Raw genomic sequence first — 71,691 nt, forward strand, 5'->3', positions numbered from 1 at the left:
TGACCACAAGGGGGCAAACAGTCGAACAGTCACTATAACATGCACTGACCACTGGGGGGCAGTCGCTCTGACCAGTAGGTTAGCTTGCTACTGGGGTCTGGCCAATCGGGACTGAGCAAAACGGGCCGGACACACCCTGGAGCCCTCCTGCGGTCCCTCCACGGCTGGCCAACCTAACTGTCCGTCCCCAGCCCCAATCGTATACCCGTGGGGTCCCTTGGCCTGGCCTGAGCTCTCTCGCAATTTGGGCTGAGAAAGCCCGCTCCCCCCCCCAGCACCCCCCCTCGGAGTGCACCAATTTCGTGCACCAGGCCTCTAATTTGAGTATAAACGTTAATTTGTATTTTGGTCTGTTTTATTAAATTAGCATCATTCACATTGTGACATGGCGTAACCATATCATCAAGTCATCAAGTTTAATATATTTGCTTTATAATCTTACCTTTTGGAAAATGTTAGCCTTTTTTTTTTTTTTTTTTTTTTTTATAATCATGACAGAGAGTGAGCTCATTCAGTGTGAGTGTTTCCAAATTTGAAAGTTGCTTTTTAACTTAAAGCTGGGTTTATTCTTTGAATTATGAGGTTGTTTTTCTAACAGTAGAAAATCTTTGTTTAATACTTTAGATGGCAACTATCAAAAGGAAATCGGATCATGGCAACAGATGATGAAAGTGGTGATGGAACAAGTTTATTTGATGTCTTCTCGGGTAAGAGCTTATTGTAATTGTTTTTCTAAATTTATCTAATTACAAAACCATTTATTGTTCTTATTGAAAATAACGATTGTCAATTTTTTCTCTCCACACATAAATGAATTCATACAATAAAGTGTCTGGCAAATAGGAAGTGCCTAGCTAATGTGAACTTTTAGTTATTGTGTTCTTTCAAGCCTCTTAAATGTAATCAATTAGCAACTTTGCAAATCTAAGTCCTAATGATTTTTAGTGTTATATCCAAAAAAAGTATAAGATAGGTATTTGTTACTCTTGAAGTGAATACTTTCAGTAATTGCAGTGGTGCTTGTTTATTGCTGCTCAGGGGGAGATTGACACTATGAAAGATAATCAAGGCATAGTAGTAAAATATGCTTATAAAATGGAAATAATTTAAGGAATATGTGCAATGTAAACTTCCAGATCCTGATGTAAAACTTACTAGTTCTTAATTGTAATTACATTTTTTTCAGATTACAAATAATAAAAGTATATTTATTGACTAGAATTACAATTACTATGCTATAGTGAAAATGACAGTTGTAAAACATGTCTAGTAGAATTCTATTTTTGCTTAAGTATATATTTTTAAAAATTATTATTCATAAATATGGAAAGATTCACATAAAATATGGCCAACATAACTGCTCTGGGTAGTATTATTTTTTTGGTGTTATGTAATTATTTTTTGTAGTTTCAAATTTTTATGCTGCTGTATATTTCTCTTATGATATTTTTTCTTTGAGATATTTAAACCAACAGAAAAATTGAAAGTATAATATTGTCAACACTTTTACTTTTTATGTCTAGTCACAACTTGTTAACTTTTACTACATCTGCAACTCTTATTGTGAAGGACAAACTACATTGTTAATCCCATTTGCTGGAAATAGCTGTTTTTATTTCTACATATTACTGTCTCACAAGTTCCTGTCTATATACATATATTTTTCAGTAGTTACAGTCCCAGTGCGTATTTTACTTTTTACCACTTAACATGATTTCATGAAACATTTTCATAATTGTGTTTTTATTATATTTGTTTGGAAATAATTTCAAGGTTACAGAAAAATTGCTAGAATAAGAACATATAAAACACCATTTACCACCCAAACCGGTTTGGCTCAGTGGATAGAGCGTAGCCTGTGAACTGAAAGGTCCCAGGTTTGATTCCAGTCAAGAACATGGACCTTAATTGCGGGCACATCCCCAGTAGGTGTTGTGCAGGAGGCAGCAGATCGATGTTTCTCTCTCATCGATGTTTCTAAGTCTCTATCCCTCTCCCTTCCTCTCTGTAAAATATCAAAAAGAATGTATTTTTAAGAAAAAAATACCATTTACCTAGTTTCTTCCAAATTTGCCTTTTATTAATATTTTATATGAGTGGCTTTATTGCTGTGTACATACTCTCTCTCTCTCTCTCTCTCTCTCTCTCTCTCTCTCTCTCTCTCTTCCTCTCTCCCTCTCTCTCTCTCTCTCTCTCTCTCTCTCTCTCTCTCTATATATATATATATATATATATATATATATATATATATATATATATAATTTTATTCAGAGAAGAAGGGAGAGGGAGTAACAGAAACATCAAGATGAGAGAGAATCATTGATCGGCTGCCTCCTGCACACCCCCTACTGGGGATCGAGCCCACATCCTGGGCATGTGCCCTTGACCTGAATCAAACTCGGGACCCTACAGTCTGCAAGCTGGAGCTCTATCCACTGAGCCAAACCAGCTAGGGCCATACTCTACAAATACACATACACACAATATTTTTCTGAACAATACACATACCCGATTGATGTGGTTTGGCCACGGGAATTTCCGCAGTTTTCTCCAATCAGTTTGCAGAGATCTGTCTGGATGCCGGGCGACCCTACTCCAACAACAGAGCCTTTAACGGGTCTCTGTTCTCCTGGACCCGCCATCCCTTGACACTGTCGTTTGCCTTCTTAACCTGCATACGATGGATCCAGTGCCTCTTTCCTGCGACTTTGATGGCGGTTGGAGTGCTCAGCACCACCTGGTAGGGTCCATCCCATCTAGGTTCCAGGCTGCCAGGGTTGTGGTGTTTCACCCAGGCGAGATCACCCGGAGAGAAGGCAGGCTGCGCTGGACTGGTTCTCAGTGCATCCTCCTCCTGTACGGCTCTCACCACCCATTGTGCCAACGTGACGCTGCTCTGCAAAACCTGTAAGGACTTAAGCAAATTTCAGGTAGACAGCCAGGCAATTTCTTCCTCCCTTAGGCGGGGAAGAAGAGGTGGAGGCCTGCCAAACATAATTTTAAAAGGGGTGAGCCCTTTATGTATGGGGTGCAGCTAGCTCTGAGGAGGGCAAAAAGGAGACTTACCCAGTTTTCGCCAGTCTCTAATTTTAACTTTGTTAATGTTTCCTTTAAGGTCCGATTCATCCTCTCTACCTGTCCAGAACTCTGTGGTCTATAGACACAATGCAATTTCCAAGTAACCCTCAGGGCCTTAACTATGGATTGTGTAACTTTGGCGATAAACGCTGGGCCATTATCGGACCCCGTGTAGAGTGGTAGGCCAAACCGGGGGACAATTTCAGTGAGGAGTTTCCTAACTACTACCTGTGCAGTCTCTGCCTTGGTTGGGTAGCCTCAGGCCAGCCAGAGAAGGTATCAATGAAAACCAGCAGGTACTTAGACCCTCCTTGTCCTCCTGGGATCTCAGTGAAGTCCACTTCTCAGTGTCCTCCGGGGTTCTGACCTCGGAATCGCTGCCCCGGCGTGGCCACAACAGTGGGCCCTTGGTTCACCCGGGCACACACTTGGCACCATCTAGCCAATTCTTGGGATATTTTCTGATAGCCTTCTTCCCCCCAGGTGGGTGCTGTGGTGGGTCTGGGAAGCGATGGTTCACCCCAGGGCTTCTGGAACTATAGGCCTCCCATCTGGCAGAATTAGCCACCCAGCCTCTCCTTCCCAGGCCCTTAGTTTCTCAGCTAGCATCTGCTCCTCTGGCAGATGAGTAGGCTTCTCTGGGAGCCTTCATGCTGGCAGGGCTACGAGAACTTCTAGGGGCCCTACTGGTCTTTTAGCCACATCCTTGGCCCCTATATGGCTGCTAGGTGGTTTAGTATCTCAGGAGCTTTTTTACTTTCCACCTGAAGTCAGGAGACTTCTTTAAGGTGGCTCCCGTGTCCTCCTGTAAGGGCAGTGTGAGGAGATATATCCCTGCATTCCCTGGTAGGTCTGGCAGGGCGAGTGCTGGGGCACTCACCAGGGCTTCTTTCTAATCCTGGTGGATTGTAGATTTCCCCTGGCTCCTCCTTATGTCACTACTGCCGCCCCCGCATACCAGGTACCTTCTTCTATGGTGCTGCTCCCGCCCATGTAGAGGGTCTCATCCGGATTCTGCAGGGGCTGGTCCACAAGGTTCTCACGGAGGAAAGTGAGGGTAATCAGTGTCTCCTTGCAGTCATGCAAAGGGGCCTCTGCCTCCTGGTCAGGGAGGAGTGTGGCAGGGTTCAAGGCAGCTGTTTTCAGGAAGCTGAAATGTTTACTCTTTTTTCCCTTTCCTACCAGAGGGCCTGAGTGAGTGCTATGAGTTCCACAAGGAAGTCCACCGTTTGGCCCCCCACTGTCAGGGTTATCCTGGGCTCTTGGGGGCCAGCTGAGCCCTGAAAACCCTAATCCACCTCCTCCATTAGCACGGGAGTCAGTCCCCCCTCCACGTTCAGGGCAAACCCTTTTCCAATGTTCTTCCTTTCTGCAAAATGCATATTGATTTTTCCCAAGCCGGGGTCGGACTCCTTTTCTCTGGCGAGGCTTTTATTTGCCCTTGTTGTCTCTCTGGCCCCTTGGACATTTTCCCTTGCTTATGGCCAGGAGGACCTTCACCATCTGGGTGTTTAAACCTGACGTTGGGTTCTCCCTGATTGTTAAAAACCTTCTGGGCCACCTCAACCCACTTGGAGATTGATTTCCCCTCAAAGCCCTCTAATTCTGCAATTGTTTTTCTAATGATTGGGGCCGACTGGGAAACAAATGCAACAATGTTAGCCCTCTGATTTTCTGGGTCATCAAGTTTAGGCCCCTGGACTTCTCTGTCACTTTAGAGAGGTTTGTGGGTCTCTGAGCAGCAGCTCAGATGCCCCCCAATAGAGTCTGGTGATACCGATCGAGAGCCTCCTTTCCCCTATCACTATAGGGGTTCCAGTCGGGTCGCCTGGAGGGAAACACAGCCTCTAATCTGTTTTGGTCAGATGTAGGCTGTCTATCCGGACCCAGAACAAGTTTCCTCCCTTCCTCCCTGACCCTCTCTCTCTCTCTCCTGAAGTGAAAAGGGTTTGCAGCAACTGTTGACAATCATAAAAAAACGGACTCCAAAAGAGAGATTAACCCCTGTGGGTTCTGGGAGAAAGAAGGACCCCGGCCCCTCCAACTGTACAGGCCAACGGTAGAAAAGGGGACACAGACCACAAAGGGCTGCCCGTCTGGTCCCGTAGAGACTGCCTGCCGCAGTGGCAACATAGGAACTGCAGGACTGGCAGATGTCGCAGTGTCCCGCAGGTTCTCCCCCTCCCTCTCTCTGTCTCCATACGCTGTCCCTCACCTAGTGTGAGGAGGGGAGAATGGAGCCGGGTCCTGGACTGGTGTTTCTGGAGGAAAGAAAACTGGCTGTGGAGGAGGCAGGGGCTCCGGATCGGGGTCATTTGCCACCGTGGGATAGGTGGGTGGAGGAGCATACGGGGGAGGCCTGACCCTGGGGAGTGCCTCCTCACCCGGATCTTGCAGAACAGGAGGAGTTTTGCCCTTCTGGGCCGAAGCCAAGAGGACTGTCTGTCTCTGTCCCAATTTCATTTCCTTATTCTGACAACTCTTTAACCACCTTGTTTTTTCAGTCAAAATATCGACTCACACTTGAATATAGGGAATTTGGGCAGGGTGACCTGGCCGGCCGTAGACAACATGGTGAACCTGAAAAGCTGTGGTTAAATCATAAGTCCCTGCGTCCGGCCATCCCACCTGGAAAGTGGGCCACTCCCGTTCACAGAATTTCTGCACATCAAAAGCATTAACATCATAACATTTAAATCTACCCTAGAACTTTAATTTAATACAATAAATTTACAATCTAGGTAAGAGCAACTGATAGACAGAAATCTTTATTAGCGAAGTGAACTTATTCCCCTTTAATAGTGAGCAAAAGATCCTCAGAAAAATAATTCTCACAGCTGCAAGAGACTTTTGCAGACCATTACGGGTCCAGCCCAAACGTTCAGCCAAGCGTATCAACAGAAAAGCAGAATAAATCAAAGTAGCTTTCACTTCACACAGACCAGTAATGAGCAGCCAAGGCAGACAAACACCCGTACTTACACTCTCTTAGTAGACTAGCCCAGGCTGAAGCTATATCCAGTCCCCCTTCTCGGTAGTAAATTGACTAGTCCCACACAAACAAACTTTGTCCCAACCCCATGATAATTGGAGGCGAGAGACAAACAAGGGAGGGGGTGACCTGTTTTCACAGATCCTCACTCAGATGCCTGCCTGGCCGTGTCCCTTGGGAGCTTAGATTCCTCGTAGCTAAGGTGCACCCGTATAAACCCCGGGCCTGGTCACCTCCATGTGAGGGTGAGTCACCGTTATGCCACATGACGAATCACGGAACCTCAGGTTGGGGCCCACTCGGACTCCATAACCGAAGTCATGGAGCCACACACGGGAGAGGAGAGGGAAGGCCCCCTCCCTCCACACTCACACACTTTCACCAGACATTCACAATCCACCCAATTCCTAACTAATTCCCCATTCCTGAGGGAGCTCTATAGCTTCCCAGGAGGTGATCAAGCTCCCCTTCCACTCACTCGGAGTGGGCCTGACTGATAGGGGGTCGACGAAGATGGCTGACCCTAACCCATTTTGACAAAGACAAAGACAACAAAGAACAAAGACAAAACAAACCAGACAAATGCAACCTAAGGTTGCCTGGAACCTGCAACTCACTCCTTGAAGTCCTGAAAATTTTTCAAAAAACATTGCAGCAGGGTGCGCACAGAAGCAGATAACTTTTTGACAACAAGCACCAAGACAAACAAACACCAGACAGACAAACCCGGTGCAGCCTAAAGCCGCACGAACCAAGAACCCCGGCCACCGTCATGGCCGCGGATCAGGACCAGGAGTACTGCTGCGTCCAGCCCTCCATATACGTCCCTCCGTGGGATGTCCCAATTCCTGTTTAACGACCGGTCCTTACCTCTCGAGAGTCCGGGTGCCTCGGTTTCTGAATCAAAAGTTTTGGGTGGAATCTCCTCCGCCTCCCTGGGACCCAGGACGGAGACTGGAGGCCTCCTTGGTACTCGTTCCCCACAGGTGTGGGGTATCTCGCTGTGTGCCCAGCGATAAATGGGGGAGAGCCTCTTGCCCTAAATAAGGGGTCCCTCTCACTCCTGCCAGGGATCTCGCTGCGGGCCTCCAAATGTTATGGGTTCAATCAGCGAGATAGACCACCGACTTAGAATTTAAATTTCGGAGCCTTTATTAAGCTGGGCAGCTGACTACAACGCACCCCTCCCCCTCTGGGAGCCTCACAGCTTGTAGTGCAGACCAAGGGTCCCGCAAGGCTTTTTCTTTGCGAGAACTACAAAGCAGTAAGTGGCAGGGTAAAAGTTCAGTAGGAAAACAGGGTCACACCTGGCTGGAGCATATCATAAGACTTTGTTTCTTAAGACAATTAGTAATCTTTCCATATCTCAGTCCCTCCCCTTTCCACATTCCGTAAGCTTTCCATGTCACAGTCCCTCACCTTAGCACAGGAGGCAACCAATGGAAGTGTCTCTCTCTGCCTCCCCCCCGCCCCACCGCTCTCTCTAAAAATAAATGGAAAAATATCCTCAGGTGAGGCTACATCTGAATGTTAAATTCTATTTCATTTTAGTAAATGGAATTGGGGTCCCTACTTAGTCCACAGCACAGCTGCACTCTCTGCATCTTCTACATTGCAGACTGTGTCTTCCCTCCAGATAAGAGCTCAAGGCCCGTGGGGCCTGGCAGCCGAGCGCCCACAGGAAGCGCGGGTGGGGGCAACTCCACCGCTATGGGGAGCCTCTGGGTCTGGCATTGCAGCTTTCGGCAGAGGCATGGCGTTGGCCTCCACCAGAAAGAAGGTGCGGGAGGAGGCCACCTGCTCCATCTGCCTGCACCTGATGGCCAAGCCCGTGAGCATCAGCGGAGGCCACAGCTACTGCCAATCCTGCTTCCTGGGCTTCATGGGCCCGCCCCCCTCCCCAAGGAGACAGCAACACAGGGTGACCCTCTCCTGCCTCCAGTGCCCGGCTCCCTGCCAGAGAGGCAGCCTGCGGACAGACAAGCAGCTGGTCAGCCTCGTCGCCACCCTCCAGGAGCAGGAGCAGCAGCAGGAACTTGAGCAGGAGCAGGAGCTGTCCTGCCAGGAGCACTGGGTGGGGCTGCACCTCTTCTGCGAGGATGAGGGCCAGCTCATCTGCTGGCGCTGTAAGCACCAAGGGCAGCACAAGGGCCACAATAGGGCTCTCATGGAGGACACAAGCACAAGCTACAGGGTGAGTGCCCCTGCCTGCGCCTTGAGACACCCATCAGCAGCCCAGTGCCCCTGCTGCGCCCCTAGATGCCCATCATCCCCCAGAAGCCCAAGGCCCGGACCCTGAATGCTAGCCTTCCTGCTGTGGTCCTTTCTTCTAGCAGGAGGCAGAGTGGGGGAGGCGGGGGATGGAGGGGTGGGAAGGTTTAGGTGGGTCCTCCCTGAATCAAGTCCTGGCTATGCTACCCCACCTGACACTTGTGCTGCAGAAATCTAACATTCTTAAAGTCAGAAGCTTTTTACAAAGGACGAAACTGCACAAACTCACACTCCTAGTTTTCGAGAAGGTGGAGAAACCCTGGAACTTTCACTTTCGCCTCCTCCCAAATGTAAATCAGAACAAGGAGGTTATCGGACTGTGAGCTCCTGCCGGCCGGACTGCGGCCTCCCTACCCTCCCGTTTCCCCCCTACAGTTGCAGCCCACAGCTGCCCCACAGCTCTCTTCTCCCTCCTGTGCATCTACCCAGTCAACTGGTGGGTGGGTAGGGGGGTGGGGGTGGGTTCAGTGTAGATTCCTGTGGGTGGCCTGCTGCTCTCCCTGCTGCTGGCAGGATTGGAATAAAAGCTCATATGGGCTTCAACCCTGTCTCTGCTTCATTGGCAGGAGCAGTGACCAGCAGCCCGGATGATGGATCCCTTGGTTTCCTGGTTACGGTTGCCCCGGAAGGTAAGACCAGAGCTGACACAGAAGCAAACTAGAGCACCCCCTTGTAAGTGCCCCCTGCCAGCTGCGCTGGCTGTGCCTAGAAGCGACTGCAAATGAGGTGTGGTGTGCACAACTCCAGCCTGTTTGCCCTAAAAACAGCAAGTCCCAGGAGCACTCGAGGCAGAGGAACAGGCCTACTGTAGCAGTGAGTACACAGGGCTGCCATACAGATCGTCCTAGCATGGACAGGGTCTCAGCAAATCCGGGAGTCATGATGCTTGGAACATTCTACTCCCACTCTTGGGCAACTCGCCATTTTACTTACCAACATATTTTGTTGATTTTTTGTGTGTGTCTTTGTGACTCTCTTACTGGCATATTGTGGACATGTGACATGTCCAGCACATGTAGATGAGTCTCACTGGTGACAGTGGCATCTTTCCAGCATGTACCTGCCTAGCATTTATTTCATGGCTCTTCTAGTGAAGGCATAGGGGGGTTCCTCCACAGGCTAGCCAGCCCCCAGGGAAGAAATCTCCCATGTCCAGCTGTCCCAAACACTGTGGGTCCCCTTTTCCCTTTGTCCTTCTGGCAGGGACAAGGATTTCAGGGATCACTATGCCCTAACTTATGCCCTGAGAGAAACATCTGGTTGAAGGACCATACCTACAGGTTTCAGAATGAGTCAACACAAACAGTGGCCATTGTTGGAAACTGGTGGAGGGGGAAAGGGGGTGTGTTTTTGTACAACTAACTATACTTTTCTAAGATTGAGAATTCAAGTCTCCATCAATTTCCCGAGTGTTGTCACAAGTTATTCAAGGACGGCCATTGGCAACGAGGTGGCTATTGTTCAGAGTAGTCAATTGGTGCCACTTCTTGGGATCCATGTCACAGTGGCATCAATAGGACAGATGTGCTTCCCACTCAGCCTCTGCCCAGCTGGCCCACTCACTGGGCAGGGGCATGGGCTCTTGGATGGGCACCTTGCTCATTAGCATGATCTATGAAGCGTATCCCGACCGCATCAGGACCACCCACAATGTGGTTATCTTCACCCAAAGTGTCTGACACTGGTTGAGCCCTACAGCACCACCCTCTCTATCCATCAGTTGGTGAAGAATGTGTATTTGGGGTGCCCTCTGGCACCACCTGGTGGCCGTGGGGCATCACAGCAGCAGACTGTGGAAGTTGAACATTAGGGTCCTGACCCCACCCTGGAGATCCTGGCACCCTGACCATCAGACCTTAATCTCCACAGCTGAACGGATCCTTCCAGGAAAGGCACACAGATCTCCCTCCATTCGCAGGGAAAAGGGGAACTGAAGTTGAGTTGTGAGGAGGCAGTGTGGCCACACAGGTGCAGCACGAGGAGGCAGGCTCTGGCTGTGGCTGCTCATGATGTAAGGGGCACACTTCACATACTCCCATCATAGCTGGGGCGCCTCTGTCCTGGCTGGTGAAGGAGATACTACAGAGGAGCAGTCTTGTCCCACTAAATCGCCTACAGTGAGGGCCGGGGAAGCTGATGCTCCAGGGCGGAGTCTCAGGCTGCAGCTCTGCCCTCGGGCTCGGGCTCACTGAGAAGGCGCTGGAAGGCAGCCAGCACAGTGTTGTTGAGCAGGTTCCTCTGGGTGTGTCCACCAGTCCCGTGATGACCGATGCCCAGCTGGAGAGTCTGATCAACAAGTGGAGCCTGGACCTGGAGGACCAGGAGCGGCACTTCCTGCAGTAGGCCACCCTGGTCAACGCCTGGGACCGCCCACTGATCGAGAACGGGGGGAAGATCAGCGCCCTCCACCGCGAGGTGGAGAAGGTGAAGGTGGACCCGAAGAGGCTGGACCAAGACCTGGACTTCATCCTGTCTCAGCGGAAGGAGCTGGAGGACCCGCTGAGCCCTCTGGAGGAGTCCGTCAAGGAGCAGAGCGGGACTACCTGCCTGCAGCACGCCGAGGAGGAGCACGAGAAGACCTACGAGCTGGCCAAGAACATCGACGCACCGCTCAAGCGCGTGGCCCAGGACCTCAGGGACATCATCCGGCACCTGAACAGGTCCGGGGCCCGCCGTCACCAGCGACCCGCTGCAGCGGATCTGCAAGATCCTCAACGCACACATGGACTCCCTGCAGTGAATCGACCAGAACTCGGCCCTGCCCCAGAGGAAGGTGGAGGAGGTGACCAAGGTGTGCGAGGGGCGGCACAAGGAGCGGGAGCGCAGCTTCCGGATCACGTACCGCTGAGCCCGTGGCCGGCCGCAGGGCCGCGGGTTCCCAGTGTGTTCACTGGGGGAGTGTGCGGTTACTGTCTAGCTTTTGTTTGCAATGAAATACTGTTTTTCTGTTTCTTTCAAACAGTTTTTTTTTTGTACAATAAAGTTTAATCACAATTATAAAAATGTGGCATTGGGTCTTTGCTATTAACATATGTACAATCCAGCCCAACAGGAAGGGCCCGTTCCCCCCGCCATCCTGGCCTGGCCCAACCAGAGCTTACAGACACCAGGGTAGAGGGGTGACCCACAGGGTCTGGCTGGAACAAAAGATGAGGCAGGGTTCCAGGCACAGAGTCCCCAGGGAGGCACAGGGCCCCCCTCCCCAGGGAGAGAACATGGCCACTGCCCCTAGAGACTCCTAAAACTGGGGAGGGGTGCACGCAGGGCACAATAGGGAAGTCCCCATAACACAAAGTAAGAGGGCTGTGCAGCCCCCAGGAACAGGATCTATACAGGATGGCACCCCAGGTTTCCACAGGAAACAGCTGCCGGCAGCTACAAAACATTTGCAGCTTCTTCTCCACAAAGAAAAAAATTAAGGGGTGGGCTGCAGGGGTGACAGGTAAGGCAGACGCTGCCTTAAATATGTCAGGAATATTTCATTTTTCTTACTCAGAATAGCAATACTTAAGGTGACTCGATCTTACACATTTACCTTAATATAATCCCTTTTTATCAGGACATTCACTTTGCTAGATTCCCCATGAGTTTCAGGTATAAGAGAGGCTTGAAGGAGCTGCTTGCACTGCTATCCTGCCCTGGCCTACTGTCTGATTGACGTCACTGTGAGTGATTGTGGCTGAAGTGATTTCTCCTCAACCACCTGGCTCACCTGAACAGTGTGAACCAGGTCACAAACCCTGCGTGCTCTCTTGTGCTTAAATAAATTCTGAATATTCTGAACTCTTGGCAGGATCTTCATTCCTTTCTCTCTATGGAATGGGACTGACCCAGGATTTGTCCAGAACACCCATCCTCAGCAAGGAAATGGTACCTGTTTGAGGGAGTTTGTGGTTTCCACATTATGCTGTGATGACTGGCTCAGGTTCTATTTCACCAATCAGAACACCGCTGGCTCTGGTTTATGGTATTTTGGTAAAAACGCTTTTTTCTTATTGTACCATTAATTGTGTTGGTTCTATTCACTGCCTGCCATGATTTGAAAGCACTGTTGTGATCTGTCAGCATGTAGATGTGAACAGATATTGTGGGGACATCAAAACTTCAGTGCTTCAGAAGGCAGAGCATGATGGCAAAAAATCACTCTTGGTCCAAAACCAGCTTATTTTGCGTTGCTGCCCAAGGCCTTGTAGACAGAAAGGGGATTGTCAAGGGCGGGGGGAAAAAAGGACACATATATAATACCCTTTGTAATACTTTAAGCAATAAAACAATAAAAAAAAAGAAAGAAAGATGGCATGACTTTGTAGTTGTAATTTGCATCCCAGTACCTTGGTTATTGGTGAGGTCAATGGTCAACCAGAAGAGACCTTTGCTGTCCTTCTGTTAACAATATGAATTATGGTCTCTGTTCATAGTATGTGTTACATAAGTCTCAGCAATGTTTTGGGGAACTCTTACCCATGTACTGCAAAGGAGCCATGTGCTACAAAGTACAAAATTTCATAATCTTGTGACATTTGTTGTAAGACTCTGAGGTTAAACTGCTATTGAGGCAGAAACACTGTATTCATAGGGATGGGAGAGACTGCAGTAAATTAGATGGAAAGTGTCTCTTCTGACATAAATTGCTCTGGCCAATCTGGGTGAGGGGCTGAGGGCTGTTTGCAGCTGGCCACACACCCTTCAGGGTGGGGGTCACCACTGGAGTGCCTGGCCAATCTGGGTGAGGGGCTGAGGGCTGTTTTCAGGCTGGCGGGTGACGGAAGCTCCCAACCGCTCCTTTTTTTCTTTTTCTTTTTCTTTTTTTTAATTCTGGGCCAGCTTTAGCTCTGAGGCTCCAGCTCTTAGGCCTCCACTGCTGAAAGTAGGTAATCAAAACAATGTATAACTCCAGCTCTGACTCCAGCTCTGAGATCCCAGCTCGCTGAAAGCTGGTTTCTGGGGTTTTTGTTTAGCTTCTATATTTGTTACAATGTTTCTTAAATTGCAGGCTCAGAGGCCTGCAAGGCAGGCGGGGAATGTTGGAGTCCTCCGTCACTGAAGCAAGCAAGTCTCATGTTAGTTTCAAGCTGCCTGGCTGCCGGCCACAATCTTGGCTGTCAGTTAATTTGCATATCTTGCTGATTAGCCAATGGGAAGGGTAGCGGTCATACGTCAATTACCATGTATCTCTTTTATTAGTGTAGATGACTGACTGACTTGAAAAATGGGGGTCAGAAGGAAAATACAACCCCTTATATTTATTTATTTATTTTTCCACTAATTTATTGTTACACAAATGTACAGTGTTTGAACAGAAAAAGAAAGCCCCACTGTTGCCTAGAAAGAGGACTTGAAGCAGCACGTGGGAAGCAGGGTGGCTCCGGGATGTCAGGTGTGTGGTTAGCGGCTCTGCTGCATGTATGTGGAGATGTCCATTTCTTGAGGAAGCTCTGCCACATTGACTTCAAACCTAACCTGAACATCATTGAGGATTTTGGCATCATTCTCATGAGACACAAAAGTGATAGCCAGGTCTTTGGTGGCAAAGCAACAGGCACGGGCCAGCTGGTAGAGGTAGGTGTCCCAGTCCTCAGGCATGTTGTAATTGAAGAAGACTTTGACTCGCTCCACTTGTCGTATGTCGATTTGTTGATGATAGCCATTCAGACAGGTGTGAGATGGTACCTCATTATTGTTTTGATTTGCATATCTCGGATGATTAGTGACTTTGAGCATGTTTTCATATGTCTCTTGGCTTCCTGAATGTCCTCTTTTGAAAGGTGTCTATTTAGGTCCTTTTCCAACAGGTTCTATCTCAGTCCTTGCTGCATCTGGAACAACCCCAGCCTTCAGCAAGGATCTCGAGGAAATACACAGTGTGACTTAGGATTTTCCATGTTTCTGAAAATAATTTTGATGTATGAATGCATTAAACCATGCTCTGAAACCCAGGGGGCGGGGGGAAGCATTTAGTAAGTGTCAATAGTGTGCAACATTGTTCACAAACATTCTTCTCTCTTTATCTGTACAATATTTCTGGTGGGAAGTTGTGTTTACCATTTTAATAATGGTAAAATGAAAGTGGAGAAAGTTTTTTCCCCTCCCCCAAAATGGAGGCCTAATAGGGAGAAACGTCACACACCTCCTCCTGGGCCCAGGCCCAACAAGGGACGAAATCAGAAAACATCGACCCAGAAGTAACAAATTAGACATGGCTGAGGAGAAAATTTTTATTTTTATTTTTATTTATTTATTTATTTATTTATTTATATATTTGTTTGTTTGATTTTTACTGTTTGCCTAATATTAACAATTATAAACAGAGCAGTGCAACTAGTATTTGGAACAATCCCTACAGTGTTACAGTGTCGGGCACAGCTTTTCACTTCTCTTCACACCACTGGTTCTCTTTGAGCACCTGGGATTCCTCTTCTTCAGTAAAGTCATTTTTTATACGGAAAGTCTTGCGAATCTCTCCAGGGGTTTTCCCCTTGATCATATTGGCAACAGTCTTGCATGTAACATCAAGCAAACCTTTGATGTCTAAATAGTTTGCAGCCAGAATTAGTTCAAAGAGTGTTCCTTGGTCAACTTTGAGGAATTCTTGGTCCCAAACAGGAATATCATCTGTTCGCTTCTCTTTGTTCTCATCATCCTCAGGCGGTGGAGGGTCATCCTTGTGGTGGGTGCACCACGGAATGACCTTTTTTAATGTTGCTGCATTAACATTTGGTAGAGGAACTGGGTCATCATCGCCTTCATCATCCATTCCCAAATCTTCTAACATGGTCTTGATAGTCACAGATTGTTTGGCAATTTCAACATCAACTTCAAATGTCTCTCCATCAGAACTCTGCAATTTAATTGGAGGCATGGTGCTAGGTCTCAAGGAGAAAGCGGGCCTGAGGCTGAGGAGAGCTGGGCAGCGTCAGCAGAACCAAAAGCAAAAGGTGGAGAACAAGGCCAGTTACTTGTTCGGGTACCAATTGTTGGGGTGCAACCCCAGCAGGTCCAGGGGTTCCCAAAGGCGTGGACGGAGTCGGCGAAGAAGGAATGACACGGAGACAGTGTTCAGTTGTTCAGCAGCCCAGCCAGGTTCTCTAGCCTGGATCTCCAGCGAAGTTCTGTGTTTGATTGTCTTGTAACATCTGTATTTATACCAGTTGATTTTAATCCTATCAATTTCTATTCCAAAGGTTGGGGCGTTCCTTATCTCCATTCCAGGGAGTAAAGATTATGTAGCTTAAGCGTGATCCTTCTTAGTTAAAGTGATTAACTACCCTCCTGGCACATAGTTTAGGGATTTTATTCCCTCCCTAACTTCAGGGGAAAATCCCTACCTGGGGAAATAACCTTTCTTGGAGATGTGACCTTGGTGAAAACACATAGCACCAAGAAGGGGAGCAAACATATTAAGAACAGTATGCCATATATGCCAGGTCCCTTGAAACATATGCCGTGCAGATGTTTCTTCCCTGCAGCGACTGTGTCAAGCAGCAAGGATGGAACGGCTTCCGGAAAATTCCCCCTTTTTTATTTTTCAAATGATAGTGCATGTAAGTCCCACGGTATTGTCTTGAAATCTGTTACAGCAAATCTTTTCCAAGTCACACACCTGAAGAAAGGGGACCATTGCATTTCTAAAAGACACTGGAGGAAACATTCTTAGAAACAATGCCCAGTGAAATGTATCTCACCCCCTAGATCAAAGGTAACCATACACATTCTACCGTCCACTGGCTTCAACCTTATTTTCCTTAACCCAATCTCATAAAAATCAGTTTAAGTCTGACCTTGAACTTAGACAGCCCAATCAGTAATCACACATAGTTTATCTATTTTTCACCACAAGTACCCTATAAGGCAGTGATGGTGAACCTTTTGAGCTCGGATTGTCAAAATTTTGAAAAACCCTAACTTAACTCTGGTGCCGTGTCACATATAGAAATATTCTTTTTTTTAATATTTGCAACCATAGTAAAAAAATTATATTTTTGATATTCATTTTATATATTTAAATGCCAGAATCGCTGCGTGTGCCTCTGAGAGAAAGCTGCCCTCTAGTTCCAACCGATGCCAGACAGTCCTGTTTCTCCCTTATGAGTCTGGGTCCCCAGAGACTCACCCAGAATTGGAGCTCAGACCCTGAGACGCCCTCCTGATTGAAAAAGACAATTGTGACCTCAGCCGACAGCCCTCTCCGCATGCACCTCCACACCTTTGTATTTTACTTCTGCACCACACCTCCTCTGAGTCTCAATCCAAGCAACAGCAGCCTCCCGATCACCACACCCTCTGTTTGAGGAACAGCAGCTGTACGTGAAGCCTCCCCCCACTAGCCAGAGGAGCCACCACAGAGGTGAGAACAGCACCCACCACAGGAGCCCCTGCCAACTGAGGAGCAGCTGCTACAACAACCGCCAGCAACTAAGAGGAGCAACTACAGCCCGATGGGCCACTGCCACCAAAGGAGCAGCCCCAGAACGACTCAACATCTACATATGTCGGTGAGATCAAACGTGGGTAGACAAAGAAACCCCCAAAGGAAAGAAAAGGAGGTCTCACCAGAAAAGCAGAAAAGAGAAACATTTTCCAAGAAGCCAAATTCACTCTTTTCTTCAAAAATTTTTACTGAACTATGGCAGTTGGCTAGTATCACAAAATTGCTGTGTGGCACACCACACTGCACATTTATTTCTCAGGTGCCTGAAGGCTTCGGCTAGGTTGGCCAACATGTGATCTTGACTGGGTTTACTCATATGCCTGGGGATTAGGCTTGGAGGCACCTGATTTAGGCTGGGCTGGCTGGGTGACTAGGCTCTGCTCTGGGTGACCCTCCTCCTCCTCCTCCTCCTCCTCCTCCTCCTCCTCCTCCTCCTCCTCCTCCTCCTCCTCCTCCTCTTCCTCCTCCTCCTCTTCCTCCTCCTCCTCTTCCTCCTCCCGGGACAGTCGGCTAGCTGGACCCATCCTCTTTGTGATGGCAGAAGCACAACAGAGCAAGCCCAGATTTTCAAGCCTCCTTTTGCATCACATCCATTATTATCCCATCGGCTAAAATAAATCAGATGGCCACACTCAGAATCAAGGGGTTGGAAGGTATACTCTGCTTCCTGTTGGGAGGAACAGCAAAGTCACACGGCAAAAGACACAGGCACGGAGAGGGCTGGAGACTCGTGGATCTGTTTGTTGAAACTCTTTAGCCTCATGAGTTGGGCTGGTGTTGCTCAGCGGATGAGCATCAAGCCAGGAACCAAGAGGTTGCCTGTTCCACTGCCAACCCGGTCAGGGCACCTGTCTGGGTTCTGAAGATCCCCAGTAGGGGGCATGCAAGAGGCGGTCAGCCGAGAGAGGATATTCCTCTCTTTCCCATGTTTCTATCTCTCTATCCCTCTCCCTCCCTCTCTCTCTAAAAATCAGTAAAAACACATTCAAAGAAAAAACAACCCCAAAACGATTTAGCCTTCTCATCACGGCAGCCTGTCTTACAATGCTGAAAATTCAGTAGAGCCTGGCCTTTTAAGGATTACATATAGGAGCAGTCTCAAAGCCTTAAAATGCAAATTGTAACACCCAATTTCTATCATTAAATTTAGAAAAATAATTAATAGTTTTGGAATCATAATTTTACAGATTCTACAGGTTAGGTTCAGTGCACTGAACTGACTCATATACATCCATTCCTTAGATGAAGACTCATCTCTGTGCCTTGGACCAACGTCTCTTCCCTTTACACCTTGAGCATTAACCCAGAAAACTCAGGTTATTCTTGGGAATGGCGGGAAGCAGTTTTAAAGTCATAGCACAGAGCTACATGCAGGTCATAGGAAGGATTCATTCTGAGTAATAAATAAATGTATTTATTGTAATTATGCCTATAAACCTTGATATTTCGGGTATGAGAAGTTATTATGTGGCAAGGTTTTAGGGGATTTGAGAGGGATATGACAGGATTTAATTTCTTAAGTAACAATTGCTTTATCACAATTATTTTTTTTTCCAAATGGCTAATTCTAGGAAAATTTTCAAATTCTATCTTTATTCCTTTTTTTTTTTTTTTTTTTTGGTTAATCCTCACCGAGGATATTTTTCCATTGACTTTTAGAAAGAGTGGAAGAGAGAGGAAAATACACAGAGAAACATCGGTGTGTGAGAACACATCTATTGTTTGCCTTCTGCAGGGGCGGTGACCAGGTCTGGGCCTGCAACCAAGGTACACGCCCTTGACCGGAATCAAGCTCCGTACGCTTTGGTCTGAAGCCTGATGCTCTATCCCCTGAACCAAACCGGCTAGAGCCAATTTTTCTAAAAAATGTAAATCATTTAGGACAATAAAGCACAGTGAAGTGAAGATGAGTGCTATGGTGTGAATGCTTGTGACTCCTCTCCCCATCCCCCAAATTCATAAATTGAAACCCTATTGCCCCAGCTAATGGGATTAGGAGCTGGAGCTTTGGGAGGGGGTTAGGTCCTGGGGGTGGAGCCCTCATGATGAGATGTGTTCTGTTATAAAGGAGGCCTGAGCGAGCTGCCTGCCACATTCCCCAAGTGAGAATACAAGAAGTCAGAAGTCTGCAATTGGAAGAGGGCTCGCATGGACCGACCATACAGACACCATTGTAAGATACGATTTTTGCCTTCATAGTTCATAGTGAGTCCCATGTGGTGGGAACTGTTCTGGTCATATGCAATAGGACCACCTTGTGCCTTGTAATGTTTTAAAAGTAGTTTGATTGGGAGACGTCATTCTCCCGCGACAGTAAGGCCCGGAGGTTTGGCGGAGCGGTCCCTCTCTGGTGTGGCTTTCTAGGACAGTTCCCATTTTCCGAGGCCTCTGACCTGCGAGCAAAGAGGAAATCGGCGAGATGACGGACCGCTACACCATCCACAGCCAGCTGGAGCACCTGCAGTCCAAGTACATCGGCACTGGCCACGCGGACACCACCAAGTGGGAAAGGCTGGTGAACCAGCACCGCGACTCCTACTGCTCCTACCTGGGCCACTTCGACCTCCTCAACTACTTCGCCATTGCGGAGAATGAGAGCAAAGCTCCAGTCCGCTTCAACGTGATGGAGAAGATGCTGCAGCCCTGCGGACCGCCAGTGGACAAGCCAGAGGAGAACTGCGCTCCTGCAGGTCCGCGCTCTGCTGCAGAGCACCCGTATTCCTCCGGTGTGCGACCTGCCCGTGTGCCCTGACCCGCGGGGACCGATTCTTCGAGCCTCCGGAGTCTCACGGTACAGACATGCTTCCTCCGGGCGCCTCCCCTGATCCTCCTTCCTGTGGACTCTCGGAACACAGCGCTGGGGCCCCTGAGAACTGTGACCTTGGCGACCCTAAAGCCAGCGAGCTTCAAGGGAGAGGCACTGGAGTGAGACAGAATAGGGAGGCTCTCTTTTAGCCAGTTGATCGTCCCTGTTGGTTTTTCCATAAGGTTCAGAAAATGTTCAAAAAAATAAAATGTGTTTGATTGTGACACTAGCAATGTATAGAATCTTGAATTCATTGCTTTCATCAAAAGATGATTTAATTTTAAAGGTAACTTTCAAGGATAATCGTTGGAATTGGCAACTGATGAAAGATTGAAAATGAGTAATGAAAATATATGATTTGTTTCATTGTAGATAAAAGTTAAAAACGAATATTCGGAGCTTGCGGAAATTACTTTAGATATGCTTCTTCCAAATATTGTATTTCAATAGTCCAGATATCACCCACTGACTATAACTTCCTGACACCTGGTATACAGATAATATAATGACATATCCTCTTTTATAACATCTATAAAAATTAGTTCCTTCTTTAATATAAAACATTTAATAAAATAAGTCAAAATTAAAAGCTCAGATATTCTACATGATGATGAGCAAACCAGTGACCTAATGAAAAATTCTGGCTCTCGACAGTGACTTGGTCAGAATGCAGAAGTGTCCTGTGTTGAAGTTATTCTGCAGGGACAGACTGTCAGGAAGCAATGCTGGGTGGATGAACTAACCCACACTACTGAGCACAGCAGGTTGGCAGCAAGGAGCCCAGAGTGGCCTCCTGGTACTGTGCAGAGGCCCCACCAGGTAACGGAGCAACGACAAATCTCCTGGCAGATCTGGCCACAGCCTCCCACATGGATGAGGGGGGCTGCTGCCTCATCCAGGTCCACCAGGGTCCCACAGGAGGAGGAGCTGTTGGAGGCCTAGCCCAGCTGGTGTGGAGCCGCCCCTGCCACCAGACCAAGTGCATCTGCCTGGAGTCCAGGCCACCATCCTGCAGGCGCTCCTCTCCCGCATGTGGGCAAGATGCACTTGCTCATCTGAGGGAGGAGCTGGAGCGGAAGCTGGTGAGGGGCAGCGCTGGGCCAGACCACCTTCCTCAGTGTCACCAAGGTGAGTGCCCTCCAGCTCACCTGCCCAGCACCTCCCGCCTAAAAGCCTAGTCAACCCCCCGCCCCCCCTCCCTGCAACTGAGTGCGGGTTCCAGCCTATCTGGCACCTCCCAGGTGCTGGGACTTGGAGTGTCCCACTTGGTAGTGGCTGATGTGGGCGGGAAGGGCTCATTCCAAGAGTGAACTTGGGCTTGTCAGGTATTTAAAACGCTTGGAGGATTGGGGTTTCCCTGGGCCTTGCTCTGTGGGGGCAGCCAAGGAGTCACTTTCCCAAAGAATGGGAGTTGGAGAGCCCCAGGGTCCTGGGAGAAAGCAGGAGAGTGGAGAGGCTCCATCAAGTCGCCACCTGGGACCAAGAGCCCCAGTGAGAGACCAAGAGCCCCAGTGTGGGCTCCTTCCCTGTGCGGATCTGGTCCCCTGTCATTCTGGGGCAGATTGCATGTGCTCCCTGACCTGGAGGAGTGGTGGCTGCTGAGCTGACAGGAGGCAGCTGGGGACAGAGTTCCAGCCAGACCCCAGCAGGGCCCCCTGTCTATTAAGCCAGGCAGTGAGGGGTCCTGCTTCTCCAGGGCTTGTGTCTCAAGCCAGTGGACAAGACAGATCTGTAGTCCCCAGAAAGTTAACGACCTGGTCAAATAGGTTGTGTGTGTATATGTGTGTGTGTGTGTGTGTGTTTGTGTGTGTGTGTAGGGGGTGAGCAAGGGAGGGTGGAGAGGTGAGCTGAGGGAAGGGAATGGGAAGGGGCAGAGCTTATTTCAGGCTCTGGGAATATGTGTCTTGGAGGGTAGTCACCACGTGAGCCCATATACAACTTGGTGTTTATTCCGCAGTGGCTGCAGTGCAAGGATGATGATTAAATTGTGGTTGGTTGGTTGGTAGGTTGGGCGGTTGGTTGGGTGGGTGGGAGGTTGGTTGGTTTGGTCTCAGAAGAAATAAGAGGTAGAGACAATCGTCTGTCTTTACTTAGAGCCCAGCAGTGGCCTGACTGGGTCTTGGCTGGTAGGGCCTGTCCTTCTCAGCTGAGTTTGGAAGTGTTCTGAGAGAGATGGCAGCACTTCTCCCACCTGTGAGCTGAGGCTGGCATCCTTGCTGCCTAGCGGCTGGCTGTCCAAGGGACTTAGTGGCAGGAATAATTCACTCACAGCTCCTTTCCTCACTGGACAGAATAGGTGACATGTGGCTCTCAGTCCATGCACTAAGCTAATGTCAGGATGGGGCAGACCCTACATGGAAGTATTTCAGCTTCACAAACCATTTGAGTGAGTTAAATAACAACTCCTATGTTTTTTAACTTTTAAGGCAGAAGATACAGCCACATTTTAATTTGATGTTTACAAGAGTTGATTTTTACCCCCCAAAAATTCACTTCAGCTGAAGTTTTCCATACCTGGAAAGTTACTTGTTGAATTTTAATACAAGTGACATATAGTGCTCAACACGTCTGTATTTTCTGAGCCTTTTCACACCAATACAAAGAATATGCAATTGATGTTTTAAAAAGATAATGCTAAATTTACTAATTTGGGTTATATTACAGTTACTAAGAAATGTTTAATGGTATCTACCAAAATGTTATAGGATAAGTTTTATAGAGATTGTATATTTTTGAAATGAGTAGTATTATAAAACTGTGTTTACATTTTTGTGAAGTTTTGTACCACAAAGATTAAACAAAGGAAAAGTTTATATTTGCTGAGATATTTAGGAAGATTGTAGAAATCTGAACCCACAATTATTTTTTGAAGCGTTTGTAGAAACCTTATTTAAAAGGTCTAATTTTACCCTCATTCTATAGATGTAGCTAGGAGACCCAGAAAGGGTAAGTGAAATCCCTAAGACCAAAGCTAATTAATAGCAGAGATTAATTGAGAACCCAGGGCAAGGGCTCCTTCTATTTTTCCCGTCAGCCTCTGTAGACCCAGTTAAAGTTAGAACCATAGAGCTGTGACTTAGGAGATGTGAATCCTTTAAAAACCTTTTCTGTATACATATGCTTCTCTTAGGAGTCTTTTTATTTATTTATTTATTTATTTATTTATTTATTTATTTATTTATTTATTTATTTATTACTAGAGGCCCGGTGCACAAAAATTTGTGTACTTGGGGGAAAGGGAGGGTCCCTCAGCCTGGCCTGTGCCCTCTCGCAGTCTGGGACCCCTCGGGAGATAATGCCCTGCTGTCTTAGGCCTGCTCCCGAGTGGCAGAGGGCAGGCCCAATCCCTAGGTGCAGCCCCTGGCCAGGCTCAGAGCAGGGCCGATTGGGGAGTTGGGGCGCCGCCCCATCATGCACAGAGCAGGGCGGATCGGGAGGTTGTGATTCCACCCTCAGTCACGCTCAGGGTAGGGCCAATTGGGGGGTTGGGTCACTGCCCCTATCACACTCAAGGCAGGGTCGATGGGGAGGTTGCAGCGCCACCCCCTGTCACGACAGAGCAGGGCCAATCCGGGGGTTGGGGCACTGCCCCCTGTCACGCACAGAGCAGGGCCCATCAGGGGGGTTGGGGCTCGGTACCCTGTCACACACAGAGCAGGGCCAATCAGGGGGTTGGGGCGCAGCCCCCTGTCACGCACAGAGCAGGGCCCATCAGGGGGTTGAGGAGCTCTCCCCTGTCACTCATAGAGTAGGGCCGATAGGGGAGTTGGGGCACCGTCCCCTGTCACCCACAATGGGGAGGTTATGGCTCTACCCCCTCACACACAGAGCAGGGCCCGTGGGGGGGGGGGTGCGGGTTGGGGCGCCGTGCTTTACAACCCACAGAGCAGAGCCGATCAGGTGGTTGGGGCGCCGCCACTCTCACACTCAGGGCAGAGCTGATGGGGAGGTTATGGCTCTACCCTGTCACACACAGAGCAGGGCCCGTGGGGTGGGGGGGTTGGGGCACAGCACCCTGTCACACACAGAGCAGGGCCGATCAGGGGATTAGGGCACCGCACCCTGTCACACACAGAGCTGCAGGGCGATCAGGGGGTTGGGGAGCTCCCCCCTATCAGACACAGAGCAGGGCTGACCAGGGGGTTGGGGCACCTTCCCCTGTCATGAACAGAGCAGGGCGGATAGAGAGATTGTGGCCCCACCTCCTGTCAAACACAGAGGCCCAGGGCAATCAGGGGATTTGGTCCCTGCCCCCTGTCACGCTGATCCCGGTGCCCAGAGGCCTCGCGGCTCTGCTGATCCTGGTGCTGGGAGGCATATTACCCTTTTACTATATAGGATAGAGGCCTGGTGCATGAGTGGGGCTGGCTGGTTTGCCCTGAAGGGTGTCCTGGATCAGGGTGGGGGTCCCCACTGGGGTGCCTGGCCAGCCTGGGTGAAGGGATGATGGCTGTTTGCAGCTGGTCACACACCCTTCAGGGTGGGGGTCCCCACTGGGGTGCCTGGCCAGTCTGGGTGAAGGGCTGAGGGCTGTTTTCAGGCTGGTGGGTGACTGAAGCTCCCAACCACTCCTTTTATTCTTTTTTTATTTTTTTTTTATTCTGGGCCAGCTTTAGCTCTGAGGCTTGGCTCCAGCTCTTAGGCCTCCGCTGCTGAAAGAAGGTATCTGGTTTGTTAGGGTTCTATAATCAAAACTCTGTATCAACTCCAGTTCTGAGATCCCAGCCAACTGAAATCTGGTTTCTGGGGTTTTGTTTAGCTTCTAGATGTTACAATGTTTCAAACTGGAGGCTCAGAGGCCGGCAAGGCAGGCGGGGAACGTTGGAGTCCTCCAGCACTGAAGCAAGCAAGCCTCATGTTCAGTTTAAGCTGCCTGGCTGCCGGCCGCCATCTTGGCTGGCAGTTAATTTGCATATTGCCCTGATTAGCCAATGGGAAGGGTAGCGGTCGTACGCTAACTACCATGTTTCTCTTTTATTAGATAGGATTGCTAAAAGTATTACAAAGGGTATTACATATGTGTCCATTCCCCCCCACCCTAGACAGTCCCCTAGCCTCCGCTATCCCCTAGTGTCCTATGTCCATTGGTTATGCTTATATGCATGCATGCAAGTCCTTTGGTTGATCTCTTACCCCCTACCTCCTGCCTCCCAACCCTCCCCGGCCTTCCCGCTGCAGTTTGACAGTCTGTTTGAGGCAGCTCTGCCACTGTATCTATTATTGTTCAAAAGTTTATAATGGTCTCTATTATCCATGAATGAGTGAGGTCACGTGGTATTTTTCCTTCATTGACTGGCTTATTTCACTTAGCATAATGCTCTCCAGTTCCATCCATGCCGTTGCAAATGGTAAGAGTTCCTTCCTTTTTACAGCAGCATAGTATTCCATCATGTAGATGTAGCACAGTTTTCTAATCCACTCATCTGCTGATGGGCACTTAGGCTGTTTCCAAATCTTAGCTATGGTGAATTGTGCTGCTATGAACATAGGGGTGCATATATCCTTTCTGATTGGTGTTTCTGGTTTCTTGGGATATATTCCTAGAAGTGAGATCACAGGGTCAAATGGGAGTTCCATTTTCAGTTTTTTAAGGAAACTCCATACTGTCTTCCATAGTGGCTGCACCAGTCTGCATTCCCACCAGCAGTGCACAAGTGTTCCTTTTTCTCCACATCCTCTCCAGCACTTGTCGTTTGTTGATTTGTTGATGATAGCCAGTCTGACAGGTGTGAGATGGTACCTCATTGTTGTTTTGATTTGCATCTCTCCGATGATTAGTGACTTTGAGCATGTTTTCATATGTCTCTTGGCTTTCTGAATGTCCTCTTTTGAAAGGTGTCTATTTAGGTCCTTTGCCCATTTTTTGACTGGATTGTTTATCTTCCTTTTGTTAAGTTGTATGAGTTCCCTATAAATTTTGGAGATTAGGCCCTTATCAGATATGATATTGGCAAATATATTTTCCCACACGGTGGGTTTTCTCATTGTTTTGTTGATTGTTTCTTTTGTGGTGCAGAAGCTTTTTATTTTGATGTAGTCCCATTTGTTCATTTTCTCTTTAGTTTCAAGTGCCCTAGGAGCTGTATCAGTGAAGAAATTGCTTCGGCATATGTCTGAGATTTTGTTGCCTTTGGATTCTTCTAGAATTTTTATGGTTTCCTGTCGTACATTTAAGTCCTTTATCCATTTTGAGTTTATTTTTGTGTGTGGTGTAAGTTGGTGGTCTAGTTTCATTTTCTTGCATATATCTGTCCAATTTTCCCAACACCATTTATTGAAGAGACTATCTTGGCTCCATTGTATGTTCTTGCCTCCTTTGTCAAATGTTAATTGAGCATATTGGTTCGGGCCGATTTCTGGGCTCTCTATTCTATTCCATTGATCTATATGCCTATTCTTGTGCCAGTACCAGGCAGTTTTGAGAACAGTGGCTTTGTAATACAACTTGATATCTGGTATTGAGGTCCCACCTACTTTGTTCTTTTTCAGGATTGCTGCAGCTATTCGGGGTCTTTTTTTATTCCAGATGAATTTTTGGAGAGTTCGTTCTAGATCTATGAAGTATGCCCTTGGTATTTTAATGGGAAGTGCGTTGAATTTATAGATTGCTTTGGGTAGTATGGACATTTTAATGATGTTGATTCTACCAATCCATGAACACGGTATGTTCTTCCATTTGTTTATGTCTTCCTCTATATCTTTTTTCAACGTCCTGTAGTTTTCTGAGTAGAGGTCTTTTACTTCTTTACTTAAGTTTATTCCTAGGTAGCTTAATTTTTTTGGTGCGATGGTAAACGGGATTGGTTTTATAATCTCTCTTTCTGAAAGTTCACTATTGGTGTATAGAAATGCCTCAGATTTCTTGGGGTTAATTTTGTATCCTGCTACATTGCCAAATTCATGTATTAAGTCTAGTAGCTTTTTGATGGAGTCTCTAGGGTTTTGTATGTATAATATCATGTCGTCTGCAAATAAGGACAGTTTTACTTCCTCTTTTCCAATTTGGATGCCTTTTATTTCTTCTTCTTGCCGAATTGCAATGGCTAACACTTCCAGTACTATGTTGAACAGGAGTGGTGAGAGGGGGCATCCCTGCCTTGTTCCTGTTCTTAGGGGAAATGGTGTTAGTTTTTGTCCATTGAGTATGATGCTGGCTGTGGGCCTGTCATATATGGCTTTTATTATGTTGAGGTATAATCCTTCTACTCCCACCTTGCTGAGAGTTTTTATCAAAAATGGGTGTTGTCCATAGCTAAGATCTGGAAACAGCCTAAGTGCCCATCAGTAGATGAATGGATTAGAAAACTGTGGTACATCTACACGATGGAATACTCTGCTGCTGTAAAAAGGAAGGAACTCTTACCATTTGCAACGTCATGGATGGAACTGGAGAGCATTATGCTAAGTGAAATAAGCCAGTCAATAAAGGAAAAATACCACATGATCTCACTCATTCATGGACAATAGAGACCATTATAAACTTTTGAACAATAATAGATACAGAGGCAGAGCTGCCTCAAACAGATTGTCAAACTGCAGCGGGAATGCCGGGGAGAGTTGGGGGGCAGGAGGTAGGGGGGTAAGAGATCAACTAAAGGACTTGTATGCATGCATATAAGCATAACCAATGGACATAAGACACTGGGTGATAGGGGAGGCTAGGGGACTGTCTAGGGCGGGGGGATTAAATGGATACATATGTCATACCCTTTGTAATACTTTAATAAAAAAAAAATGGGTGTTGAATTTCGTCAAATGCTTTTTCTGCATCAATTGATATGACCATGTGGTTTTTTTCTTTCAATTTGTTTATGTGATGTATCATGTTTATTGATTTGCGAATATTGTACCATCCTTGCATCCCTGGAATAAATCCTACTTGGTCATGGTGTATGATCTTTCTGATGTACTGCTGGATCCGATTTGCTAAGATTTTGTTGAGGATTTTGGCATCTATGTTCATGAGGGATATTGGCCTGTAATTCTCTTTCATCGTGTTGTCTTTACCTGGTTTTGGTATTAGGGTGATGCTGGCTTCATAGAATGAGCTTGGAAGTGTTCCTTCCTCTTGATTTTTCTGTAGTAGTCTGAGGAGGATAGGTTTTAGTTCTTCCTTGAATGTTTGGTAAAACTCCCCTGTGAAGCCGTCTGGTCCTGGGCTTTTGTTTGATGGAAGCTTTTTGATTACTGCTGCAATTTCTTCCATAGTTATTGACCTGTTGAGATGTTTAGATTCTTCCTGATTGAGTTTTGGAATGTTGTATTTTTCTAGGAATTTGTCCATTTCCTCCAGGTTGTCTAGTTTGTTGGAGTAGAGCTGCCCATAGTATTTTTTAACAATCATTTGTATTTCTGAGGGTCTGTTGTTATTTCGCCTCTATCGTTTCTGATTTTGTTTATTTGGGTCCTCTCTCTTTGCTTCTTGGTGAGTCTGGCTAGAGGTTTATCAATCTTGTTTATCCTTTCAAAGAACCAGCTCTTGGTTTCATTGATTTTCTGTATTGTTTTTTTGGTCTCTATGTCATTTATTTCTGCTCTAATCTTTATTATCTCCTTCCTTCTGCTCACTCTGGGGTTTTCTTGTTGCTGTCTTTCTAATTCTTTGAGTTGTAGAGTTAGATGATTTACTACCATTTTTTTCTTGTTTTTTGAGATAGGCCTGTAGCGCTATAAACTTCCCTCTCAGGACTGCTTTCATTGTGTCCCATAGGTTTTGGATTGTTGTGTTTTCATTGTCATTAGTTTCCAGGATGTTTTGAATTTCATCTTTGATTTCATTGGTAACCCAATCAATATTGAATAGCATGCTATTCAGCTTCCAGGTGTTTGAGTATTTTGGTTTGTTTTTATTGTAGTTTATTTTTAATATTATGCCATCATGGTCTGCGAAGACGCTTTTTATGATTTCAATCTTCTTGAATTTGGTGATACTTTGCTTGTGACCCAACATATGGTCTATTTTTGAATATGTGTTATGAGCACTTGAGTAGAATGTATATTCTGTGGCATTGGGGTGAAGTGTTCTGAAGATGTCTATTAAGTCCATCTGATCTAGTGAGTCATTTAGGATTGCTGTATCTTTGCTGATTGTTTGTCTAGAGGACTTATCCAGTGCTGTCAGTGGTGTATTAAAGTCCCCTACTATGATTGTATTGTTGTTGATCTCTCCTTTGATATCTTCCAGGAGTTTTTTTATGAATTTGGGTGCTCCTGCATTGGGTGCATATATGTTTAGCAGGGTAATATCTTCTTGTTGTATTGATCCCTTTAGTATTATGAAGTGGCCTTCCTTATCTCTTGTTATGGCCTTCACTTTGAGGTCTATTTCGTCTGATATAAGTATTGCTACCCCAGCTTTCTTTTCCTTTCCATTTGCCTGAAAGATATTTTTCCATCCCTTCACTTTCAGTCTGTGTGAGTCCCTTCTAATGAGGTGGGTCTCTTGTAGACAGCAGATGTATGGGTCATGTTTTTTTATCCATTCAGCCACTCGATGTCTTTTGGTTGGAGCATTTATTCTGTTTACGTTTAAAGTTATTATTGAAAGGTACTTTGTAGCCATTTCTTTTTTTGTGTGGCTGTTTTCTTTCTGAGCTTTTTATTTCTTCTTTTTACACCAGTCCCTTTAGCATTTCTTGCATTGCTGGCTTGATGGTGATAAACTCCCTTAGTCTTTTTTTGTCTGTGAAGCTTCTTATTTCCCCTTCAATTTTGAATGATAGCCTTGCTGGATAGAGTATTCTTGGATTCAGTCCTTTGCTTTGCATCACTTTGTAAATTTCCATCCATTCTTTTCTGGCCTGATGTGTTTCTGTTGAGAAGTCATTTGATAATCTAATGGGAGATCCCTTGTATGTAACTTTCCGTCTCTCTCTTGCAGCTTGTAAGATTTTCTCTTTTTCCTGAACATTTGCCATGGTAATTATGATGTGTCTTGGTGTGGGTCTTTTCGGGTTCCCCTTGTTTGGGACTCTCTGGGCTTGTGTGACTTTTTTCTTCCCCACCTCAGGGAAGTTTTCTGATATTATTTCTTCGAGTAGGTTTTCTAATCTTTGTTCCTCTTTCTGTTGTTCTGGCACCCCTATTATTCATATGTTGTTTTGTTTCATGTTGTCCCAAAGCTCCCTTAGGCTCTCCTCCTGTCTTTTAATTTTTTTCTCCAATTACAGTACAGTTTGGCTGTGTTTTGCTTCCTTGTCTTCTAATTCACTAATTCGGTCCTCCGCTTCTCCTAGTCTACTGTTGATACTTTCAATGGTGTTTTTTATTGCAGCTATAGCACTCTTCATTTCTTCTTGGGTCTTACTTAAGTTGTTGATTTTTTCATCTGTTTCTTCTAGCTTCTTGCATATGTTATTGATTTTTTCCTCCGTCCAGTTTATGAACTCTAGGACCCTTATTCTGAATTCTTTTTCGGTCATGTTGCAGGCCTCTGTATCACTTAGCTGCTTTTCTGGCGATACCTCTTTTTCTTTCCTTTGGGGGTTTCTTTGTCTACCCATGTTTGATCTCACTGACATATCTAGACGTTGAGTCGTTCAGTGGCTGCTCCCTTGGTCGCAGTTACTCCTTGGGCTGTGGTTGCTCTTCGGGCAGTTGCGGTAGCAGCTGCTTCTCAGTTGGCAGCAGCTCCTCTGGTGGGTGCTGTTCACAGCTGTGGTAGCTCTTCTGGCTGGTAGGGGGAGGTTTCACGTACAGCTGCTGTTCTTCAGACAGAGGGTGTGGTGCTCAGGAGGCTGCTGTTGTTTGGATCTGCTGCATTGATTTAAAGGCACAAAATACAACACAACAAGGCACCGTGTACCAGGCACCACTCTGTGTTGTTGCTGGGATTGAAAATCCCTCTATAGGCCAGACCCTGTAAACTCCCAGGGAGTGATCAGATTATTTTAATCCTTGATCTTGTTCAAGGTGGAATCTGGGTGTGGTTGTGCTCCTTGCCTGGGGGCTAGGTAGGTCAGTCCCACCCTCTGGAAAGAATGGCTGCCCCGATCCTGGGCCCAGGGGTGTCTCAGCACTCAATCCGCTGCCACCTCTCCCGCCCCCCCCCCTCCTCAGACTCTCCCCAGATTCCACTCGTCCGCACCTTCTCCCTCTCTTCAGCACAGGTGAGTGTCTGTATCCGAAATATCTTATGAACAGGATTCAGTGAAAATAAACAAGTAAAAGCCAGCCACGGAAACGGGGAAGGCTGACTTTCTACAAGATCTTCTATTATCGGCACTGCATGCTCTGGTCAGCTCTTCAAGCTGTTCCCCTGTAGGCTCAGTCCTCCGTGCTCACAGAACCCAGCTCTCAAATCCCCCGGCAGTGCCAGGAATCCTGCGGATCTCTTTTCCCCAGTCAGGGGCTGTGCCTGTCCCAAGGGAGGTTGCTATCTGTCACGTGGTCTCCCTCTAACCCTCTGGGCTCAGAGGTCTGGCACCCTGTGTAATACTTTAAGCAATAAAATCAAAGAATAAGGAGTGTGTTATAAAAGTTTTATGCTTTGGTTTAAAAAATGAGAAAAAATGTGTGGATCCAAAACTTTACCAATTTTATCCATTTTTAGATAAACTACAGATATTCAAACCAATAAAAATAAAATTTACTTATTAGAAAAGAAAGAAAGGGTATATGATCAAGACAGGGATAAAGGGAAAGGATTATAAATCTTCATGGTCGGAAAAAAGGGAGAGGCAAGTTAGGGAGGAGAGGGTGGGTGCATTAAATGCAGCATTTCATGACGTTAGACGAAGCAGAGCTGGCCACTGGAGGCTTGTCTTTGACCTCGACATGCTTCTTTCTGCTCCAAAAGGCACTCTTTCGTTGTTCCGTCGCTAAATTGTCATCCCGGATAACCAAGTGAGGAAGGATAAAAACACAGAAAACAGCAAATCAATGAACTGAATAATGGACAAATGACGCTACATTCGCCAAATGTACTTGGGAAGTCAGAATCCAGTCCAGCCCAGGAGAGATGGCAACATTCCCCCCAGCACAACCAGCATCAGGGCCCTGTGAACCCTTTCTGCTCAGACTCCAGTCAAGTGTGGGAGTGGCAGCTGGAGCCAGGGCTCCATGTAGCACGAGAGGAGCATTCTGTACGGCTCAAGGAGTCGATGTCTTAGACTGCTTTTCCATTTCCATGGGTTACATTATTAAGCAAGGGTGTTTATTGATGTAGGGGGCAGCTTTCCTTACTCATCCGCTTTTTTGTCCAATGTGTTTTTATTGATTTACAGAGAGGGAGAAGGAGAGGGAGATAGAAACATCAATGACGAGAAAGATGGATCGGCTGTCTTCTGCATGCCCATACTAGTGTGCCCTGACCGAGAATCAGAAGGTGATCTCCTGGTTCATGGGATGATGCTCACCCAACTGAGCCACACCAGCTGCGCTTACTCATCCATTTTAATGACAGGCTCCCTGACATCCTGTCTCACAGACAACTAAATCCTTCTCCTCTCCAAACACTTAGTGGCATGTTTCTGGCCTGCTGCATGCAGTGAAACAGTCCACCTGGACTCCTCAGTCATAATACTTCTTTTTAAAAAGTCCTCACGGGAGGATTTTTTTCCATTGGTCTTTAGAGAGAGAGTGGATGGGAGGACGTAGGTGAAGGGAGGGAGAGAGCAAGAGAGGGAAACATCGATGGGAGAGAGATACATCCACTGGTTGCCTCTCTCACAAACCCCAACCGCGGCCAGGATCAACCCTGCAACCGAGGTATGTGCGCTTGACTGGAAATCTAAGTTGCGCCCCTTCAGTCCTTCGATGCTCTAACCACTGAGACAAACGGGCAGGCTCACTAAGAATTCTGGTACCTCTCACAGCCTCTTATGGCAGGATGACTGTGCACATAATGAAAATACCTACCTCTATCTGATACCAAAACATCCTCAAACTCAAGCATTATTCCAGTGTAGATCGCGCCGCATCCTCTCCTCTTGGTTTCGCCCTCACAGCCTTTAAGTTCTAGTCTTATGAGAGCAGACAATTGGTCTAGTGACTTCCTCAACACATCAATCCATGAACAGAAGGGATTTCTCCAGTTCTGATGGAGGATTCAAGTGCACAGCTGCACCACTGCTATTACTTCCCCCACAGCGCCACCTGCTGACACAGCTCACACCACAGAGAAGGGACCCACTCCTCAGTGCTGGGGCCCCAAGTTGGTTGAGCATCTTCAGGGACCAAAGCAGCTTGAAGGGCAGGCAGTGCTCACAGCGGTTCAGAGTTCGGGCCCCGGAACCTGTCAGAGATGGGTTCGGGTACCAGCTCCAACACTAAGTCTCTGGGCCAGTGCTGACCCTGGTCAAGCATTCCTGAGCTCCCCTCCCAGCTCTGAACGGGGGACAGGAATGGAGCCGACCTCCCACGGCAGCTAGAACTCAAGGAGACGGACGAAGTGGGTCAACTACCGAAAGGCTGCTGAGCCCAGAAAGCCCCCTCGCACGGCTACCGTTACTAACTGCAGCCCCTGATCTTCTCACTCACGGATCCAAACCACAGCGGGGATCTGTCAAGCAGTTTTTTCTCAGAAGGTTTTGCTAACTCAATTGGGCTGATTATAGCTCATTCATCAACTTAACCAATCACACCAGTGGACGTGATACATGTACAAAAGTGTGAGGAGCCAGTATGAAAACCCGAGGCCACAGAACCCTCTGGAGAAAACAAATGCTAACAAGGCAGTAAGCTTCATGATCATTTACCTGAACGTGAGAGTTTCCCCGACTTCACCTCCTGTGAGACCGGGTACGCAAGCAGCATCCCCCAGACAGTGTGCCCGCGTGCGCACACTTCATTTCTGCATCTCGAGTGACACAGCAGGACTTGCGGTGGTGACTGCCACCAGGAACGGCTGGTGCACCCGTCACACTCACAGGGCGCCTTGTCACGGCCCCGGGTCCTGTCAGGGCCTGTCACCCCAGCCCCTGGGAGCCCATGAGTCTCGGGCCTGGCCCGGTCTTCAGAAAGTCCTAGTGTCCTTCATCAAATTGTTAACTTCCTCAGGGGGCATGTTTGGCAGGTTTATAGGCAAATAATCAATAAAATGATATTTCAAAGTGAAGGTGAAAACTAAACCACCTTTCAGTCGATGGCTTTGTTTAATTGGTTCAAAGAGGAACCTCCCCCCCCCCCCCCCGCAACCTTCCATCTCTGAAATCAGGGTGAAGCTTGGAGCATCACTCCCAGTCACTGTCAGCTGGTGGCGATTCTGAAAAAACCCTCACTGCCACCACCCGATCACTTTCTTTCTATGAGCACAAAATCGGGCAGCTGACAGCTGACAGCCTCTTAGATCCCAGGAAACACAGGCAGCACATGCAGCTGCAAATCCACTGTGGACCCAATGGCTCACACCCATCACAGCCCTCAATGAGCAGGTCCAGCGCCCCCTGGTGGGAGGACTCAGGGCCAGGTCAGGTGGGAGAAGAGAACCACACCTGCTTTTCAGAGCCACAGCAAGAGCAGAGCCCGAGCCTGGCTGAAGGCCTGGCAGATGTCCTCGACGGGTTACATGGGGGCTCTCCCGACAGAAATGGCTAATCCGAGGCCGGGCAGAGACCAGGAGCCCCAAACACATCCTCTTCTGAGCGTGTCTCCGAGGTAACTATCTGGAGATCAGCTCTGGATATCCGAGGACCCACCACAGTGTACGTGATGGGGAGGCTCCTCATGCTGAAGGAACTAAATGGATCTGGATGAAACTGCCACCACAGTGACGTGGGCTTACATGTTCTACTTGGGTGTTCACACACCTGAGGGGGCAGACGGGGGCGTGCGGAGCCCCCTTCAGGCTCCAAGCACACGTGTGTGCACCCAGCTCGCATCTCCTCGGTTCTGCCCTGACCTCGAGGAAGGCCTGAGATCCTCCCCTTCACTGCCCTCCTGCAGCCAGGCCAGCCCCTCCTACCTTTTGGTGGGGGCTCACTGCGGGCGTCTCCCTTCTCCTCCCAGTATGAGCATGATGGGGTGGCCTCCAGGGGCCCAGGAGGGCTGTCTGCTGGTGACTTGGCTTGCTTTCGTGAGCCATCTCTCTGGCGTTGGAACAATTTGAGGAAGGCTCTGGCTCGACTCCAGCGCTTTTTCCTATTAGGAGTAGAGGGTTAGGACACTGCCAACCCCCACTGCCCCTCCAGCCGGGGAAGCGGCCCTTCACTTGGGGTTCAGCACCAGGTTCCTCACGAATCTGCATCGCCAGCACCAGGATCATCGCATGTGGCCTCAGGGCGTGGAGCAGCATTTGCAGTTCATTTGCACAGACCCAGGGACGGGAGAAGCGTTCTCTGTGGCAGAAACCCGCACTAGCCTCTCGGGAAACAGAACCTCACATGCAGCCTCCACTCTGCGTCACCGGGAGGCACCGGGAGAGGTGCTGTGCTCATCTAGGTGTGCTGGCAATTGTGCATCCCAGGGCCATGTCAGGGAGAGTCAGGGCCTCCTCATTTCCCGCTGGAGCCCCCAATAGGTGAGACAGCCGGGCAGACTTAGCCCCTTCTGGGCACTGAGGAGTCTGGGTGAGGGGGGAACAGGGTGGGCCCAGTGGGCCATGTGATGAAAAAGAGTGGACACCGGCTGGTGTTCCCCAGGGGTTAGAGCAGTGGCCCAAGCACTGAAGGGTCAAGGGTTTGATTCTGGGTCAAGGGCTTGTACCTGGGTTGCAGTTTTATCCCTGGGCCCACTGGAGGCATGTGCTGGATGGCAACCAATCAATGTGTCTCGCATAGTGATGTCTCTCTCATTGATGTCTCTCTCTCTTCCCCCCAACCCTTTGTTCCCCTCTACTCTCTCCAAAAATCAATGAAAAAAAAATCCTCAGGTGAGGATTAAGCAAAATTAAAATAGCCCTAGCCGGTTGGGCTCAGTGGGTAGAGCATCACTCTATGGACTGAAGGGTTCTGGGCTCCATTCTGGTCAAGGGCACATACCCGGGTTACAGACTCAATTCCCGGTGGGGGGTGTGCAGGAAGCAGCCAATTAATGATTCTCTTTCATCACTGATGTTTCTCTCTCTCACCCTCAGCCTTTTTCTCTGAATTCAGTTAAAATATACATATATATATATATATATATATATATATATATATATATATATATATATATATATATATATATAGTAAAATAAAAATGAATCAATGAAAACAGTGAACTTAAAGGGTAATACAGTGCAGCTAACCGGCGGAAATGGAGGCATTCTAATGTCACAAGAAGAACCGCAGCTGGTTCTAATCCTGGCTCTGCCACAGAGCGATACTGTGCTGACTCAACTCGAGTACTTTCCTCATCGAGGCCTCAATGTCCCCGCCAACACAAGGGACAGGAGGAGGGTGGGAAATTATGTGGTTTTGTGATGGCAACAGAGAGCCCTTGCAGGATTCATGGTGATTTGGCCTCAAGGCTGGGCTGGGGCAGGACAATCTGAAGGCCCAGCTCCTGGGGCTCAGGCCCGGACGCAGGGGAAGGCCTGCTGGACGGAAGCCCGCAGCCTCGGGGACCGAGCTGCCCACCACCGGGGCTGCTGCTCTGCAGAAGGGAACGTGTTGGAGAACCACCCTGGGGTCCAGAGACTCCAGAGGAATGGAGGGAAGACCAAGAGGTTCCTGTGACTGAAGACCATGGGTGCTGGCCCAGGTGTCCTGCCCACACTTCCTTCCCAAAACAGAAACATGGCTTTCTAAGTCCTGAAACCTGGAGACACAGCCTGATAGTCCTGCTTCAGTGGCTCTAATCCAGACTCTCTGCCCCTTCAACAGGACATGGCAGCTGGCATTTGCCGTCCCTCAGAGGATAACCCCGAGGAAGGCCGGAAAGAAACTCTAAATTCTTTCAGAGCTGGGAGGGAGGTGCGCACAGGGGACCTGCCATAGAGGGGAAGGTGCGGGCCCCACACACTGGTCACTGCTCCACATGGCTTTCCCCACTCGTGAAAGAGCAGCTTCCTGTTCTGAGTTGAAGTTCCTGCTGCTGAAATCAACTCACTTCCTAGGAGCAGGACACTGAGCCTCCTGAGGATCCCCAATTCTGTCCTCTTCCGCCTCTCCTGTAGGCATAGTCTGCCGGGTGTCGCTGGAAACAGAGGACAAAGAAGAACAGTCTGGTTTTATATAAAACGTGTAAATGGACTCATCGGCCCCGGCTGGGACCTGGCCCAGAAGGGCCGGCATTTTCCTGGGACTCGGGCATCACGGTGCTCATGACCGTCAAGCTCGCCGAGTTGGGAAGATGGGGAGGGGAGCTTGTGGCGTGGGTCCGGGAACCCTAACACGTGAGGAGACCTGCTGCAGCACCAAGGAGCAGGCTGGACCTCATCTCAGGAGAGCAAGCCCCGAACCATGTGCAACTCAGGATGGCAAACCCGTGGGCCTTGACGGCAGAGACCCTGGTTTCCTTGCTTGAACATGAGTCCCCTGGATCAAGGCAGCAGCTCAGGCTCCTTTGGCCCTGAGGCTGCCGAGGTCCCACCTAAGACACGGGCTTTTCTGAGAGTTCACCGTGAAGTGAGCAGCTGTGAAAAGCCATGACTCGCAAACCGCTGGGCCCAGGACCACCGACCCTGACCTGCTCCCAGCGGCCTTGGCTCGGCATCTGTTCTTCTAGTCTGTGTTCCTCTCTTCCCTCAGCCGTGCTGCTGGGCCGTATGCTAGAGCGTTTTCCCATCTGGCTCTGACCGACCTCCACCACTAGGCGCACAAATTCACACAAGACAGGCCCCCAACCCGCTCCGGGCTGGGAAGACTCCACTCAGAACAGCTCAGGAAGCCTGCCCACTCCCTGGCCTCCTGCACACACTGTTTAATGCAAAACCATCATCAGATCATCCCCCTGGGTACCAGGCCCCGATGCTTCTAGTTGGCACCTACCCAACCTCTGCTGGTCATTGGGACCCGCTGCGCTGTAGAGAGCCAACTCAGGCCACGGTCATTTCCACCCCAAACTACAGTGTGGCTTTCCCTGTAAACCATCCTGGGTAGGTGGCGAGCCAGCTGTAGATGAGCAGAAGAATCCGGGAGAAAAGTGAAGCAGCACCGTGACCCCGGGGGGCTGGGTCAGTGCCCCTGTGGCCACTGTGACCATGTCCCTCTGTCCCTCATGGCCAGCCACGCCCCATCACAAGGAAGGACAGGCCTGCAGCTCAGCACCGAGGGGTGAAGACCACCCTGGGCCCACCAGATGCATCTCGGGTCACTTGACTTCCAACCCCAAGGTTTCCAGCACCAAGCCTCTTCCTCCTGCCTCCTCTCTGGCAGCTCCCTCGGCCCTTAGACCAGCCTCCCATAAACACTCACTCCCAGGGAATCTGACTCCTTAGCAAGGCATGGAGGCCTTCCCCATCTGAGTGCCCCCTGCTCCAGCCTTCCCTCCTGCCACTGCCTGCACCTTCCCTGCACCCCGACCACCCGTGCTCCACCTTCACGGCCCCCCATCTCCCCCCCCCGGCTAGCCCTGTCCCCATCCGGGTCAGCTGCAGAACCCCAACTCCCACACCACGCTTCCTTCTCTGCCACCTTGGAGCTCCTCAACATCTTTCTGCTGGGCACACAGCTCTGCTCACATGCCATCACCCCTGCGGGTGCGTGGCAACCAGGTCACTGGTTCTGTGCACCTCGCAGGGCCTCCGCCACAGCCAGGTCCGTGTCGTGTCAGCAGAGGGAGGACAACCGCGGCGCACCCACAACCTCTCTCCAGCCCCTCAAGCGGAAATCAGACAGAGAACGGGCTCAACCCGCGACCTGGATGGCTTCCCTAGGTACCTCTCTGTACCTGTGTCATCATTTTTAAACTGAGCTTAATTCCAAAAGCACATTAAGAAGCGGGAGGCAGTGGGCCATGTCGTTGAAGCCAGCAAAATCCAACCACCACTCCTTGCAGAATTCTAGAGCCATTCCGGGGAAAGGAGAGCAGGGTGCACTGGGAAGATGGTCTGTTCCCTTGCCCTGGGGACACCAGTTGGCCCGCGGGCTCTCTGCCCAGAATGTGGAGGCCTGGGTGTGGAGCTGGAAGCCCGCAGCCCTGTGAGGACAGGTGTCGGTCACCCCTCCCCCTTACACGTTCTCAGTGCAGTGCTGGTCACATGCGTCCAGGATGCTCTGGTTCAGCTCTTGCAAGGTGTCTATCTCCCTCCGCAGGCGAAGTTTATCCTCTTGCCAGTCCTTCTTCGCACGGGTGAGCGACTGAAACACAGATCAACAATGTCCTCAACACCACGGGCCCCTGTGACTCCACTGCTGGGAAACTGCTCCCAAAAGGAGAAAAGGGCCACGTGCATGAACATGGCCATTGCGGCATGAGCTTCACCAGTCGCAAGGACCAACACAGCCAATGACATGGGGATGGCCGAGTGCACCGGCCAGTCGCGCAGCCCTGCCCACATGTGGCCACTGAGCACTGAAAACACAGCCAGTCTGAGCAGAGAGGCGCCATCAGTGCAAAATGTACAAGAGGCTCTGAGGACTTGACAGCCATTTTTCAAAAGAATGTAAAGTATCTCATTAGGAAGCAGCCCAAAGGGTGTGGCTCAGGTGGTGGAGCGGCCCCCCATGCACCAGGAGTTCACAAAAGAGATGCCTGGTCAAGGAACACGCCTAGGATGAGGGGTTGATCCCCAGTAGGGGGCGTGCAGGAGGCAGCCCATCAGAGGTTCTCTCTCATCATTGAAGTTCCCATCCCTCTCCCCCTCTCCCTTCCTCTCTCTGACATCAGAAAAATAAATGCCGGGCTGGATAGGAATTCGGGGCTGAGGTTGCTCAACTCTCCACCCAGAACATCATTGGGCTGGAGTGGCGGGAAAGCCCAAGCTTTGGCTTCAAACAAACTGAGTTCAGACCCAACCTCAGAGGATGAGGATGGGTGCCAGCTCACAAAAGCATTGTGAGAATTCAGTGAGATGACACGGGGAGCACAGAGCAAAGAGCTCAGCCGCGAGGACAGAATGAAAACAGCACTTAGCTGCTTCCATGCACGCCCCCCGGCCCTGCGAAAAGGAAAGGTCAGGCCCTAACCAGTTTAGCACAGTGGAGAGAGCATCGGACTGCAAACTAAAGGTCCCAGGTTCGAATCCGGTCAAGGACACATGCCCAAGTTGTGGGCTGGAACCCCGCGGGGGTGGTGCAGGAGGCAGCGGAACCACGATTCTTTGTCCTCATAGATGTTTCTATCTCTCTCTCCGTCTCCCTTGTTCTCTCAAATCAAGAAAAATAGATTTAAAAAATACAAAAGCAAAGGTTGTTGAGAGGTCTTTTCTAACACATCCCCACCAGCCAAGGTGCTTGTCCCCGTTAAATGCCTCTGGCTTCCTCTCGGCCTCTGCGTGACATTCCCACCTAGTCTTTGGGCACAGGTGCCAATGAGGACCCACTCGGACCTGGCTGATCCCCAAGCTGTCAGCCCTGGGCTCAGGCCCGGTGTCCTGAGGGCCACCAGCCCCCGGCCTCACCTCACACTGCATGCTCAGCTTAGTGAGCAAGATTTCCTTGGGCAGTTGCTCTGCCTTCAGGTCTCGGTACTCGGCCTGCAAGATCCGCCTCTTCCGCTGCACCTCCTCCAGGGAGGCCTGCAGCTCCTGGATGTGGGTGCGTAGCTCCTCCTGCTCCGCCTGAAGCAGCTCAGTCCAGGAAGTGAGCCTGCGGGTGGAGAGCCACACGGCCCAGGGTCAGGAGCACTCCCAGCCTCTGTCCCATGGACACCTCAATCACACCCCCGTCCTCTCTGGGCCTCAGGTTGTCCCCTGGGAAATGAGGGCTGAGCACATTCAGAGGTTCTTAAACTGTGTCCGTTGGGGTTCTATGCGGCCACCCCAGCTGCCACACTCTGGGCTGGGACACAGGACAGGCAGGCTCGGACACAATTCAACAGAGCAGCCTGTGAAAAATCCTTCCCGTGGAAGGCTTTGCATGTCTGCCTCCTGGGAAAAAGGGTTCTTCGACTGAAACACTTTTGAAAAACATGGAATCAGAACATCTTTGCTCTGAAACTCTGCCTTTGCCCAGCTCTTCTCCCCAATTCCAAGTCCCTTTCTGATCCCAACTCCTGACACAAATAAGAGATTCTGGAGCATTATGTAAAGCCACTGACATCATCATCATCATTTTCATTGGCATAATTACCCGACTGGCTTTCCAGGGGTAAGGGTTCTACCTGAAATCTCAACGACCAGAGGCTCATGGACTCCATGTGAACACAGATGGGCCCTGTGAGGCCCACACAGTCTCTGTGATTTAATTTAAATTAATTAGTTATTCAATATTTCTAAAAATGTTCCGTTTCACATCGACATTCAGCTACCGAGATTCTGGGAGGGTGGGGAGAAAGCATCAAGCAAAGGCCCTGGCAGGGGCAGCTGAGCAGTGATAGCATCAGCCTGTGTCCGGAACGGTCACGGGTTGAATTCCCAGTGGCATGTCCCTGGGCTGTGGGATTGCTCCCCGGCATAGAGGGGTGTGTGCTGTAGGCATCCAATAGATGTGTCTCTCCCATCGCTGTTTCTCTCTCCCTCCCTCCCTCCCTCCCTCCGTCCCTCTCTCTCAGAAGGGCAATGGAAAAAGTATCCTGGGATGAGGATTAAATAATAAGAAGAATAAAAAAGTAGAAACAAAAGGATGGCCTGGCAGCCCGGGTCCGCCCCGCAGCTGACCGCCTTCAGAGGGTATGTATTCTCCAGGAGGGCCTGCCCTGCCGCGGACACTCTCTCCCCACCTCCTGGACCTGCCTGGCCCCGCAGACACCTGACTTTTAGCTCCAAACATATTAAAACAAGGCTGTGCGAAGGAAGGCTTCACGTGGTCAGGCCACTGGGCTGAGACAAGACCTGGATTTGAGTCCTGACTGGGCCACTACACTCAGGACTGGCCTGAACAAGTTATTGAATCTCTCTGAGCCTCTTTCCTCATCTGTTTGAAAAGAAGGATAAAAACGCAGTCAATTCTCAGGATTCGCGGTATACTGTCCTATGGAGCCCCTGCGAGCACTGAGCAGTGTAGACTGCAACTGTCCCCACCAGTTCCTGTGAGTCTCTGACCACATTTCTGTCAACCAATCAAGACATAAGGACGCTTTGTGCCATATGCTCACTGGGACAGCCAACAGCACCAGACCTCGGGCCTGAACGACCCTCATGTGCCACTCGGATATTTTCCCTGATGCCCAGCGCAGCGTGCACTTGGGACACTAGACAGCACTGCAGCACTCCATCTGGGGGCCGTTCCAAACAGGGAAATCGCCACCAAAAAGCAAGAGAAGAGGACTCCATGGCACTCCATGGACCACAGAAGGGACGCTCGTGTGCAGTGTGAGAGCTGAAACGGGCAGGAGTCAGAGGCCTTGTTCAACCACAGCTGCAAATGTGTACATCAGGCGATTCCAGGATCTCGCCCGAGGGACAGGCCCCTGACAGGCCATGGGGACCAATGGGGGGTGACAAGTGCATCTCAGCGAGGAGGTGAGTTCGCCAACAGGGAACGCGGGAATGACGTGGAGCAAGCATATGTCCTTCTGGAATGGCTGGTGAGAGAGGATGAAGATGCCCGTGCCCAACACAGTCATCACCATCATCCATGTGGGAGGGGCGGTCCCCCACACCTGGACGATGCTCCATCCCAGCCACCAGCTGGAGGCCCTTCCCTCCTGACCATCAGCTGTGACCGTGACAGGGCGGGTGAAAGGGCACCATGACCAGGGGACTCACCTGAGCTGAGCTCAGTGGGAGCTGAGGGAGTTGGTGTGAATGAAAGGGGGCAGATGCCGCTGCAGGGGCGGGGCGGTTACCTTTCATTCTCTTGCCGCAGCCTCTCATTCTCTCTGGCGGCGGCGGCAAGGGCCTTGGCCTCCTGCTCCTGCTTCAGGGACTCCTGGACTTCGGGCAGCTGCTTCTCCTGCTCCCCCCGCTCCGCCAGCTCCCTCTCCTCGGCCCCCTGTTGGTTCTGGGGGCCCAGACTGGAAGGTTCCTCCTGCCCAGAGGGAAAAGGTGAGGATGCCTCACTGGGTGCAGGCCCCGGGGAGCAACAGACCCCGTATCCCTGCACCACCCCCACACGCAGTGAGGGGCCAAGAGCAGGGCAAGTGCAGACCCCAAAAGAGCAGGGACCCTCGGGGCAGGCAGCACCAGCCGTGCTGAGTGCGGTTCTCCCAGCACTGAAGGAACTGCGCTGGCCGGTCCCACATGGTGCTACAAGAGCCCTGTGCCCTCTCCACAGTCGGGACCTTTAGGGGCACAGGATGCCCGCTCTCTGGATCAGCTCCTTGGCTGCCCTCTGTGACCACATGTAAAAGCCTATTTTTTTAAAAGTACATAGAGATCAACCAAAGGACTTCTATGCAAGCTTATAGGCCTAACCAATGGACACGGACAACACGAGGCTGAGAGCATGAGTTCCCTCCCCCCACCAATAGTGGGTAATGTGGGGATATGGACACATATGTAATAACTTAATCGACTGTGGTGGCTGGTAAGCCAGGAGGCATGGAGGAGTGTGCTTGCCTCTGTGGCTTGGGCTCTTCGCGGGGATGTGGGTGTCCTCAGGAGCGCCAGGGCCCGGCTGAGACAGCAAAGGCCGAGGGCAAGCGGTGTCCTCAGAAGCGCGAGCGCCACGCTGAGAAGGCAGCGGCCAAGGGCAAGCTGGCCCCTGCAGAAAAGCACCTTGAGGCGGACGCCGCAGCGGGGTGCTGGATGGGGAGTGGAAGAATCGCGAGCCCCAGGCCGCCTCCGCACTGCTAGCTGCAGGACCTGCGGGTGGAGATGCTGGTGGTTATCTTCGCCTCGCTCCCCGTCACCGACCTGGCCAGCCTGGCCCAGGTCTGCACCAAATTCCGCCGCATCCTGCACATTGACAACATCTGGAGAAGGCGCTGCAGGGAGGAGGTTGGCGTTTGTGAAACTTTGCAGAATCTGGGGGCGGTAGGTACCTCTTACCGAGAAGTCTATGCGAAGCTGTTCCAGCCATACAGACACATTTTGGGTTTGTGAGGGCGAGATATTGAGCTCTATAAAACACTGCTGTATGTAGCGGTGGACGGCTTAGGCATTACTGGTTGGACGTACAGGCCTTGTCTTAACACCCATGTGGACGGCCCAATGCAATTCAAGCCCGCGTTCCGAATCCGCCTGAAGGAGCGGAAATCAGCCAAGGTGGAGTGCATGGAAGGCCGCCACCGCAGGCCCCACCACCGCCACCTGCAGATTCGGAAGGATAGGCTCACCAGCCAGTGCAAGAAGAGACACCACCCAAGGGATTCACCAATGCGGCTTAGGGAGGAATTCCGGACGGCGCTGATATGGAATGTCACAGTGCGGCATCACTGCTGGACCTACCTCCACCTCTACCTCCCGCCCAGCCATCCGGACGACCTCATCAGGCCAGGCCTCTTCTAAGGCAAATGCGATCGCTTGGGCCTCATGATTTTCATGCTCAGCTTCCACGGGAAGTGTGCCAGGCTCACGCACATCATGGGAATCACATTCCACATATTAGAGATCCACCTCACGCGCCGCATCCAGCTGCGAGATGGCGAGATCTTCCGCGACTTCCACGAGCTCTCCAGCGTGGTCCGGGAGATGGAGGAGCAGGTGCTCCGGGAGCAGCAGCAGCAGCAGCAAGAAGACGGGGCCGAGGAAAGCGAGGGCCATGGCTGGCAGAGCCCTGCCCAGCCCAGCGTCGGGGAGTCCGGGGCTGCAGCTGCAGAGGAGCAGCCTGTCCCGTTTGTTCTGCCTGTGGGCGTGAGCCCAAGGGACCAGAACTACCCCCGGACCTGCAGGATGTGTTTCTATGGCGTGGAAACTGTTCCCGTATGTCCCTCAAACTGGCGCTACCCTGGAGTCGTCATCCTGTTCGATGAGAACCACTTGGGGTTCATCGATCTGGAGGAGAAATCCTTCATCCTGTTTGGCAGAGTCCAGAACACCTTCCAGAATGTGGAGGCAGCACCCCCGCAGGCCTTCCTGGAGATGCTCAAAAACATTCACCCCCGACCACGTTTACCACCCGAGAGGATATTTGATGTTTAGAGAGGGTGGGGGAGAGAGGGAAAGAAAGAAAGAATCGATGTGAGAGAAACACATCAGTTGGTTGCCTCCTGCCCAAGCCCGGAACAGGGCCAGGCTAGGTAGGGGCCAGCAATTGAGGTCGAAATAAACCTTAGACCAGTGGTTCTCAACCTTCCTAATGCTGTGACCCTTTAATACAGTGCCTCATGTTGTGGTGACCCCAAATTTCATTGTTACAAATTGAACATAATAAAAGCATAGTGATTAATCACATTAAAAAATAATAACTTAATCAATAAAAATATTTTAAAAATAAAAGAAAAAGAAAAAGTACATAGAACATCAGTCAGGATACAGAATATCTGAACAACACTAGCAGCCAACTGACCCTGATATTTACGGAACAACCATCCACTGGCACAGCCAGCAGCACCGCCCTCCTCCTCCCCTCAGTCCTGTCAACCACCACCAAGATGGCCAGTGTCCCTGGGAGGCAACACCTGCCCCCGCGGCCGGCAGCGGCTGAGAATGGCTGGTATGAGCTGCAGCTGAGCGAGGGAACTGGTCACCCAGGAATCACTGATCAATGACCAGGACAGGGCTGTGATCCCGGAGGCTCCCTCGGGCAGGCGGGGGCGCCAGGGGGACATGCGCTCTGGAGGACCTACCTGTGTCGCCCTGGAGGGCCTCACGGTGTTGGCGATGTTAGACTGGAGTTCTCCCTCCAGCTCTTCCTTTTGGCTGTTGGCCTTGTCCTGGGTGAGTTGGGTCCCCAACTCTTCCAGCTGCAGAGCCAAAGACCCAGCCCGTGCCACAGTCAGGTCACAGAGTGAACTTGGCTTGAGAGCAAGCCCCAAACCTGTCACCCCACGGGACACCTGGCCACCGGCTTGCCCGTCTTTTCCGGACACCGCCCGCTGTAACCTCTTTCCGAAGCTGCTGGTTCTCCTCCTGCAGTGTCTTGACTGTGCCCTGGAGGGCATGGGTATTCTCCTCCAAATCGGTGATCCGCGTGCAGGCTGAAGAGCAAAGTGCAGTCAGAGCCCATCTTCCAGGGCCTCCACTTCCCCTCTCTGACTCTGGCCCCGAGAGGACCATCCCCCCAGACGACCACCCGCCCCCACCCCGAGGCCTAGGTGTGAGGGCCGGGGATGGTCAGCTGGGTGTCATTCACAAGGTGCTGTCGCTGTTGGTTGTGGCCCCTGTGCTGGCTCAGCTGGGGGCCAGTAGGGGAGCCATCCAGAGCTTAAGAAGAAGGCAGGTGACCGTGGAGAGGCCAAAGCAGAAGTTCAAGACGGTGGAACTGCTGGAACCACTTTTTACCGAGTTCCAACCTGACTGTCTAGTCAAGGATTTCAGAGACTCACAGAGACGGCAAAGACCTGGCATGGTCCGGGCCAGCCGTCAGAGTGGGGGGGTCTGGGTGGCTCAGCTGGGGAGTGGGAGGCACGGCAATTGACCAGTATGTCTGCGGGGGGTAGCGGATCTGGGGCGCGTGTGTTGAGGACTTGCCACCCGTGGGTGAGGTCCTTCGGGAGGAGAGGTCACTGAGCAGCCCCTGCCCAGGGAGACAGAGAGCAGACTGCACCCATCTGCCCGAGGTGGACATGAACGGAGGAAATCAGCCCAGGCCTCTGTTATAATGCAGGTGAGTGAGCACTGGGGAAGCTCCTGCCATCCAGAGCTTTCAATCCCCCAAGGACAGATCTAAGACAGCCTCTGGGGTCAGCGTGCTCTCATCTGGAAGCTCCCGGGACTGTCCACACGGGCGCTGAGAAATCTGTCAACACTTACTTGTAGTTCATGTCCTGACTTCGAGGCTGCCAGGCCCCTCATGTTCCCCTTGGGGAGAATGGCAACGAAACGGTCCCAAATGGCCCCTGAATCACACCCTACTGACTTGGGCTGAGGGTGGGCTGACCCAGGAGATTCATAGCCAAGGGCTCAGCTCCCTGGGTGAGGGAGAAGACACAGCCAGGCTGGCTCCCCGGCGCCAGGGGCTGCTGCCTACCTTCTATCAGCAGCTCCGGCTCCCAGCTCTGGTGGGCGGGCTGGTTCCTCCTCTGGACCTGTTCAGCCTCGAGGGCCATGATGTCCCCCAGCAGCTCCTCAAGGAACTGCTGGGGGATGTGTTCACGATCCTAGTGCAGGAAGAGGGGTGGGGTGAGGATGCGCACCATGGAACCCGCTGGCCTGCCCCGCCCCGCCCCAGTACAGCTACCCTCATTCCCCAGGATGAAGGGCCTCCATGCACCTGCTCACTTCCTAGAGCACAGCTGCACAGAAGGGACTCCAACACAGGGTCCTGCTGGGAGACCTACAGCCACTAAAAACATGCTGACCCAGTGGTAGGTGATGAAGACCCATGAGGCCTCTGTGGTGTCTGAGCAAAGTAACGCACAGCACAGGGCTGTAAAGCCGGTGACAGGAGGACGGGCGGCTCTCAGGCCCCTTCGCTGGTGTACCATGTCTTGGAAAGGCCGTAGGGACTCCCAAATCACAGCTCGGCCCACATCCTAGTTGCCAGCAGAGACCCTTATTACCAGTCACCCACCTACATCCATCCTTACAGAAAGCAACACGGCAGTCAAGCCCTATCCGTTTGTTTTTTGTGTTTTTTTTTAACATCCTATAGAATAAAAACCTAATATGCTAAGTGTCCGGTCATCCATTCAACCAATGAAAGCATAATACACGAATGATATGCTAAGGCCACTCACCAGCTTGCCATGACGTGCACTGACGACCACTGGGGGGCAGACGCTGCAACTGGCAGGTTGGCTTGCTGCTGGGGTCTGGCTGATTGGGGCTGAACTAGACAGGCCTGACATGCCCTGGGGCCCTCCCAGGTGCCCTCCCCACTAGCCAACCTCCTGTGTCCCTCCCCGCCCTCATCATACACCAATGGAGTCCCACTGCCTCGCCTATGCCCTCTCGCAATCCGGGACTCCTCAGGGGCTGTCAGAGAGCCAGTTTCAGCCAAATTCCCGCAGGCCAGGCCAAGGGACCCCTATGGGGCACGAATTTGTGTACTGGGCCGCTAGTGTGTGTGTGTGTGTATATATATATATATATATATATATATATATATATATATATATATATATAAAATTTCTTTTAAATATACTTTTATTGATCTCAGAGAGGAAAGAAGAAGGAGAGATAGACACATCAATGATGAGAGAGAATCATTGATCTTCTGCTACCCAAAGCCACCCCTGAGCATGGAGCCCACAACCTGGGCATTGGCCCGGGCGGGCAGGCCCTGTCTCTTTTGAGGGCCTTCACTGCTGCCCACTTAAGCCACTGAGCTTAGCATATGACTCTTCGCTGGTAGCAGGTCACTGTGTCGGCAGCAGCCCCCGCCCAGTAGCAGAAAATCAGAGAAGGGCACCACATAAACCTAAAGCGGCCCCCATCTGTTGTACACAGGATGCGAGAGTGTCTGACATGTACAGCCTCGTCTGGTTGGATGAGCGCACCTGCTGACAGGTGCAGGACTTCCCTGAGCCCGTTTCCCTAACAAGGAAGGGGTGGGGCTTAAATCTATCCCGGGTGTGCGGGCTGAGCCTCGGCCTCTCAATTCCACGGTCAGTCCCCTGATCGGGGAGCTGGAAATAAATGGCTGTTCTGGTGAGTTTTTGTTCAACACCCAGTTCCTATGTGAACAGGTCACACACAACCTCTTGGAAAACCAACAGCCCTGGGCAGTTTCCCGGAAACGAGGGCTAAGGCACAGCAAACGGTACTATGGGCCCTTGGGTGTCAGGCACATGCTGGGTGTGGGACGCCATGGCTGGTCCCTCGCAGGCCCCCTCAGGGGAGGAGTCCGCGGGGCCTATTCCGGTCCCAGGGCCCAGCACACACCGGGAGCCGGTCAGCTCTTTCCCCTCATCTCTGCTCCCACCCAGGAGCCCTCCCAGAACCACTGGGCTGAGTCTCCCCCGAGCGCCTTCACAGTTTGGGAACACGCATGCACCCGACGTGTCCCTTGCTCTCGGTGGCAGTTTCCCAAAGCTGGCCCCACACATGGTTCTAACAACTGGGAGTGGGCGGTAGCTCCTGCTTTTCCATCTCGTGTTCACTTTCCCGCACCAGCCAGAACCCAAGGTTCTTGGTAGAAGGGAAGCCGTGGACCTGCCGCCAGTGGACACGGTTCTGATCAAAGCCTGGCAGCGGGAAGGGTTTGCTCACAGACTTGGGAGTCACCCGGGCACTGTCTCTCTGCCCATCCCCGGCCCTGCGCCAGGTGCCCTCTGTCTTTGCACATTCACTCCTCACAAGAGCCCTGAGAAGGAGGCAGGGACAGTCCCTTCTCACACAGGAAGAGGCTCTGCACTCACCTACTCTACGACCACCAACTCTTCTTACTCCAACTCTTCAGACCGACTCTTCACACACAGACAATTCACACCGACTCCGCACCACCAACTCCGCACCACCAACTCCGCACCCACAGACTCAGCACCCTCCAACTCCACGCCCACCGACTCCACGCCCACCGACTCCGCACCTAACATTCCACTGTCTCCTTGGCCCCCCAACCAAACTGCTCTAGGCCCAGCATTCTAAACGGCTCTGCCAGAGGCTCATGCCCCATGCTAACTGCTTTAGGAATACACAAAAATTAGGACACTCTCCCCATGAAGGTTAAGATCTATCTGGCACATAAAATATAAAGAAACATAAAGGTTATGTTTATAGATCCTATACCATTATAAATGGAAATTAACCACTTCATTCTGATATGTCTGTCTATGTTTCAAAAAATTATTTTTTCCCACCTGCCACATTACAGAAATTTGATTTGTTCCTTTCAGGGAACAACACAATCATTTTATTTTGTGATATCTTACCTACAGAGCCCAGCTCGGAAATTCTCCCCATCGACTGTCAAGAGTTCATACATAAGACCCCTCAAGTCCACCAGTCAATTGCCTAAAAAACAATTTGACAGACCACTCACTAATGTGTAGTTTATAAGAAAAATGAACAAAGTAAAGCTATATATTTGAAAAATATTTTATATACATATATAGTTTTAAAAATATATATTTTATTGATTTTTTACAGAGAGGAAGGGAGAGGGATAGAGAGTTAGAATCATTGATGAGAGATAAGCATCGATCAGCTGCCTCCTGCACACTTCCCACTGGGGATGTGCCCACAACCAAGGTACATGCTCTAGACCAGAATCAAACCTGGGTCCCTTCAATCCCCAGGTCAGCCCTCTATCCAGTGAGCCAAACTGGCTAGGGCTATACTTTATATATTTTTTAGAAAATATATCTTTATTGAGTTCCGAGGGGAAAGGAGAGATAGAGAGAAAGAAACATCAATGATGAGAGAGAAGCATTGATCAATTGCCTCCTGCACGCCCCATAATGGGGATCAAGCCCCCAACCAGGGCATATGCCCTGACTGGGTATCTAATGGTGACCTCCTGGTCATAGTGATACACTCAATCACTGAGCCATGCCTGCCAGACTGGATAATATTTTAACAAAAGGACTTTGTATATAGCTTTCTGTGCAAGGAGTTCTAAATTAGCACATGCAAGAAAGACATTTAGAGAACAAATATACAGGCACCCTCGGAACAGAATTTAAACATTTAGGCTGCCAATCAATTATTTCTAAACTAGTAATGTTTTACTTGGGTTAATTAAAATCTCATTCTTAATTTAAGATAAATTTAAATTGTTTAAAGTAGATGAAATCTTTGGACTTAGATTGGGGGTGAGGGGGAGAGTACTGATTAGCATTTCGATTCATTATCCAGCTCCAATGACTGTTATAAAATTACTGAAAGTGAATCTGGACAAGCAATGGGTCCGGGCTGCTGGTCACTCCTTGAGCCAATGAAGCAGAGACAGGGTTGAGATCATTTATTCCATGAATGCAGCAGAAGGAGAGAGCAGCAGGTCACCCACAAACATCTGCTCTACCCCCTGTCCCCTACCCCTGATAAGCCAGCTGCTTATCTTGGGTAGAAGGACAAAGATCCCATGGGAAAGCAGACATTTCTGGCCTGGGAAAGTAGGAAGGTATAGTGGTTACAGGTTACAGGCAACTCGGGCTGGGGGTTGGCAGAGGCCAGGTGGCTCCGGGACCAGATTACAGGCAACGAGGTTGCTGATCTAGGCCTTTCTCAGAAAGGAGGGTGGCCTGCATTCCCTTGTTAGCTCCCATGTCCCAGGGCGGACAACTCTCCACCAGATCAGAACGTGATTTCCCTCATTAGAACAGAACAATCATGGTTAACAGAGCACCATTAATATTCCTTGTAATCATAGCGAGTCCCCAACAGTCTAGTCCTGCCCCAAACAAAAGAACAAAACTGAAAAAAAATCCCACCTAAAGTGGTTACTTTTTCATAACTATCTCAATCAATTCCTCGTACAGAAGCTATTCCATAAATCTAACCGCCTTCATTTGTCGGCAGCATGATGAGATTTCAATTAATGTCCATTGAAATGTGATGTAACCTGGAAACAAAATTATAGATGCAGTGACCTGAAGTGAGAACACAGCAAATAACATATACTTTAAGGAATCTTGAGATAATGAAAACTATTGATCATTATGCAAATCAAGATTTCAAGAACAGTTGAATTGATGAGCTTATGCCAAAGGGATATAAACTGGATGATAAAATTTCAAACTCTCTGCTCCCAGTTTTCAGGGCCAACATTTTAGAGAAACGATGCAAAATTTATGAACCTAGCGCTATTTTTAAGGAAAATACATAAGAATGAGACAGAAAACAGGATGAGGCCGAGTGAAACCACAAAAGAGTGAGCACAAGCCTGGCACAGTGAAGAGCACATTGTACACATTGCATCTCATTCAATCAACTCAAAGTCATCAAGGTGTTCCATGGACTCCCATGGACTGAGCTGTATTTTGGACCAGGGATATGCACAAAGGTTAGGAGTCACAGAATGTTTTCTTTTCTAAAAATTGGTCCACGACATGGCCGGTGTGGATCAGTTTGCTGGAGCATCATTCTCTACACGGAAAGGCTGTGGGTTCAATTCCCGGTCAGGGCAAATACCTAGGTTGGGCATTCAGTCTCCAGTGGGAGTGTGTATGAGAGGCAACCAATTGATGCTTTTCTCTCACATCAATGATTCTCTCTCTCAAATCAATAAGCACATCCTTGCCATAGGATTTAAAGAAAAAGTGGGTTCCATTAGGTCGAAGAAAGTCATTCTCAAATTTTCAGTTATCAATTCTTAGCAACTTCTCCAATAGTTTCAAAGAATACCTTGAAGCTAACTAAACCAGCAATACCATTCTTTTCTTTATACAAGCAGGTTTACCGGCACCCAAGCCTGGTCGGCCTGGTTCAGTGGTTGAGTGTCAACCTATGAACCAGAACCAGGCAGTTATGGTTGGCTTCCAGGTCGGGGCCCATGTCCCAGTTGTGGCCTCCATCCCCAGTGCGGGTTGTCCAGGAGAGAGCCAATCAATGGTTCTCATCATTGGCGTTTCTCTTTCACGCTCCATCTCCAGTTTTCTGTGAAGTCAATAAAAGTATATATAAAATAAGAATTCTCCTCAAAAAATGAACAAAGAAGTAAGGGTAGAGGATGCCCTGACTGGAGAGGGCGGTGGGTCTCTGCTGTGGCCCCACGTAAAAATATCTGGGGTGGTTACATAGACAAGCCCCTCTCCTGCTGGGCTAACGCCTCCGGTCCTGGTGGGCCCTCTTCCAAAGTGATCAGAAGTCAACTAAAGGACTTGTATGCATGCATATAAGCATAACCAATGGACATAAGACACTGGGTGATAGGGGAGGCTAGGGGACTGTCTAGGGCGGGGGGATAAAACGGATACATATGTAATACCCTTTGTAATACTTTAAGCAATAAAAAAAAAAAAAAAAAAAAAACAAAGTGATCAGAAGGTCTATGGTGATTCTGCTGCACAGCCGAGTCCAGCACCACCGGCTAAGTGTGGGGGATGCTGATCTCACAGGGACTCACTGCACACGGGCCCCTCACAGGGTCTCACCGCACAAACACAGCTGCCATTTGATCCCTCGCAACTCTTGCTGACCAGGCCGGGCACCCGACTCACGGCTCCAACTACCTCCCACCCTTCCACGGTGGGTCCACGTTCACAGGGAACTCACTTCCCCTCTTAGCAATTTCCTCAGTTTCTCCACAGGCTCAGGCTCACAGCCCGGAATCCTCTGCATGTCAATGTTCTTCAGAACCAACATCGTGTCCAGCACACAGCGAACCTTAAAAACATAAAGAAAAGAAAGAGAGAGCCATCCATTTCAAATGGCCATCACTTCAACTTGGGAAGAAACAAACCAACTCTGCACATGGCCACCACTGCTGATAAACCCGATGGTCGCAGGCAGACCATCCCCACTCCAGCCTCTGCACCCTTTTAACCTCCCCCGGCACCAGACCCCCGCCAGACCTCCACCGGGGCCTGGACCACTACCCACAGAGCTCCCCTTCCCTCTCCTGCTCCCCTCCACCCTCGTCCTCCCACTGGTTCCCCCCCCTCCCTGCACTCTTCCCTCCTGGCCCTGGGCTCTGAGCCACCCCTCCTCTCCACAACATTGGCCAGTCCTTCTCCACCCCTTGCGTGTACACTCTTTAACTTTTCAAGTGGAAAGAATGTCACACTGAGAGAAAAGTTGCAAGCACAATTCAGAGACCTCCCAGACAAGCCTGTCTGAGATTTCCCCAAGTATTCACTTCTCAGTGAGAGCATTCTCACATCATCACACCCACCCATTCACAGTGTCCACTGTGTATGTTAAGGGCTGTGCGTCATCAGAGGGCTCAGACCACAGCACTTCCCAGTGAGCATTTCGGGTTTCAGGATGGTCGCGTCCTCCCTTTTGAGCCTGTGTCTCCTACATGCACTGCTGTCCACTAAAGGCTCAGCTGAGAACATGGGCTGACCCCACCTTCCCTCCCACCCATTCGCCGCCTGGTCAGTTCCAACTCCCACACCCTCTCCCACACCCACATCCACTACCACAGAGCTAATCCTCCCACCACCGTCTCTGACCCCTGAAGGGGGTCTTCCTGCCTGACTACCTCCGTCTTCTACGTTGTAGCCACGGTGACCGTTAGCACGAACCTTTCCCAGGCCATTTTCCCACTCAGAACCCTCCAGGTGTCTCCAGGATCAACGCCCAAGTCCTTGGAACGGCCTCTGCCCTGCTCCCCTGTGGGCCCCACACGCACCCTCTCCCTACTCCTCACACATCCCTCGGGGCTCCCCTGCCCTCCCCTATCTCTGATCTGCACAAAAGGAAAAGAGGCAGGAGCTCTGCTCAGCCCTGTGTTCTACAAGGGGAAACTGAGGCTTGGAAGACTCAGGTCACATTGCTGTGCACTGCTGAGCCAGAAGTCCAGGTCGCTGACACCTGAGCCCCGAGCCACACGGCCTTCCTCAGTGAACATTTGTTGAACAGAGGAGTGTGAATTAAAGCGATTCTTAACTCACAAACTACCCGAGTTTTAGTAAAGGAATAAGGTTTGCTCACACACTCACGATAAAAACATCTTCATCCCCGGAGCAGACGATAAGAGATGGGCTAGGGCATGGCCCACAGCATTTCCCCACTTATTTCACCTGCTGCTCAGCATCTGCGCACTTAGGCACTTAGGAGGCAGCTCGAGGGACCCACCGTCCCTGGTCTGGTCCCGGAACGTGCTGCCTGCCCTGCTGGCTTTGCCCTGGTCTCTCTGATCATTGCCAGGGACATAGCATCGTGTTTTCTCAATGAAAATCCCCATTTCTCAGCCTGAACAGGATCAGTTCCTTATCTTTCTCTGTGAAAGTTCCAGTCAGTTTTTCCAACATGTAGGAGATGCGGAGAGACTGTACCAGGTGGAAGTCATACAACAGTGCAAGGATGGTGAGCCAGCTGCCACCCTCTGTGCCTGGCTTCCCTTTCTATAGACGTCATCGAACTTCCTCAGCGCGGCCTCCAGAGAGGGAGCTCAGACCTGCAAGAGTGAAACAGACCCAGCGTCATCGCACACACCTGACCATCGTGGCAGCGCGCTCCTCTCAGGGACCCTTCTTGTCATCCAGCTGAGGCGTTTATGCTGAAAGAGTCAGTCCTTTTAAAACCAGCGCATCAACTGGTAGGACACCTGGTCGGACACTCACGGCCACGGGACATACCCTGTAAGACCCGGTCTGAGTGTGCAGGGTTGGCACAGGGCCACGTGGACTGCTGGCTGCAGCCCAGAGCAACCCGCCACAGCATTGGGACCTGCCTGTGAGCCACCCTCTCGCCTTCTCAGTCCAGTTACCAATGATATCAAAGAAGAAATTAAAAACATCCTGGAAACTAATGACAATGAAAACACAACAATCCAAAACCTATGGGACACAATGAAAGCAGTCCTGAGAGGGAAGTTTATAGCTCTACAGGCCTATCTCAAAAAACAAGAAAAAATGGTAGTAAATCATCTAACTCTACAACTCAAAGAATTAGAAAGAGAGCAACAAGAAAACCCAGAGTGAGCAAAAGGAAGGAGATAATAAAGATTAGAGCAGAAATAAGGACACAGAGACCAAAAAAAAAACAATACAGAACATCAATGAAACCAAGAGCTGGTTCTTTGAAAGGATAAACAAGATTGACAAACTGCTAGCAAGACTCACCAAGAAGCAAAGAGAGACGACCCAAATAAACAAAATCAGAAACGATAGAGGCGAAATAACAACAGACCGCACAGAAATACAAATGATTGTTAAAAAAATACTATGGGCAGCTCTACTCCAACAAACTAGACAACCTGGAGGAAATGGACAAATTCCTAGAAAAATACAACATTCCAAAACTCAATCAGGAAGAATCTAAAAATCTCAATAGGCCTATACTATGGAAGAAATTGCAGCAGTCATCAAAAAGCTTCCATCAAACAAAAGCCCAGGACCAGACGGCTTCACAGGGGAGTTTTACCAAACATTCAAGGAAGAACTAAAACCTATCCTCCTCAGACTACTACAAAAAATTCAAGAGGAAGGAACACTTCCAAGCTCATTCTATGAAGCCAGCATCACCCTAATACCAAAACCAGGTAAAGACAACACAATGAAAGAGAATTACAGGCCAATATACCTCATGAACATAGATGCCAAAATCCTCAACCCAATCTTAGCACATCGGATCCAGCAGTACATCAGAAAGATCATACACCATGACCAAGTAGGATTTATCCCAGGGATGCAAGGATGGTACAATATCCGCAAATCAATAAACGTGATACATCACATAAACAAATTGAAAGAAAAAAACCCATATGGCATATCAATTGATGCAGAAAAAGCATTTGACAAAATCCAACACGCATTTTTGATAAAAACTCTCAGCAAGATGGGAGTAGAAGGATCATACCTCAACATAATAAAAGCCATATATGACAGGCCCACAGCCAACATCATACTCAATGGACAAAAACTAACACCTTTTCCCCTATGGACAGGAACAAGACAGGGATGCCCACTCTCACCACTCCTGTTCAACATAGTACTGGAAGTATTAGCCATTGCAATTATACAAGAAGTAGAAATAAAAGGCATTGAAACTGGAAAAGAGGAAGTAAAACTGTCCTTATTTGCAGACGACATGATATTATACATACAAAACACTGGAGACTCCATCAAAAACCTACTAGACTTAATACACGAATTTGGCAATGTAGCAGGATACAAAATTAACCCCAAGATATCTGAGGCATTTCTATACACCAACAGTGAACTTTCAGAAAGAGAAACTAAAAAAAACAATCCCATTTACCATCGCACCAAAAAAATTAAGCTACCTAGGAATAAACTTAACTGAAGAGGTAAAAGACCTCTACTCAGAAAACTACAGGACGTTGAAAAAAGAGATAGAGGAAGACATAAACAGATGGAAGAACATACCGTGTTCATGGATTGGTAGAATCAACATCATTAAAATGTCCATACTACCCAAAGCAATCTATAAATTCAACCCACTTCCCATTAAAATAACAACGACATACTTCACAGACCTAGAACGAACTCTCCAAAAATTCATCTGGAATACAAAAAGACCCCGAATAGCAGCAACAATCCTGAGAAAGAACAAAGAAGGTGGGATCTCAATACCAGATATCAAGATGTATTAAAAAAGCCAATGTTCTCAAAACTGCCTGGTACTGGCACAAGAACAGACATATAGATCAATGGAATAGAACAGAGAGCCCAGAAATTGGCCTGTACCAATAAGCTCAATTAATATTTGACAAAGGAGGCAAAAACATACAATGGAGTCAAGATAGTCTCTTCAATAAATGGTGCTGGGAAAATTGGACCGATATATGCAAGAAAATGAAACCAGACCACCAACTTACACCATACACAAAAATAAACTCAAAATGGATAAAGGACTTAAATGTACGACAGGAAACCATAAAAATTCTAGAAGAATCCAAAGGCAACAAAATCTCAGACATATGCCGAAGCAATGTCTTCACTGATACAGCTCCTAGGACACTTGAAACTAAAGAGAAATGAACAAATGGGACTACATCAAAATAAAAAGCTTCTGCACAGCAAAAGAAACCATCAACAAAACAACAAGAAAACCCACTGCGTGGGCAAACATATTTGCCAATGTCATATCTGATAAGGGCCTAATCTCCAAAATTTATAGGGAACTCATACAACTTAACAAAAGGAAGATAAACAATCCAATCAAAAAATGGGCAAATGATCTAAATAGACTCCTTTCAAAAGAGGACATTCAGAAAGCCAAGAGACATGAAAACATGCTCAAAGTCACTAATCATCCGAGAGATGCAATTCAAAACAACAATGAGGTACCATCTCACACCTGTCAGACTGGCTATCATCAACAATTCAACAAACGACAAGTGCTGGAGAGGATGTGGAGAAAAAGGAACACTTGTGCACTGCTAGTGGGAATGCAGACTGGTGCAGCCACTATGGAAGACAGTATGGAATTTCCTCAAAAAACTAAAAATGGAACTTCCATTTGACCCTGTGATCCCACTTCTAGGAATATATCCCAAGAAACCAGAAACACCAATCAGAAAGGATATATGTACCCCTATGTTCATAGCAGCACAATTCACCATAGCTAAGATCTGGAAACAGCCTAAGTGCCCATCAGTAGATGATTGGATTAGAAAACTGTGGTACATCTACAGGATGGAATACTATGCTGCTGTAAAAAAGAAGGAACTCTTACCATTTGCAACAGCATGGATGGAACTGGAGAGCATTGTGCTAAGTGAAATAAGCCAGTCGATGAAGGAAAAGTACCACATGATCTCACTCATTCATGGATAATAGAGACCATTATAATCTTTTGAACAATAATAGATACAGAGGCAGAGCAGCCTCAAACAGATTGTCAACTGCAACGGGAAGGCCGGGGAGGGTTGGGGGGCAGGAGGGAGTGGGGTAAGAGATCAACCGAAGGACTTGTATGCATGCATATAAGCATAACCAATGGACATAAGACACTGGGGAGTAGGGGAGGCCAGGGGATTGTCATGGCCAGGGGGAAAAAAGGGACACATATGTAATACCCTTTGTAATATTGTAAGAAATAAAAAAACAAAAACAAAATAAAACCTAAAAATGGAACTCCCATTTGACCCTGTGGTCCCTCTTCTAGGAAGATATCCCTAGAAACCAGAAACACCAATCAGAAAGGATATATGCACCCCTCTGTTCATAGCAGCACAATTCACCATAGCTAAGATCTGGAAACAGCCTAAGTGCCCATCAGTAGATGATTGGATTAAAAAACTGTGGTACATCTACACGATGGAATACTATGCTGCTGTAAAAAAGAAGGAACTCTTACCATTTGCAACGGCATGGATGGAACTGGAGAGCATTATGCTAAGTGAAATAAGGCAGTCAATGAAGGAAAAATACCACATGATCTCACTCATTTGTGGATTATAAAGAACAACATAGACTGATGAAAAGGGACAAATCCAAAGACTGAGAAACAGCAATCAGGCTATCAATCCCCAGAAGGAAAGTTGGGGAGGGAGGGGGTAATGGGAAGAGATCAACCAAAGGACTTGTATACACGCATAGAAGCCAAACCAATGGACATGGACAACAGGGGGATGGGAGCATGAGTGTGCGGGGAGTGGGGCGGGGAGTCGGGGGCGGAGGTTGGGGGTTTATGGGGGGGATGAGGACACATTTGTAATACCTTCACTAATAATTTTTTAAAAAAATGCAAGGACATTTAGGCAATGCCAAAAAAAAATCAAGTCCATATATCACTTTAAAAATGATTAACAAAAACAAATTTTACAGGACTTATTCATAAAACAGAAAAGGAACTAATAAAATGAACCCAGACTCAGATCTTTGCACTAGTAATAAATTACATTAGGTGAGATACATCTGAACTGAACTGGATTCATCAGAAAAGTCAGTGAAATTTCGGGTACCAATGACCTTTTAGGACATGTGACCTTGTCAGAGCATTTCACACGTAGTGCCTCACCTGCCCCTCAGACAGACAAGGCAACAACTCAGATACATGCTTCCATCTTCTTCAAGATCTCAAGGCCCATCCTACATAATAAAAGTCTAATATGCAAATTGACCAAACGGTGGAACGACTGGACACTATGATGCACACTGACCACTTGGGGGCAGGAACTTCCCCCTGGTGGTCAGTGTGCTCCCACAGGGGGAGCACCGCTCACCCAGAAACCAGCCTCACAGCTGGTGAGCACAGTGGTGGTGGTGGGAGCCTCTTTTCCTCCATGGCAGCGCTAAGGATGTCCAACTGCGGACTTCTCCCAAGGGCTCCTGGACTGCAAGAGGGTGCAGGCTGAGCTGAGGGACCACCCCCCACGCACGATTTTCGTGCACTGGGCCTCTAGTACATTATATTCTTCCCGCAACTTATTTCTTTAAAATGCCACTGTAGAACTTAGCCCCACAATATACATAAAACAATGAAACACAACGAAAATTTATGGTCAAAATTGGCATCTTTCAAAGGAATAATCAATTTTTATTTTCAACAAATGTATTTTAGTATAGCACTTCTAAAACTAAGCTTTAAAAGTAATTAGAAATTACCCCAAACATGTCAGCTTAGGTCAAATTCAATCCACTGCCCTCCAAGCCCCTACTGCTAGGCAGATAGCAGTATCTCACGGGCATCCCAGTGGTTTTCCACATACGAAAGTTCCCTTCTCCCTCAACACCTAATACACATGAATTTATTTAAACTCTCCCTAAAGTAATATGTATTATCAACCTGGACTCTTGGAGTACAAACTCGTTCTGACTATTATCTTGTGTTTAAGGGGAGACTGCATTTTATTTATTCTAAGGTCCCGAGGAGAGTTTGGAGCCAGATGTAATAGAGAAAATAATGGCTGAAAAATCCCAAAATCTGGCAAAAGACATAAGCTACAGATTTAATAAGCTACACAAACCCCAACTAGGATAAACCCAAGAAATCCATGCCAAGATACAACTATTTTACTCCCAGTTCAGATGAAAGAACACCACTTTTCTTGAATCATGAGTTAGATGTCTACCAGGATAAGCTAAGCAAAACCCACCAACCCCTTCAGAGCTTGTCTGCTTTCAGTGTCCTGACCAAAGTGTACATCAGCACCATGGACAGGGCCCATTCTCCTTGACCAGCCACATCTCAAAGGGAGACCTCATCTGCATCTCCTAGGGCTGAAAGGAAGCCTGCCCTTTGTTCCAGAGGCTGACATGCTCTTCCAAAACTGTTCCCTACACACCAAGGAACAAGGGCAGACAGTGCTCTGTGCAAGACAAGCAGAACCATGGGGGAGCCCCAGAGGACTGTCTCCCATCAGGCAACATGTAACTTTCACTTTCAGGAAATTGTGTTATGAATGAGCACCCTCTCCAATAGGAAGGTTCTTCTATACAAGTCAACTGAGGACGGAGAACATGATTTGATAAAGGACATGGCGTATATTCCTTGCTGTTATCACTAACCTAGTACACATTCCTGGCTATCTGACAGCTTCTGCAGTCAGGAGCAGGGCATGGCGTAAGCCAGCCGTGGGCAAACTACGGCCTGCAGGGCGGATCTGGCCCGTTTGAAATGAATAAAACTATAAAGAAAAAAAAGACCGTACCCTTTTATGTAATGATGTTTACTTTGAATTTATATTAGTTCACACAAACACTCCACCCATGCTTTTGTTCCGGCCCTCCGGTCCAGTTTAAGAACCCATTGTGGCCCTCAAGACAAAAAGTTTGCCCACCCCTGGTTAAGCAGTCCCTCTGATTTGGGGCTCAGAAGACCAGAGTTTTGGCTGAGACTGTGGTCTCCCCTGAGTGTCCAGGAGGAAAGGAGATGCTTCCAATCTCACCCCAGTTGTGGGCAGAATTCGGTTTCCTGCAGGTGTAGGACTGCGGGGTGGATCTCCTGTGGCTGCAGCTGCAGGCGTCCTCAGCTCCGAGAGGCCACAGGGAGCTTCTTGACCCGTGGGCCACTTGCTGCTGCAGAGCCCACAGAGCAAAGGGCCAGCAACTCCAGCTGAATGGGCGCTGCAGTCTGTGTGAGGAACCCGTCAATGTGTCCTTGCCCCACGGTGGACATGTGCTCTCCTGCTGTCTTCAGATGTGTTCCTGGATGGGGCTGGATGGGATCAGAATCAGTGGGGTGGATGCCAGGGTGTCCTACCAAAAGCCACCATTTGGGGTTGAGTGACAGTGTGTGTGTGAGGAGGGTGTGGGCACGAGGAGCCTTTGGATTTAGAAACTTGAGAGAAGTGGCCGCTGAATTGTCATTGAGTGATCTGACTGGGTGTGTCTCTGTCCCACAGCCTGACCATTCCCTGACCCAAGGCCCTGACGGTCAGCAAGTGGAGCAGGGTCCCAGGACAGGAAGCATTAACTGGGCTTTTCCCCAAAGGCCTCGGCTGGAAGCCCAGCGTCACCGCCCATGGAACCACCAGGGAGGAGGCGTGTTCTCCTGAGAGCTGGGGCTGCATCTGTGATTCTTGGGGGCAGGAGTCCTGCAGCTGTGGGTGCCGGGTTTGCATTTCCTCCAGCTCCCACTCTAGCACCCAAACTAGCCGTCCCTGACCAGGCCCTTCAGGGACTTCCACCCTCTGCCCTGTGCACAGGTGCAGGCCCAGGTTCATGCAGCTCAGCCCAGGGCCCTGGGGCCACCGCAGGGAAGTTCCCGTGCCCTTTGCGGGCAGTGGGTGAGAACCTGTGTGGCAGGTGTGCCCGCTCAGTCACACAGGACAATCTCCTTGCACCCGAGAGAGAAGAAATGAGACTTCACTGGCTCCTTCCTGCCTTATTCCTACGGATCAAACTTTGCCCCCTGTATCCTCAGGCCAGGGAAATACGGGGCTATTTTGCTTTTAGGGAAATGACCGTAGAGAACGGCAGGCCACTCTAAATTCTAAGAGTGACTCTGTCTTAGTGTTTGGGCTGCTATGACAAAAATACCATAAACCGCATGGCTTATAAGCAACAATTTATTTCTCATGGTTCTGCAGGCTGGGAAGTCCAAGATCACGGTGCTGGTAGTTTCAGTGTCTGCTGAGGGCCTGCTTTCTGGCTCATTGCCAACCTTCCCTTCACTGGGTCCTCACTTTGTGGAAGGGGCACGAATGCCAGTCAGGAATGCTCCACTCTCATGACCTAAGCACCTCCTCCAAACACCATCACATACAGCATATGGTTTCCACATGGGAATTTTGGGGCGGGGGGGGGGGGCACAAGTATTCAGTCCTCTCAGCACATTCCTTCTTGTATTGAAGTCTTCTGAGAAGAGGCATTTGAGCTAAACCCTGAGGGCTGGCATTCCAAATAAAGAAATGAGGATGTACCCAGATCCCAAGACCACAAAGTGCAAGGTGTGTTTGGGGATGCTCAGGAGATGATCTTAGTGCAGACATAGGTTTCAGCCAATTTTATATTTCTGGATAAAGAATTTGAACTTGATTTCTTAGGCCATAAGTTGTCTATTGGAAAAAAAAAAATATATATATATATATATGTATATAGTTTTCACCTGAGGATATATTTATTTATTTATTTATTTATTTATTTAGAGAGAGAGAGAGAGAGAGAGAGAGAGAAAGAGAGAGACATCTATGTGAGAGAGAAACTTCAATCAATTGCCTCCTGCATGCCCCTCACCCGGGATCAAACTGCAACCTAGGTATGTGCCCTGATTGGAAATCAAAAGCTCAACCTTTTTTGGTTACAAGAGGACACTCAACCAATTGAACAACCGGGTCAGAGCTCCATTGATATTTTTTAAAAACATATATTTCTTTATTGATTTCAGAGAGGAAGGGAGGAGAGATAGAAATATCAATGATGTGAGAGAATCATAGATCACCTGCCTTCTGCACACCCCCTACTGGGGATGGAGCCTGCAACCCAGGCATATGCCCTTGGCCTGGGTCGAACCTGGGAACCCTCAGTCCACAGGCTGACTCTGTATCCACTGAGCCAAGCCGGCTAGGGCTCCATTGATATTTTTAACCTAGACATCCTATGCAGTGGGAGAGCAGAGCTCAGGAAAGTTTTCTAGTTTCCATCAGTGTGAGATTGTACAGCTAAGTCCAAGGAGAGCGAAGGCCGGTAAAGCTGGGGTGCTTCACCCAGGTCTAGGGGTCACCTGGGGGTGTGTCTGTGAAGCTCAGAAATTGCACGCCATGTTTCTGTGAGGACCTCCGTGTCTTCCCTGCACTTTTCACAGGGTCTGGCCCTACAGGGTGAAGGAGCACCGGCAGAGAGGAAATCAGCGCGCCCCTCACCGCCCCAGTCCCACGGGGGAGCGAGCAGAACCGGCCTGGAAGTGCGGCAGCTCCTGGTGGAGGCAGCTCAGGCTCATAGTGACAGGACCTGGCGCAGATGGAGAGGCCGGGATGGTCCGGTCACAGCTCAGACTCCAGCTGACCAGGTCCTGCTTCCCGGCTCTAGGCGGCGCCCGGGATGGAGGCGGTACCGGTGGGCGGACCCAGCATCCTCCCCGAGGCGAGCTGAGCCGGACCGCGGACTGCAGCGCCTCCCGCGAAACCCGATGCTTCAAGGCCCCGCCCCCGGACCCCGCGCGAAGCAGGACGGGAAATTCAGCTGGGTCCCATCCTGTGGTTTTGGATCCGGAGCTAACGCCCGCGGTCCTCCGCTGCCGCTCACCGGTTCTCGGGAGCGGGGGGCGGAGGGGGAGGAAACGCTGCAGCGGCGGCGGAGTCCCCGTGACCGACTCTGCTGTGGCCCCGGGGGCGCAGCCGGGCTCCCGCGCCTCACGCGTCCCGAGTGACTCAGGCGAGGCCCGGCCGGCAGCGCTGCTGGTCGCCGCGTGTCCCTGACCCCGCACCCGACCGCCCCGGGCGGCCTGGCCTGGGCTCCGCGCTGCCCCTCCCCGCCCCCCCCCCCCCCCCCCCCCGGCCTCCTTCCCAGCTGAGCGCGGTGTCCCTGCGGCCTCAGCTCAGGGCGGGCCCGCCCAGCGGCCAGCGCTGCTGAGGCCCATCTCAGCCCGCGGGTCTCGCAGACCCTGAGGCCCTGGACGCGGCCCTTCCGCCCAGACCCGGCGCCGGTGCCTCCTGTGCCTTCGGGTCCCCGCCAGCCGCCTCGCGTGCTCTTGGCAGGTCCGCAGGTCCGTGTTCCCAGGAAGCGAGGCCGCAGTCTCCCTGCCAGCGCATCAGTTCAATGCGGTGCTGTTCTAGGGCCCTGGGAAGCGCGCACACAGCTGGGGCTGCAAAGAACTAAATATACTGAAAGGACAGAGCAGGACTGATGGCTGTGTCCTTAACCCCTCTTCCAAGAAAAAGCCGCAGGGTGTATCAGTTACTCGGCCTGCCCTGATGTCGACCAATGGGAAAGCAGGGGAAACTAGCCCAAGGCCAAAAGTATGCTGGCCACCCCCCCTGCCTTTGTGTAACCAGACACTAGCTGCACCCTGCCCTTGCTTCACTAGCCCCCCCCCCTCACTCAACCAACCAGAATCGGCCAAATCAGTGCCCACCCCCTGACCCCAAGCCCTATAAATTCTTTGTTCTCTTGGGATTCCGGGCTCTCTCTTGCACCCAGTAATGGAGGAAAGGGGGGGACCAAGCGAGCTTGTATAGGAGACCCTCTGCTTTTGCATCGGACTGGCTCCCTGGCGTGGTTTTTTGGGGATCTTGAAATCTGGGCATAACAATACTAATCAGCACAAAGTGGTCATTGTTCTGTGCAGGTGATTCTTTAATTACCGATTCTGTGGCTTCCTCTCAGAGTTAATAAGTTGGTTAACCCTTGACTAGAACATAGGAAGGCCGGCTGGATTTTGTGGGTGTTTGGTGTAAGTTTTATAAGGTGCTGTGGGGTGCACAGTCCTTCTCTGCCAGGGGCTGTACCCCCCGTGGAAGCCGGGTAGTAGACAAAGAGGACATGAGAAGACAGAGGCATATAGGAGAGTCTTTTTAAAAAAATATTTTCATTTTTTTACGTAGAGGAAGGGAGAGGGATAGTTAGAAACATCATGAGAGAGAAACATCGATCAGCTGCCTCCTGCACACCCCCTACTGGGGATGTGCTTGCAACCAAGGTACATGCCCTGGACTGGGACCCTTCAGTCCGCAGGCTGTTCTCTATCCATTGAGCCAAACCGGTTAGGGCAGGAGAGTCTCTTTTGCAGGCCATGTAGCCATTGCTAACAAGGAGCCATCAGACAAAACGGTGCTTCAAAGTAGCTTCACACAGTGGCTGCGCCAAGCAGCCCTTGCTAATACAGTAGCAAACAGGAGCCATACCAAGCAGCCACCCACCGGCTGGTTAGTAACACGTTTATACTAACTTAGACACAAAGGCTTCCTGGCCAATAGTGACATCAGTATTTGGGTTATAGTAAGGTACCCCTGCCCAGTGTGTACAGTACAATCTCTGTGTCCTTGCTTAGATTGGCCTTGAACATCCTGATTAGGATTCTTCTGCTCAGACTGGCCTTGAACATCCGGCGTACTCTGATTAGGCTCCCACAGGCACTATCTCAGTCGTGGCCCAAGTTTAAGTGTTCTCAAAACTGACTTATCAGAAGGAGGAAAAAGTGTCATGAATGTGACATAACCGTTATCTCAGGAATAACACTTAATTCACAGAAAACATAACTGCAACCCTAGAGGAGCTGCATGGGAACCACAGGCTCAGATATTTCAGCCAAGAAAGCTGCTGGTGCCAAAAAGACCTCAGAGGAGAAACAAAGTCAAATTAAACTGTTTGTGATGTGAAAGCCATTTCAAACACTGTTTTTAAAGGTTGTCTAGTGCTGACATGAATGTTTGTTTTGATTCCTGAATTTGAGGATTGCAGCATAACCGCTATGCCACAAAACCGTTTTTCATATAAGAGTTGTCTGAGACAGAACTGTCATCCACCTTATACAGTGGCCGCATTTGACTGGCTGTCAGTTACTGTTCGTAGAAATGTTCTGGAAGTGAGGGGTGAGGGCTCTTTCCACCCACAGCTCATCCACTTCTTTGTAGTAATAAGCTGAACTGTAGTAGATTATGTTCTTTCAAAGCTAGAACTGTTAAGTTTGCAAACAAGCATGACTGTTCCATTGCCAGTAATTTTGTTCATGCCTTGGTCTTTTGGGTTTGCACCGGAAATTGGAATTGCTTGCAATTAAATGTTTAGGTGGATTGAGGCTCAAAATTAATGATGAAATTTAATAGTTTCTTAAAGCACCAAGTGGTTCAACTTTTGATGAATTAGAAATGATATGTTGTTTTTGTTTGTTTCATTTCAATATGCCAGTGATCTGTTAGGTGTGCTTTTTAACTGTTGTTCCAGCATTTGAACAGAAATGCCCTTAAATGTTGAGAGCCATTTACTATAAAGTAAAACTTGTCTAAATCCTTAAATGTGAAATGTGGAGAAATTAGTGAGTAGTCGTAGGAAATGTAGGATCAATATTGTCAGACATAAGTGCTTATCTCTCAGCCCAGTGATTTCCTACAGTTGATTTTGTCAGCAACTAACATGTAGCTGTAATGTTAATTATGTACTGATAGTGTAAGGTAACTATGACATGGTAACTAATTACCTGAAAGAATCAGATCTGGAATGCCCTTTGATGTTATGATTACTTGTACACCTACAGTGTGATAGGATTGTATGACACTCATCTAAGGATTAATGGCTCTTCTGTAAACTTCTGATAATTTTCTTCTCGTTTTGATTCCAACAGCTGGCCAGAATGTGATTGAATTCATACAGAAATAATATTGATATCTGAAAGCCATGTTGAACTTCTCTGAAGAAAGGGAAACAATGATTGCAGCTGGGGATTTGCAGGAATTTGTTCCTTTTGGTCGAGACCACTGCAGACACCACCCTAATGCTTTGAACCTTCAGCTTCGGCAGCTGCAGCCAGCCTCTGAGTTGTGGTCCTCTGATGGTGCTGCTGGCTTGGTGGGAGCCCTGCAGGAGGTTACAATCCACGAAAAACAGAAGGTTTTATCAAGATTCTCAGTTTGATTTTGAAATGTAGAGAGATTCGGTCTACTTGTAATTTAAAGCTACCCAGATGCAACTGAGAAATGAATATGATGCTACTTCTAGGGTATAGGTTAAGATTTGGTAATTTTTATGAAAGCTAAAAATAATGACCTTAATTGTATTATAGTGATATGGCTGTTTAGACATATAACTCAGGGATTTATAATGAGAGTCACTATGATTATGGTCCATTTAAATCTCTTTTTCTTCACTTAGTATTGGGACCAGATTTCATGTTATTTGATGGTTAGATAGTCAAGTTAGCAATGGTCCCTGCTGCCAAAAACTTACATGTTTCTAGAGGAGAAAAGAAATGCCACATAAGTAGATACAGTACTAGTTTTTAAATAGGGGAATGAGAAGTAAGTGCATGTTAAACAGTCAATCTTTCTCATCTTAATTCCATTTCTGTATCCCTTTTGGGATACCAAAATTTCCAGGAGCGGAAGTCTGTAGTTAGGAATCCAAACCTTTCTCTGCCCTGTCCATTTTGATGGTTGGCACAAGGGCAGGAAGGTGAATGTATATGCAGTTGTGAAGCAGGGAAGTCTGCATGGTGGGTAAGCTCCCCCAGTGTCCCATGTGCACTTCACTGCCCCCTCTGCTTCACCCCCCATATGCTTATTACGTGTTTAGTCTCCCAAGAATGTTGGTTTAATTTTTGGATATATAGGTAAGGTATAGTTTTTGTTTCTTTATGTTTTTGGCAGCATAAAATGGTAATGTAATAATAAAATACTTAATATAGAGAATTCTTGAGGTAAATTCCCATTTTTGAAATCCTGTAAGATACAGTATGATACATGCACCCACACCCCCTCCTCTGTTAATCAGTGGCACCAAACCTAAGAGTTGGGCTTGGACTGAGTCTTACTCCACAGACAGAGCAGGAGACTTGTATCTGGATTGCTGTTCAATTTGAATTAATAAATCTTGCTCCATAATGTTGCAAAAGAAACAAAAACCGCTTAAACATGTCTTACGTATGTAAATTTTTAAGGAAAGCTGGCAGTTAAGGAGAGGCGGAAGTGAAATTGGAGAAGTGGATTATGATGAGGAACTATATGTGGCTGGAAATATGGTGATCTGGAGCAAAGGAAGTAAAAGCCAGGCATTGGCTCTTTACAAGGCCTTTACAATTGATAGTCCTGTTCAACAGGTGAGTTGATTTGAATTTTAGATTTGATTAATTATTGAGTAATTTTTTAAAAAACAAAGCTTTTATCCTAAAATTTAACAGAAATAATAAAAACAATATATAATGATTCCAGTAGCTAGATATATGTTTTAACATGTAGTGAAGATAATGGTAGGGAAATAAACATTTCATTTATTTTCTATATCATCATTTTTTGCACTGTTGTTTGTCAATTTCATGGTAATGTTGAAACACTTGAGTAATTCAATTAGTTATTGCCAAAAAAATTTATAAGACTTAAATTTAAGGGTATAAGAATATATTAGAACATGATTATATTTGGTTGCAAAGTGTTGAATAAATAAAAATCAAGTTCATAGTGAAAATACTCAGAGAGTAAGGGAAAGGAAAAAAAAATCCAATTTGCTGTCATTGCACATGCTTGGGTTGCACTCAGGGGGCAGACTCAGTGAGCACCAAAGCCCCATTGAAGCAAGTCTTGCCCCAGAGGGGTGTGTCCAGCACAGAAGTTCTCCCTCTGCAGACACAGCTGATTCTCACAGCCAATTGGCCTGGAGGTCAATTCCTCCCAGTGATAACTACAACAATCAAGGCTTAACTACAACAAGACTGTGCACAAAGACCACAAGGGGGTGCACCAAGAGTGTCCTCAGGTAATTGGGGAGGCTCAACCACTGGGCCCTAGTGGACACTCAGCACAGAAAACCACTTTATCAACACAGGGAAACATAAAAATGCGGAGACAAAGAAGAAGGACACAAATGATAGAAATGGAGGAATGCAAACTACTGGATATAGAGTTCAAAACCACACTTTTAAGGTTTTTCAAGAATTTTCTAGAAACTGCCGATAAACTTAATGAGATCTACAAGAAATCTAATGAGACCCTCGAGGTTGCGATAAAGGACCAACTAGAAATTAAGCATACACTGACTGAAATAAAGAATATTATACAGACTCCCAACAGCAGACTAGAGGATTGCAAGAATCAAGTCAACGATTTGAAACACGAAGAAGCAAAAAACACCCAACCAGAAAAGCAAAATGAAAAAAGAATCCAAAAATACGAAGATAGTGTAAGGAGCCTCTGGGATAGCTTCAAGCATACCAACATCCGAATTATAGGGGTGCCAGAAAAGAGAGAGAGCAAGATATTGAAAACCTATTTGAAGCAATACTGACAGAAAACTTCCCCTACCTGGTGAAAGAAATAGACTTACAAGTCCAGGAAGCGCAGAGAACCCCAAACAAAAGGAATCCAAAGAGGACCACACCAAGACACATCATAATTAAAATGCCAAGAGCAAAAGACAAAGAGAGAATCTTAAAAGCAGCAAGAGAAAGAAACTCAGTTACCTACAAGGGAGTGCCCATATGACTGTCAGCTGATTTCTCAACAGAAACTTTGCAGTCCAGAAGGGAGTGGCAAGAAATATTCAAAGTGATGAATGCCAAGAACCTACAACCAAGATTACTTTATCCAGCAAAGCTATCATTCAGAATTGAAGGTCAGATAAAGAGCTTCACAGATAAGGAAAAGCTAAAGGATTTCATCACCACCAAACCAGTATTATATGAAATGCTGAAAGGTATCCTTCAAGAAGAGGAAGAAGAAGAAAAAGGTAAAGATACAAATTTTGAACACCAAATACACATCTGTCAACAAGTGAATCTGAAAATCAAGTGAATAATCTGATGAACAGAATGAACTGGTGATTATAATAGAATCAGGGGCATAGAAAGCGAGCGGACTGGCTATTCTTGGGGGGCAAAGGGGTGAGGGGGATGTGGGAAGAGACTGGACAAAAATCGCGCACCTATGGATGAGGACAGTGGATGGGGAGTGAGGGAGGAGGCTGGGGTGGGAACTGGGTGGAGGGGAGTTCTGGGGGGAAAAAAGAGGAACAAATGTAATAATCTGAACAATAAAGATGTAATTAATAAATAAAAAAGAACAGTAGTAAAAAGCAAAAAAAAAAAGCGTCATGGAGGGGGGAAAAGGTGGGGCCTATTCTAGGTTAAAAGAGACTAAAGGACATCAAAAAATGCAATATTTTTTGCACCATTTTGAATGAACTTTGAGTCCTGGTTCTAGAAAATTATCTTAAAAAAACATTTTGGGGAAAATTTGAAAAAGTCGCAAATGGACTGAATATTAGGTGATGTTAGAAAAATTTTTTCTTAGGCAAGATGATGGTTTTGTCGTGTATAGGAGAGAATATTTATTTTGGGGAAATGCATGATGAAGTCATGATGTGGGGGATTTTCAGGTAGTCAGCATCCCCCAGTCAAATCCCTCACATGCACATAAGCAGATATGGCATAATGGTAACCACAGTTAGATTTATTTGTTTATTTTTAAAACATTTTTTATTGATTTTAGGGAGGAAGGGAGAGGGAGAGAGAGAGAAAGGAACATCAGTAACATCAATGGTAAGAAGAGAATCATTGATCGGCTGCCTCCTGCATGCCCACTACTAGGGATTGAGCCCGCAACCTGGGTATGTGCCCTTGACTGGAATCAAACCCAGGACCAGTCCGCAGGCCGATGCCCTATCCACTGAGCCAAACCGGCTAGGCCTTAACAACTGTTAGATTTAGATGAAACCGGTGTTCACTGTATTATTTCACCTTTTCTTACTGAATATTTTTAGAATAAAAAGTTTTGGGGCGGGGGAGAATATATTTATAGCAGTTGAATTAATTATTGGGCTATTGACAAGAGATTTCAAGACTTTTTGACTAATGTTAAATTCCTTAGTGGTAAGCACTGCAATCTTGGTACCTGGACATTGCTTTTTTGTGTTTTCCCCCATTAACTGTTTCCTGATGAACATTGTACCCTTCTAACAATATACTGGGAAAGATAAACTGAATTATTCCTAAACTTGAGGGCATGTGTAAAAGTATTTCTGTCCAGGAGTGTTGAAGCCATTGACCATGTTTTAAAAAATATATTTTTATTGATTTCAGAGAGGAAGGGAGAGGGATAGAAAGATAGAAACATCAATGATGAGAGAGAATCATTGATCCGCTGCCTCCTGCACGCCCCCTACTGGGGATTGAGCCCGCAACCCGGGCATGAGCCCTTGACTGGAATCGAACCTGGGACCCTTCAGTCTACAGGCTAACGCTCTATCCACTGAGCCAAACCAGCTAGGGCGCCAGTGACCATTTTGATGATATTTCCGCCCCTCCCCCCCCCCATGTAACCATATGGTTAGTGTAGTTGTGAAAGTGGCATGACGATATCCAACAAGTGTTTGGTTTTTTTTTTAATATGTATTTTTATTTTTCAGAGAGGAAGGGAGAGGGAGAGAGAGATAGAAACATCAATGATGAGAGAGAATCATTGATTGGCTGCCTCCTGCACAACCCACACTGGGGATCGAGGCTGCAACTCAAACATATGCCCTGACATTGAACCAAACTGTGACCTCCTGGTTCATTGGTCAGTGCTT

General features: G+C 48.6%; 2 protein-coding genes and 1 pseudogene across 2 annotated transcripts; 2 read left to right on the top strand and 1 right to left on the bottom strand.

Moving 5' to 3' along the window:
• The first annotated feature begins 10,600 nt into the window (after positions 1–10,600).
• On the top strand, positions 10,601–11,299 carry LOC132213777 (nuclear pore glycoprotein p62-like; annotated as a pseudogene).
• A 3,332-nt stretch (positions 11,300–14,631) lies between these two features.
• On the bottom strand, positions 14,632–15,202 carry LOC132213778 (S-phase kinase-associated protein 1-like). The gene has a single exon (XM_059660709.1). It carries the CDS (start codon positions 15,198–15,200, stop codon positions 14,709–14,711), a length of 492 nt encoding a protein of 163 aa, XP_059516692.1. The 5' UTR covers positions 15,201–15,202; the 3' UTR covers positions 14,632–14,708.
• Positions 15,203–19,096: 3,894 nt separating this feature from the next.
• Positions 19,097–19,521, top strand: LOC132213869 (splicing factor 3B subunit 5-like). Its single transcript, XM_059660765.1, has one exon. The coding sequence runs from the start codon at positions 19,189–19,191 to the stop codon at positions 19,519–19,521; it is 333 nt and encodes a 110-aa protein (XP_059516748.1). The 5' UTR covers positions 19,097–19,188.
• Positions 19,522–71,691: the final 52,170 nt, after the last annotated feature.

Source organism: Myotis daubentonii, chromosome 12, assembly GCF_963259705.1.
Source record: "Myotis daubentonii chromosome 12, mMyoDau2.1, whole genome shotgun sequence".
NCBI classification, from domain to species: domain Eukaryota; kingdom Metazoa; phylum Chordata; class Mammalia; order Chiroptera; family Vespertilionidae; genus Myotis; species Myotis daubentonii.

Coding starts and splice junctions, on each gene's coding strand:
- LOC132213778 (XM_059660709.1), bottom strand. CDS start 15,200: ATGCCTCCAATTAAATTGCAGAGTTCTGATGGAGAGACATTTGAAGTT.
- LOC132213869 (XM_059660765.1), top strand. CDS start 19,189: ATGACGGACCGCTACACCATCCACAGCCAGCTGGAGCACCTGCAGTCC.